The 72,089-nt window shown below is 41.2% G+C and overlaps 1 protein-coding gene across 1 annotated transcript; it reads right to left on the bottom strand.

Annotated features, from left to right (window-relative positions):
• Positions 1–47,335: 47,335 nt before the first annotated feature.
• Positions 47,336–58,998, bottom strand: LOC139461328 (ankyrin-3-like). The gene is made up of 3 exons (XM_071242946.1): positions 58,958–58,998; positions 54,200–54,250; positions 47,336–50,988 (listed from the first exon to the last, which is right to left on the bottom strand). Exon 3 carries the CDS (start codon positions 50,948–50,950, stop codon positions 47,336–47,338), a length of 3,615 nt encoding a protein of 1,204 aa, XP_071099047.1. The 5' UTR covers positions 50,951–50,988; positions 54,200–54,250; positions 58,958–58,998.
• Between the last annotated feature and the right edge of the window lie 13,091 nt (positions 58,999–72,089).

Below are 72,089 nucleotides of genomic sequence, written 5' to 3'. Positions count from 1 at the left end.
TCTATTTTTATTTCTTCGTAATTTATATCTTCCCTGATAAATATGATTAGTCCTCCTGCGGCTCTTCTTGTTTTCGGTTTAGCTCTGTCAGCTATGCAGAATCAAGGTTGGGGGTTATTATAGGCCTAATAGTGCACCACGTGATTTATGTCCAGGCCCCCGTGACATGCAGTTGTCATGTGACATGTAATTAACTAATTGAATTGCAAAAACAATTCCGACAGCAAATAACCGCATCCACAACAACAATGCGTGGATGCAAAGAAAGAAACCATTTTAAACCCCTTTCTGTATATTTGTATTTGTATTCCTTTCTGAAACTATCATTCTACAAACAGTTGTGTTCACCGCCCATTGTGATACTTCTACTTAAGAAAATAAAAAAGTATGTTTATTTAGTCATTTGACATGCGTTCATTGTTAACAAAGATTAGTGTGAAAGGATTACTAAGTTTGTCATCCAGTATAATGCACTTCCTCGATTAGCATAATTAGAACAGAGTTTGTAATTAGTTATATCCTGACTCCAGTTAACCAAGGCAGCTACATCAGTTGTGATTTATGAATTTGTGGAATCTTAATAAATAAACGACCGCCTGTCACAAAAGTGCAAACGAACATTGAACACGCACAGTCGCAGATTTTCCTTTCGTATATTTGAGGGTGAACGTGAACGAAGCCGTGCAAGATGCTTTACAGCGATTTGTCTTCAGAACACATATTGAGCTCAGGTAAGTTTATTAATGATGATATTTTCATTCATTCATAGATATGGCGATCATGGGCGCTGACACCATATGTATTCGCAATAGAACATTTGGAAGACTAGACACAAATTGAGTCACAATATGACAACATCAAATCAAAGAATTTGTTTAATGCAACAGATTTAAGGCATTGAAATTGTACATTATTATAAAATACATGAGTGTCGCTACGTCTCATGTCAAATACATCAATGAATTATTTATAAACAAAATTAATTTAATATTAGTATGAATTTATAACTAAAATTATGGAGTCTTGCATGTCGAGCCAACAAACTATAGTACATATTATTCACCTTGGAATTTCTGTTTACTGTGCTTGCGGTGGGGTCCACCCTATTCCCAAAATGGACAGTTCCAAATACTACTGCGTAAAATATTAATGCCAATTTGGAGAAAATTACCAAATGAATGAATGCAAGTAAAACTTAATCCAGGGAAAAAGAAAACTGTTCAATATCACGTCAAAGTGTGCCCAAGTGCAAAACCTAATCTTAAAATGAAAGGACTTTGGTATTAATATTTCAGTCAGATTCTGATATTGGCGAGTTAACGAGGTAAGCCCTATGATTAATTGTCTTAAATACCTTTCTGGTGTCCACCGCCGTGAACCATACTCACTCACTCAGATAAATAACCCCTTTTACATCAGTCATGAACAAGCATATATATATTGCCAATATTTTGCTCCCATGTTTTCGATAATTGTACCAAAGAACAAAAATCAATCCTAGAATGTCTACACATAAATTCATTGCGGACGCTGAAATAATGCCGATGAGACGTTAATTTTTACCTCGCCCACTCACTGATTACGGACTATTTGTCGGGCAATAAGAGGTACAAGCCACGAGAAAATGTAGAGTGAGACCAACGTAGCCATAACACCTTTTTACAAGATGGAAAACATCTTTGCTGTTAGTGATTACATATAATGAAATCTTACCAATTCACAGGCTATACGTTGTAGAACTGAATGCTATGCCAAGTCATTCCTACCTGATACCATTAATAATTGGAATAGTCACCGGAAAAAGAGGATTATTAAACTTAGACAATGTTATATTCAGTTAAGCCATGATACCAGATTTTGTCACTTTAAACTTCCATCGGCTTGAAAGACACATCTCAGATAACACATCATGCATGCTCTTGTGGCTGTCACAATGGTACACTGCATTAATTTTCACACATGTCCCAACTACAATATATTTAGAAACGATTCTATTCTAAAGGTTCAGTGAGGTCCTAATCAGTGGTTTATTGGAAACAATTTGAACAGTGCCTAATTTAGCTATTTTGAAATCGGCCATGTACATCCGACGTTCGGGTGGATTTGCACATATATAATAACTAGTAGTAAGACTTAATACATACTTTGAGACATGTATTAAGTATTAAACAGTTAAATAGCTTTTCTTAGGAAACCCCTTTCCATCAACCGCACTGTTGACCTATCTTTTTTGTTCTGTTTTGATATATTGATGTATTATTTAATACAATATGTATATCTCCCCTCATCCCAATGTAAATAAAAGGAAGCTTGGTGGGGACTTTTGGGATATAAGAAATGAATACAGACTGCCATATTGTCTGGATGTCTTAACAATCACCGGGTGTTACCACGTAGACAGGATAACATTCGGGTTTCTCATAATTACTCCATGAGCATGCTTGGTATTGTAGCTTGGGGATATTAAATGTAAGTTTGTTATCAGGGCAGATTGATAGTGAACGTTTAGTACCAGTTAGATATGATATCTATATGACTTCTTTCTGTTTGACAAAGGATTAAGGGTATATGTGTGGGTAATCCTTCCACGCTGATGAAAGAAAGTCACTCTACTAGTTCATGTAATCTACGTCAAATAAGATCAGAACACATGCATTATTACAACATACTCAGGATACCAATAACAACGAAATGTACAAATTAACAAACATGATCAATATTATTATTACATGTTAATGCCATGTATGTAAATATAGCTATATAAACATATGTTTAATTTTTCAGCTTGTGTGAAGTCGTCCATAAATACAAGAAAACGTATATTTTCCCAAAATTATATTACCCTCAAAAGGGCAATTATATTCATGTTACATTTTTTCAGTCTCTTTTTTTAATTCGAATTACGTAACATTTATGTTACTTTGATTTTATTAGACCCATGTTGTTGTTACAGACCCAAGGATTGACTAGGTTCATTACATGTCATAAAAGTGCAGGGACATAATATGGTGGCAATACATTCTCTAATTAACACCTGTCACAAAGGGACGGGCAATTTGGGTTTGTCCTCAGGGAATGTGTTATGCAATTTGTGTATTCACGAAATAACATTCAACAAATTATGTACATGGTCCTGTGATGTAGGATTCATGCATTCGTACTTTTTTTAAATAAATGAATTGCATTTTTTTTCTTAACCGTGTGCGAAATACGCATAATGTCGGAAAGCGTAAGTTAAATACTGACTTCATCCCAAAATAAATCACAAACCCTCTCTTATAATTTGTATATTATTCCATATTTTAATTATGTAAATCACGTTCCTGTCACTTTTAATGTAGAATACGTTAGTCACTCAACCAATTCCATTATTATTTTCCCAAAGATCAAAGATTAAAGCAGTTATCAAGATTTATTTTCAATATCTTTAAAAATACTTAATCTTTACATTGAAACTGCCATCATGATGTATTATTATTTTTATTATTATTATTTTTATTATTATTATTATTGATGTACATATGGTTTGCACCCAACCATGCGCGTGCCAAATTATACAGCGTCAAGCATTTAGAGCGCCAACTAAGTTTTCCAAAGTAGAAATTAAGCCAAATGAATATATATCAAGTTTCCTTTTGCTAGAACATATGCATGCTGTTGTGTTTTTTCAAGGTAATCTTCGTTCTCGCATTGATAACAATATTAAAAGAACAAGTATTATAAAATATAATACGGGAATATATTACACACGTTATTTACGCATCCGGTTGCTCATAATACAATTTTCCCCAAGGACTACCGTTTTACAAAACGCGATTTTCCGCGTTTCCGCCGAGATTTCACATTATATTAATGTATATCTACAATGAAACCGACAGCTCAGAACAAACCAAATTCAACACTTTTAAGTAGTGATAAAATAGTTTTCATCCTCTGTGCAATCCACTCTGTTGGCATATGTGCACGAGAGCATGTTACAAAACACATCACGGCCTCCCCGTAAAACGAATCTAAGCTCAAACACTTTCATTACAGAAGTTACCGCCAATGCAATCGCCCCCGACAGCTAATCCTCTCTGTGCATTTGACCATAAAGTCTACTCACATACCAAGGTCCGCGCCAGGAAAAGTACCAGACGCCTCAACCGCTTAACCGTCAATATCATTGCAAGGACAGTATGTACTCCCGCTAACAGTGTGGAGTACTAATTAAACATTCCAGTAATGTTACCCGCCACTATATCAGTTTTTTGTAACTTCTGATACTATTTTGCACATACAAAACAAATATAGAGCAATACATAGCAATTATCCTCCTTTACCAACATATACAAAGAAACACAGTGCTCAACTTAAAACACTTCAATTTGCACATATATAATAATTATACACAAATACATAATAATTATCTCCCTTTACCAATATATACAAAGAAAACACAATATTTTCGTAGTATTTTTAAAAAATAATCTTTGATAATATTTTGTAGATGATTTTTCCCAAGGACTACCGTTTTACAAAACGCGATTTTCTGCGTTTCCGCCGAGATTTCACAAAATAACAATGTATATCTACAATGAAACCGACAGCTCAGAACAAACCAAATGCAACACTTTTAAGTAGTGATAAAATAGTTTTCATCCTCTGTGCAATCCACTCTGTTGGCATATGTGCACGAGAGCATGTTACAAAACACATCGCTGCCTCCCCGTAAAACGAATCCAAGCTCAAACACTTTCAATACAGAAGTTACCACCAATGCAATCAGCCCCGACAGCTAATCCTCTCTGTGCATTTGACCATAAAGTCTACTCACATACCAAGCACCGCCCCAGGAAAAGTACCAGACGCCTCAACCGCCCACCCGTCAATATCATTGCAAGGACAGTATGTACTCCCGCTAACAGTGTGGAGTACTAATTAAACCTTCCAGTAATGTTTCCCGCCACTATATCATTTTATTGTAACTTCTGATACTATTTTGCACATACAAAACAATTATAGAGCAATACATAGCAATTATCCTCCTTTACCAACATATACAAAGAAACACAGTGCTCAACACTTCAATTTGCACATATATAATAATTATACACAATAATTATCTCCCTTTACCAATATATACAAAGAAAACACAATATTTTCGTAGTATTTTTAAAAACTAATCTTTGATAATATTTTGTAGATGATGTTTCCAAGGACTACCGTTTTACAAAACGCGATTTTCCGCGTTTCCGCCGAGATTTCACATTATAACAATGTATATCTACAATGAAACCGACAGCTCAGAACAAACCAAATTCAACACTTTTAAGTAGTGATAAAATAGTTTTCATCCTCTGTGCAATCCACTCTGTTGGCATATGTGCACGAGAGCATGTAACAAAACACATCGCGGCCTCCCCGTAAAACAAATCCAAGCTCAAACACTTTCAATACAGAAGTTACCGCCAAAGCAATCGCCCCCGACAGCTAATCCTCTCTGTGCGTTTGACCATAAAGTCTACTCACATACCAAGCACCGCGCCAGGAAAAGTACCAGACGCCTCAACCGCCCACCCGTCAATATCATTGCAAGGACAGTATGTACTCCCGCTAACAGTGTGGAGTACTAATTAAACATTCCAGTAATGTTACCCGCCACTAAATCAGTTTTTTGTAACTTGCTGTTACTATTTTGCACATACAAAACATTTATAGAGCAATACATAGCAATTATCCTCCTTTACCAACATATACAAAGAAACACAGTGCTCAACTTAAAACACTTCAATTTGCACATATATAATAATTATACACAAATACATAATAATTATCTCCCTTTACCAATATATACAAACAAAACAAATTTGGATACACCATATATACGAATTTGTATATTTTGTATATGTCATATATACAAACTTGTATATTTTTGTATATATCATCTTTCCAATCTTGTATATCCTTTGGAAATATCATCTTTCCAAAGGATATACAAGCTTGTATATATGGATTTTTTTTGCAGTGAGTTTAGTTACCTGGAATGTGCATCGTCATACGTCAGCTACATTCCAGTTGGGAACAGTTTAGTTACCTGGAATGTGCATCGTCATACTTCAGCTACATTCCAGTCGGAAACAGTTAAGTTACCTGGATGTGCATCGTCGTCCTTCAGCTAGATTCCTGTCGGGAACAGTTACAATACCTTGTTTGTGTTTTGCCATCCTGCAGTTACCTTCTGGCTTGGAACAGTTACAATACCTGGAATGTGCATAGTCGTTCTTCAGCTAGATTCCAGTCGGGAACAGTTTAGTTACCTGGGTATACATTGGGTGTGCTTCGACATCCTGCTGGCTATCTTCAGCTACATTCCAGTAAGGAACAGTAAGAATACCTTAAAAGTACTTCGGAGTCCTTTCCCTAGTGTGATATCTTTCCCATTTTTCATTTCCATAGCAACGCTTCCACAGCTCCCTTTGATGTTTAACCACAAGTCAGCATCAGAAGCAGAATATCGTTTCCGTCCAGTCATGGCGCTTAGCTTGTAAGTTGCTGTTTTCTCTGTGTTTTGCGAAAACAATCAGTACAAGCTCATTGTGTGTCCTGTTGTCTGTGTTGGTGTGCTGGGTTTAGAAAGTATGCATAGTGTCCTCCCCCATCACTTTTAAGAAATATATGCGTGATATTAAACTAAATCTATCTTTTCTGCAGCCTAACACAAAGAGCATGCATTGCTTCCAAAACTGCATGATCAAATGATTTTTTGAGAATATCGTTTGATGAAAGCGACATTCAAAGTTGCAAAAAGATCAATGTCATTTTGATCTTTTGGGGTTCATGTTCAAAGCATAACTTTCAAACACTCACGCTTTCAGGGTACAGTGTATATACAATCTGCCATGCTCCTGGTTGGTGTTTCTTTGCTCTTTGGCACTACCCAGCATGACTCAACACACAAACAATCCAATTACTGATAATGGTGTCAATATCTATGTGTGCAAACATCATTTCAGGAAACTTTAATTTCTCAAAATGTACATTTGGATGTTACAGCAGAATATACGGAGAGCTTATAATTTATGGATAATTTCCTAACAGGCAACATATCAAATATACCAAGACAGATACTCACTTTGGCACTTCTTCTTGCACCTGAGTTTGTACATCACGTGATTAGCTGTTCCATTGATCCTCCCATTATCACAGACTTCACTAGTGTCTAGTGTAAAGAGGAAATAAGAGAAAACATGACAGATGCACATTGAGTTCCGGGTAAACCTATACCCCCATGAATTTGTTGAATGAGGCGGTCTGGTTTAGTACCATGCCTAATTTTTATGTAATTGTATCTGAAGCAGGACATTGCTGATAATATATATCAACGAATTGTTTATCTAATCTGCCTTCGATTATTTTCAGGCCATCGTGATTATTGTAACACCAGATGAGAAATTAAGTGTCTATATTCTGATGTTGCAAGTTGAAATGAAGAGCTGTTTGTTCACTATTGATATCCGAATAATTATATGCTCGACTCTATTCAGTGGATGGTTGAGTAGGTATCTACGCTTACACACCTTTAGATGATCTGATCTGTGCATGGATAGCTGTTTATTTCCCATCATTGATCTAATGTGACGTCATCAGTTGGTTTAATATTGCCCCAAGGCGATATTGCCTTCAGCCTTCATGGCTTAAATTCGCCGTCAAACACCTGGCGAAGTTCTTTATATCAAGGGCTTTTGAATTGCCATTATTAGAAAACACTTAGATGACACTTTGGTAAAGTTCACTATTAGTTTTTCATCGTCCCTGCACAAACCTACGCAACCAGAAGGAGAGTGGTGTGTCATCCATCCGCTCTGTTTGTTGTTGCGGTTGTTATTTTTCCTAATCGCTCAGTCGCTGAATGTGTTCACATCCCACCTGATTCTTTGACTCGTGTTCTTGGATACAGTGCAATGTGCTAAGGTAGAGACAAATTTGTAATAAGTAATTTCCGCGGTGTCATCATCACTGACACCATATCAGCAGATATTTCCAGATTATTTGGAGATTCGGGGCCCACCACAAAACTGAAATACCCAAAAGTCTGACTGCCAACTCCGTCGACTTTTTTCACTCGACTGAAACTTTATTTGAAAATAAACATGTGTTTGCGTTGAAGTTATACTGTTGCGATTTGTAGGATACTTTTGTTTCTGATCACAATGCTTTTTTGGTGTAAACAAAACAAGTAGTAAAGGTGTACATGAGCTAAAAAAGTAATTTCGATAGATTTCTGCATGTTCATTTAAAGTGGTGATTAAAACATTAACATTGTTAATAACTTTTAAGAACAACTTTTAGGAACAAAACTAACAGTTTTCAAACGTGTTTGTGTGCCAGAGCACACCATATATAGGCGGTTACCATCCATCATCTGCACGTGGATGAGGTGGGGGCAGTCGAATTACATTTTTTGGAAAAAGTACCAAGAACTGAACATGAACATTCTGAGAACCATTGCAATGAAATTGACATGAACATGTCTTTGACATTTATTTACCTTCTACTGTCAATGTTTAAATTTGAATTGACCATTTAAACACATAGCGTATATATGCGCTGAAAGTTTATTTATTAAACATGTTCAATTGTTCACTTCGTTGTGTAAGTCGAATAGAAACTAGCGTCACGGTTGTTCTGCGAAATTTACACGCACCTCAAGCGGGTTCATTTCACATATCAAGCGTCGGTCGATTTCCTATTTAATACTTGTTGCACATTTTCCAATTATTGTAACTACACCTAAAATAGGGATAAGGTTACATGCATCAGCCAAGTCAGAGATCCTAACCACACGATGCCGTTTGTAACCTCATATGGCAAGCAAGTCGCCTCTTGGTAGACACAATTTTATGGATAACAACTTCTTTTATACTGTAAAGGCGACGTTTCGATATCGATCCTGATACTGTTGTCCACATTCGCTGCCACAAGCCATCAATCACCAGAGATCAAGGCTATTTCATCCCATCGCTTATCCTGTTTAATTGGCTTCATGTCCCATTGGCTTCCACCTATGTGTTCTCTGTCCATCGTGTTGTGACAGTATTATCCTTCTGCTGTCAAGACTTTCATATGTTATCCCACTCATGTATGCAATTTCTGTACCTCGACCTACTATATATATTCTGTACAGTGTCCCTCATTCAGTCTTACTTGACAACAGTTTAAGGATCTATACTGAAACGTCGCTTTTTACAGTATAAACGAAGTTTTTATCCATAAAAGTGTGTCTACCTTGTCATCTGTCAACTTCTCAGTAATGCCTATCAATCAAATTAAGTCGCCTCTAATGTGTTGTTGAAGACCTATTGACCTACACTTGCAATGGTGTGAATTACATGTCATTCTTGTGATTAGTGGAACGCAGCAAGCAAGAAATTAAGTTCAAAGATGTGTGGGTATAAAGGTCAATGTAGGAGATATCCCCGAAATATACTAGCCACTTAAAGAAACTGTGAACGGAGAAAATATATTCTGGATTGAAATACAACACAGCAAGAACAAAATGATGCAGACGCTGTAGCAGCTGAATGATCGGACCATAAGAAAATGTCAACGGAACCTGAACAACATCTGTTACGATGACGTCAGAAGATCAAAATGGAGTAGGGGGGCAAACGACAAAGTCACAAAGTCAATAACGGGTATGACCACCCTGTGCGTGAATCACAGCAGTCCATTGGCGACGCATGGAGTCCACCAAATGGGCATGGAAGGCCTGGGAAAGGCCTGCCATATCCTCCTCAAATCCTGTGCCAAGTCACGGACGTTATGTGGAGGATGTGGAAGACGACGCAGACGGCGCTCCATTTCATCCCACACATGCTCTATTGGGGAGAGATCTGGAGAATTTGCAGGCCATGGCAGTAACATGACATTGTTATGGTAAAGGAAATCCATTGCAACCCTATCCGTGTGAGGACGAGCGAAATGTCATTTCGTGCCATGGCGTTGCAGGAAAGGAATGACCACAGGCCTCAGAATCTGATCTCTGTAGCCAACACCGGTGAGATTGCCCTGAACAACCACCAAAGGGGTTCAGTGCCGTGCTGTTATCCCACCCCAAATCATCACAGAGCCACCTCCAAAACGATTCCTCTCAACAATACAGTTGCGTGCATAAGGGTCTCCCAAACGCTGGTAGACACGTTGGCGCCTGTCACTGTGGGAAATGTTGAACCTCGATTAATCTGTAAAGACAACATTTCTCCACCATATTCAAGGTTGGCGAACATGATTTCGACACCATCTTAGACGGTTGACGCGATGACGGTGTGTCAGGATGGGACGTATCGTGGTCGAATCCCGTATTGACGTAAACGATTCCTGCCAGTGTTGGGATGGATACGGCTCAGTCCAGGAATTGTCTGGGACGTCGTTACTGCCGTTTGGAACCTGTGTCGGAGATGTGTAACTCGAATCCAACTGTCCTGTCTTGACGTCGTTACTCGGGGACGTCCTGAACGTAGGTGGTCGGCAACATCATTTGTGTTCTGATAACGCCTCACCAATGTCGATATCGTGTTACAATGGCATTGGATATTGTTTTGCCACCTGTTGTTGCCTCATTCCCGCTCGGATCATTCCAATGGCTTCATGACGCTGTGCAGCTGTGAATCTTGGCATGATTTGCTTGTGATATGCTTGTGTCTGCGCCTGAGAAGTTTTGAATTTTTGAATGACCACAGATCATGCTTTCCAAAGTGACAGCGAATTTTGAGTTGCACATGCTGTGTACAGCTGCACAGGATGCACGTGCAGTAACAAATTGCACGTCCATAGGCCCCCATCAATGACGTCATATCGCATGGCACGTGCATGAGCGTTTGAATGTCTCCAATAATTGCTGTGTTCAAACCTATATTTCATATGTGGACGGTGTGCCTTTATATCTATATTTTCTCCGTGCACAGTTTCTTTATGTGGCTAGTATATATACTCATAATTGAGAACTGACTGAAATTATAAACAAAAATGTTTTGTCGAGCGATTCTTACTTCGGAATGGACCGCCTCCGTGGTCTAGTGGTAGAGCGTCCGGAGCTAGAATATGGTGTTTGTTGTTACCCTCTCTGGCTCTCGGTATTTAGGGGCTCAAACAAGGACTGGTCGGCTCGGAGTCAGTATACTGAGTCTGAGTGGGGTATTCGTGTTAAACTGCGGCATGGTATCTCAGTGAGCTAGCACTTTAAACCGGCATCAGTCCGGACTAGAACAAACAGCAACACACACACACACACACACACACACTGTATAAGTGCAATAATCTTGGGCGCAACGTTAAACCCAATTTAACCTCACCTCCTTCGGAATGATTAATAAAGCTTGTTGGTACTGATCGTGATTATGCCACAATGCTTGCTGTATCATACAAAACTGGATTATTATACCCAGAGAGATATCGTTCAAGTCGGCGGTTAAAACACGACGATAAGCTAAGGACCGAGCATAACTACTTACCGTCTTCATAGTAACGATCACATCGTTTGTTGTGTCTATTGTACACAAAATACAAACAGTAGAAATCTGTGTGACAGGTCACAGCACATGAAACCAGGTTATTGTCAAGGACAGATAATAATGATTTTGTTTTCTCATCGCTGTTCATATCCTGTTTGCTGCATTTATAGGACGTTTGATAAACACTGCTACGAACGTGCACTGTCCAAAAGACGCAGATGCACCAAATACTCCTAACACCGAGAAGCTTCATCTCACACAGAATAAAGCATACAAACTGTGGGTGACTATCATGATCAGTGCAAATATCTTTAAGAACTCACTTCTATTCTCATAAATTATGTAAATGTCACTGGTTAAAGTGATATTGATACTCATACCTATTTTCTGATTTGACTAAAGCGTTTAATGTTTTATAACCGTACGATAGTGCTATATGAGGAATATATATTTGGACTATGCTTTCCTTTATATATATCCAAATATACGTTCCTTATACAGCACTATTGCATGGTTGATAAACATTGATAATATGAGGAACATATACTTGGACTAGTCTTTCATTCATATATACATAGGAATGAAAGTATAGTGCAAATATACGTTGCTCATCGCCCAGCAGAACTGCCGTGGTTCACTGTCTGTAAGAAACTGCATATTATTCCGACAATATTACCACATGGATCCTAAAAAAAATGTCAGGATTTTCTTTACTTTCTACAATCTCAGAAAAGAACTAAGTTTTGTTTTGTCATAGCATTACATTTAACACTATTCCACAATACAAACTTAAGAAAAAACACCGTCGAACAATTCTGTAATAAACGTGACAGGTACGTCAGAAGGCGACCAGTACAAGATGTCAAACGTCAAGACCTACAGTGATGTCAGTGATGAAATTCCCGCTAACGTAATCCGGCGTTTGGTGTATCGGTACGGCGGTATCATTCTACGATTCGTGCCTTACCAATGGTGTTTTGCAGCAGATGTGCCAATAATCTATAGATAACAAAAGCAGCCATACATAAATGCTCCAGCCACTCGGCTGCCTCATTAACAACAGTTACTGCAAAGATGAATGCTATGTCCTACGTTATCTATCAGGATTACCTATATAACATACACACGAAAGAAAATGTGACGATTCTTGCATATTGTTATTTATTAATAGAAGCACACTGACTGTCGAAATGAAGTATTTCTTTCTAAGGTAATAAGATACATTTTTTAATATAGTTTTTATTCTGGAGATTTTATAAACAAGTTTTCTTTTAAGGTGAATATATAAAATGATTTTTTTTATTGATCGTGCGCCGGTGCTCTTGGCATTTATTTATCCATATTTTGTATTGCGATCGTTGACACTGATATGAATCTACGAATCTCCCAAACAATTTTACGACGTCTTTGAGATTTATCAATCACAAGACGGATTTGTTGTTTGTTGTTTGTTTTCATCTTCTGTTGATATTTTACGCTTTAATGGCTGTTTAACCAAGTGATATTTTGATGATAAGTGAATGAGGTGAGTTGATGTGTTAGTCTACCGTCATACCGCATATCCACGCATATGTTACAACAGACATGTAAAATTATGGACTCTTGACCAGACAAACTAATGACTGAAAGCATGAGGAACAACCAACGACGACGTCTGGAGGAGGTGACGGCCATCACCAAGACCCTTTTAGTTGACTCTTCATGCAGACAAGCGTACCCATATTTTGCTGGAATCGAATTCTATCAAAGCATCCTGACAACTACAGTGAAGTGGATCATTTAAGATGATAAGTCTGGCCTATTGTGTCGTTCCTCCAGCGAGTCAAAACAATTATAATCATGTTGATTGTTTTACTATTTCAGGTTTTTCTATCACTGAATATTTGAGAACATTCTACATTTCCGTGTCATTAATTGTAAAGAGAAAGTCATTGGCCCAGGTGAACATAGCATGTTCAACAAGATAACGTCTCTGTGATACTTTTAATTTTAAGAAATTAAATTATTCTGAGCACGACAAGCAATCCTCAAATAACACGGACATTCATAAATGTTTTAACCAAAAGTTAATGTTTCGTGATGAAGGTAATCATGCGTCTCAAATGGTGGTAACACGACCCTTCAACGTACCTCAGCTCACACATCGACCAGGGATACCAGATATACAGAGCAGCCTGTCTCCGCTTTGGTTTATGGATTTCACAAATGCGTCTGTCTCTTATATTTCGCATTTTGACATAAATAAAATCAACACAATAATCAAAATGAAATCAGTGTCCATTGTTCGATCTCACTCCATCATCAGCATGTATTAAGGAATCACTGTCAAAGAAAGATGCTACCAGGTGTTTGCGAATATGTAAACGTATCCTGCCCCATCGAGGGTACCCGTTACACACAAATATGGTCTAATTCTAAACATGTGGGCCTCGCTCCTACATAATCGAGTCCAGACAAGACAAACCATTGGAAGAGCCACGGCCCTTGACAGACCGGTAACCAAGTCACCGAGCCAGTTCATATCACCAAAATAGTCGCATCTCAGGGAGCGACCGTTTGGGTTGTAGGAATGAGAGGGTATTTTGTTTTGAAACCAGATATATTCTTTCTCAGGTGGAGCTTCAAAACCATGTATATTTTAAAACTATGAGACAAAATAGTTTTCTCTGAAACACACATTGCAGCAATGTCATTCCTGTAGCAGACATATTTTGTTCCCCATCAACATGAAGCCTTATTATTTTTGTTCAATCATTTTCGGGAACAATTTATTTTGTTCGATAAAATCCCGGCATCCCTTCCACACTGGCAGTGACCACAAGCACGATGATGTGTCATTCTGGACTGCGCAGCATTCACATTTGCTGCACTGTTTGCCTTTATTGAAATATATATATATATTTTTGTATATACACTCGTCAAGAAAAGAGACACGCACAGGTAGATTTTTCTAAAATGTATTGTACCTCGATATATTTAATTTAATATCATAGATACAAATATGCATTTTGGGAGGTCGATAGTCACATGTCGTTGAACAGCGGCATTGCAAACTGTTCATTGTCAAGTGACATAAAGCCACAAGGTTGCCCTGAACTCAGTATCTCATGTGACCGCCCCGGGCAGCAATCACGGCCCTGTATCTCCTCACTGACTGGATTATTCTGCGAATTATGTACTGCGGAATTCTGCGCCATTCTGCTTGTAACGCATTGGCCATTTGAGAGTGAGTGAGTGACTTTTAGCAATATTCCAGCAATATCACGGTAGAGGACACCAGACATGTGCTTCACACATTGTACCCATGATGGGAATCGAACCCGGTTCTTCAGTGTGACGAGTGAACGCTTTAACCACTGGGCTACCCAAACCACCCCTGGTAAGTTATGGTAGTGTCTGCGGTGTTTTCTGACGTTGACGTACACGTCGATCGATTTCATTCCATATATGTTTGATTAGGTTGAGATCTGGAGATCTTTACAACCAGGACAAAGCGTTGGCGTTGGCACTATGAAGGTAGTCTACCGTGACACGAGCTGAGTGCGGTGGAATGCTGTCCTGTTGAAACAGCCACCTCTGGCAGCCAAGGATAGGAAGAAGGTGAGTTTGAAGAATTTGATTCATTTAGTGATTTGCTGCCAAATGTCCCTGAACCACAACCAAGTCAGATCTCGTGATGTAGGATATGCATGGCAAATTGTTGGCATATGCTTACCTTTTTATAGCCACTACCAAGAGTTATGAATGCCATAACGTACACGTGCATATTGCTTAACTGTTTTCCTCCATGACATTTTGAACAAGTGTGAAAACAATGCAGTTAGAAGACATTGCAAATCGACAATAGCTGCGTTTTGACGCATCCTTTGTCGAATGTCAGGCCACCAACATTTTCCAATAAACACATATATCGAATTTATATACCAGATTTTTGTGCAGTCAGGTTCAATGAACTACATACTGCATGTGCCGTTCTTTTTTTTTAAGAGTGTAAATTGCATTACTGTGACACATATGTACCAACATTCTGACTAATATACCAAACATGATGAATATGACATAGAGGGTATTTAATGTGTTTTCTCAAATACCACTTTTATCTCATCGAGTGAAGTGGGGACAGTCTTATATTTTCACGAGTGACGCAGTGGTATTTGAGAAAACACATTGAATTTTCTATTTATTATATACATGTTTTATTTTCATTACTTGCAATTTATATATTTTTTTCGAAAACAGTGTCTGATAAATTACTAAGTTCCCCCTGTCGCCCCTTTACCACCACCGTATCAAGGAGGTTTGCGAAAAGACCATAGTTCGTGAATACAACTAGCCTTGTTAATGGATATGTTATGCAAAATATATTATTTTATATTGAGTATTAAGTTTCGTTGACATTTTTGTTTGTCATAATTAAACATTCCTGTTTAAAATTAAAACAGAAACAGAAACAAACAGCGATTATTGTATTGGCGTAGGAATACATAAACAGTTAGTTCTGTGACCACGTCGAACGATCAGCTGAGCTCTCTCCAGGCTTACAAAATCCGCCAAATTTGATCAAATTTTCTCACAGATAAGTATGAAAGTTGACATAAACACATTTATAGAACCCCGAACATTTTAACTGAAACATTGTTTTTTGCTGTCATGAATTAAATTAGGAAAGCTCAATTCTCGGAAAATTCAATCGGGCGCTTCTCGCCTCGGCGGTACGTCTCCCTGTTGCCAGTTGTGCCTAATATCTGGCGAAGCATGTCCGGCGCAAGAGTGATATTTACATTGCCATAGATGTTATTTCCAGACATCAGACTCGTCAAAAAGTTCCTGTTTTCAGTTGAAGGGAAGTTATGCAACTGCAGTTGAGACTGAGTACAGTCGGCATCTGACATGTACAAAGGGGAATAACTCTTTAATGTTTTGATTCAGGAGTTCCGGAACCTTGTTTATATCAGTCACTAGTGACTGATAACTGGATCTATCGTCACTGATAAATTCCAGTATTTCATTCATATGTATATACTAAAACTATACATCATACCACACATATAGCAAATATATTTTATTCAATTACCATGACAAATATATATTGTACAACACATATGAAACACCCATTGTTCATAACACACATGACAAATCCATCTTATGCCATATACATCTTATATCATATACATCTAATGCCATATACATCTTATACGATCCGTGATAACTACATCTATTAAAACACACGTGATAAATACATATTATACAAATGCATGACAATACATCTTATACAATAGACATGATAAATACTTTTTTTTATATAATGAATGATAAATGCACACACTACATGACAAATACATCTTATACAAACCATGAGAGTATACAAAACACATGTTTAATACATCTTATACATTGCAAGACAAACATATTGTGTACAATACAAATGTATTCATGTCCTGTGTGCTTAGGTAATTAAGTGTATGTGTTTTTTTCAAGATCAGGTGCACTACACGAACATTATTGAAGTAAATTGTCAATTAAACACTATTCCTTATTCTCTCACACTATTTCCGAAGAAGCTGAACATCTACACGCCAAGTCCGGTTGCCAAACCTGCTACAAGGGGCGGCCGGCTTGTACAGAGCCATACTGATGGACAACCTTATTGCTGAAGTGGGTTGCTAACTTGTTTCACTGCAATACATTTCCTAACGCTTCTGCCAACGATGCTGGAATATGTGGATCCAACTTCTGTGCAGAAGCCATCATCATGGCGTTATGAAACGCGGTCCACAGCAGAAAAGACCACAAACTCATTTGTATAATGCTTGTCAGACAGTTCCTTCTTCAAGTTTATGAAGAGGTGGAAATCCGATGGTGCCGAATCGGGGGAATATGAAGGATGTTAAATAACTTCCATCACACAGTCAGACAGACACCGTGTCCACAAGGATGGTTGTTGCCAAATTGGTTGGAGGTGTTCATTGTCATGTTCATTGCTTGTATTCATCTCCATCAGGAGATATCACTCAGGCTCGACAACGCTTTCAGAAACATGTTGTTTGTGCATTAGGTGAAAGAAGCATGCAAGCTTGGAGTTTTGGTTTTAGCAATATTTCAGCACGGCAGGGAACACCAGAATTTAAGCTTAGAAGTATTGCACTTTATACATGCAAATACTCCGAAATCCATTTCAAATCTCTCAGTCAGAAAGAAATCCAGAGTCTACATGTCCTACAAGTCAGACATGTCTGTACACCCTGGTTTTGTAGCAGTCTCTGTGGGGAGCTATGGCACAATGTAATACCCTTCCGAGAGTAAGGGCAAAACTATATGAACGTGGGAGCTTGCAATTCAATTCTTAAATGATTCCTAACGGAGGAAATGTACATGTACATATGTCGATGATTAAAAAAAAAACACAGATACAAAACGTCGAACACATCAAACAATCAATCTCCATCATTTGCCAAAACATTTCGCTGGGCGTAAAATGCACAATATCAGTCAAAATTATAGGATTAATCACTTATAATCAGTGATGAAACCAGGTGTTTGCAAAAGGAGTAGGCTTGTCCTGCTCCACCCGTATCACGCACTAATGTGACATAATGGTAAATGATGTTTGTCAAAATGTTAAAACTTTAAAACTTTGAGATAGCATAGCAACATGGTTGGTCGGGTTAAGCAAGCAATTTTTGGCCTCATTCCTTCTGTACATTATGTTTTCTTTCGTGCGAGGACTTGCATTCCGGAATAGTTTAATAGCATGGCCAGGTGACATATGTCTAATCGAGGACAATATGAAGGTTAAGGTCAACTGTTGCAAAATAGATTAACATTCACAGTACTAACAACACCTACAGCAGATAGCGTTACAGTTTCTGAAGTCAACATTTACATGTTGGCTTAATTGAAACTTTATTCAAATCTATTGAATCTGGTATCTTTAGTCCCATGGCATTTTTGGGAAAATGCAAACATGTCTCAACAATTAACAATTAACTACAATCGCAATACAACCGAAGACTTGAAACTATTTGAGATGAGAATTATTAATTACTATGTGGGTTCTCATAATCATGTTTTTCAATATCTGAAATGAAAATACAATTAATCATGTCATACCATTTTATGTTCAACTTTGTGCACCACAATCCACACTCCATGGGACATTGGTCACTAAACGTGGTGGCTATATATATATTTACATCTCTATCTTCTTGTCAAAAATTAAAACGGGTGTTATCGGAAGTTTAATGAAAGTAATGATGTTTGACATGTTGGTATTCCTCATATATAAAACAAAACATCTAAAATTTCGTGATGTTACATTCAGGTAAGAAACAGACATGCATATGGTCATCAACTTTGCTCCCATTCTTTCTGACCAGTTTAATTGTTCACCTGAATCGGAACACGGGAAAGACATTTACCATAAGCTTCAGGTGTATAAATACTCTGAGACCGTTCAATAACCATCAACTAGCCAATTGCCCTCCAGTAATTTAACCATTTGAACTAGCTGTATGAGAGACCAGATAAACCACCTCATCCGTTTCGTATTTTGTGATATGCATACAGAGTAAACAAAAACAAGACTGAGGGTTCACTTTCCTATCATTTACGACCATTCACATTTTTGGGAAGGTGAGCAGTCAGTAGATTTGACGCTAGTGAAGAGGGAAAACATATCAATAGGCTTGTAGATACATGTGATTCCCGTTGTCTGTTCGCCATCACTATGTGCATTGAACCAATACTCTGTCCTGAATATCCAACTGCCTGCAATGCCTGATTCCTTCTCTTTTGTACTCACTACAACCTGAAGCACGACAAAATGACGAGGACATTAGAAAACTATAAGATCACATTGAAGTTTCATGATGTTGCTTTAACCCTCAATGATTGATGTTATGTATGCAAACTTCTTTCTCTGTGATTTGCTAAACTGTATTATCACGTAGCAGGCCTGTTTAACCATCAGTTACTGGCGGTGGTGTATGTGGTGTCTGTGTGCACAAATCCTTCTTTTGCGATTACTAGTTTGTCTTCAATTTGTCTAGAGATGATATATACATGTTTAGTTTGTTCTGATCACCGCCAAGCTGAGATGAGACTGTACAGAGGAACATAGATGCAAGTATAGGTACTCCACATACAAACATCTGGGTGTTCATCCTGCCAGCTAAGGGTCATATATACAACTCAGAGCAGGAATGGAAAGTTATGCTCATATTAAAATCTTTAATATATTCAATTTTGCACATCTTCGACACAAGGATTTTACCGATCCCCATGGACGGATCCGAGAACTGTTGTTTTCATGCTTTATCAATATGTATATCCATGCCAAGTTATGCGAGCTTGTTTTACACATTAATGGTCAGGTTAAGTCTCCTGATAATACAAGGAAGAAAGTTTATCAAGTTGTGAAAGATAACATCATCCATTTTGTAAAGTCTGGTTTGGAATCCGATTACCATGTTTACCCTGTTTGCCCATTGTATGATGTTCTTGGACAACACACTGTACCTTAATATCAATGGAAGTGTCCATCACAAAGTCAAAGTATACAACTGTTTAGATCGTTTTGTATAGGCAAACAGGTTTTTTCTCAGCTGTAAAGAAACAGATCTCTTGCTGCCCATAACTTAAAATGTTCTTCTTTACAAGTATCTGCTGTTGTGCTGTAAGCGTTGCACAACTCTGTTTTAGGCTTTCACTGTTGTACAAAGTGTCGAGGGCCTATTTGCTGAATAAAATATTCATTGATTCGTTAAAAGGAAAGGTACTCACATATTCAACGAACCAGTCATCTGAGTGGCAGGGTTCAACAAAGGCAAGTTCAACCTCTTTTACAATGCAGACGGAATCGTCGACAAACTAAAACGAAAAGTAATAAATAATTAAATGATATACGCGAGTTTTAAGGTGACCTGCACCGCGGGTGACCTGACACGCACGTGATATTGTTGGGATTCTGTTCATCGAGGCGTTAAACCAACTCATTCACTCGCCTCGCGAATGCCCTTGTTTGTGAATGTGTGTTTAAGGTCCGCAATTCGTGCAGCCTTCAGATCCAGTCACATATTCCATTGACAATAACGATATCTACGGTTACAAGACCTGCATTCCAAGGACCTGCGAAACAACGTTACAAGAAAGACTGGGGACCGAGACACTTATGTTCAGTAAAGAATACGACCGATCTCTGTTCTACAGGGAGATGTTCAATGTTATACCATTTGCTGCTTTAGCCTCACCTTTCACGTTTATATCTACTCTCCTATGCAGCTAGTTTGTACCCATGTCCTATGAGGGTGTTGTGTACAATAAACATTCACGATTCATGATTCTTGATTATGTATCTTATACTACCAAACCCAAATGACAAAGCATCGACCTTATAGCAGTCACATTGTACCTGTTCCAGTATGTCTTTCAATCTGTATAGTGAAGCATCACAGCCCAACCTAACCTTTTCTCATTGAGAAATCAGACCCGAACCAGTACCCCAATCATCAGCCCCTAGCCTTGCTCCAATGCTGTATTGAAAGAAAAGTCCTTGGCTGTGTTGTAATTCTATCTTCTGTTCAACCTTTTCTTCTTCTTGACATAATCTAGAACCTATGATTTAAAGTAATAATTAGACCCCTGAAGATCCGGGGTAAGTTGGTCTTCAGCAACCCATGCCTGCTGTAAAAGGCGACTATGCTTGTCGTAAGAGGCGACTAACGGGATCGGGTGGTCAGGCTCGCTGACTTGATGCAGGTCATCGTATCCTGATTGCATTGATCGATGATCATGATGTCAATCACTGGATTGTCTGGTCCAGACTCGAATATTCACTGACCGCCGTCATATAGCTGAAATATTGCTGAGTGCGACGTTAATCAACAAACAATAAAACAAACAAATAAACTAATAATGGCAATACACTACTATAATAACAAACCAAAAGGTATCACTAATTTTAGTTCGTTATAACTGAAGTTTGTTAGAAGCATATATACAGAATATCTACAACAAATGACCGGGACCAAAAAGTACATTAATTATATCAGTCAATATGTTATAAGTGGGTTCGTTATAAACGTAGTTTAATGTCTTGCCTTAGAGACTTGAGCATGTCCAATCAACCTCCAATCTGCTTCTACAACTGGTTCCCCGATCAAAGGAGATATTTGCTCAGACAAAGATATGTGTAATAGACCTTCAATATTATATCATTTGCCAGTTATATAGATATATATACACCCAGCAATAGTGCTAACTGTGGCTCTAATTTGTTCCAATCTGCCAATCAACATTTGGGCTTAGGCCATACTTGTATACTGATGCACAAACACGTGTGTGCTGCAAACACGAAACAGTGGCTCCCTTCCAGAAAAGAGTTTGACAATATCGGCAACATTTCAACCATACGAAAGTGTCCCTGTGTTCTCTCCTTCTCTAACACATGGCTTGGGTATAATGATGTGTGATACGCAATAACAAATGTGTATATTCATCTGAACGTTTACACACCATTCGATATCATTGGACGTTGTAGAACAATGTATCTCCCAAAAAGGAATGGGCGTGACTTGTGGTGGTTGAATATTCATTACATGTCAGTATCATGTATGTTTGATTTCCCGTATGGATGTCTAATATCTGATACAGCCAAATAAAAACGTATTTGGAAGATCCCTCTTAAAGGTAAGTGTGTAAGCAGCATAACGACGAGTGACAGTTCCACTGTGTTGCATACGTTGTACTTGTGAGGGGAATGAAACGTGAGTATGAATCATCTTGCTGCTGACCCACCATGCCATCGACATAAACATGTGTCCCAAACTTCTACACATTCAGTTTTGAAACACGAGTCCTTGACTTGACCAAAACAAACGTGTTATTTAAAGCTAAAGTGAGTTATATTCCTACCACTGTTTAATGTATCATGTTTCCTCAACTATGTTGTATACATATCGACCTAAAACATCTTCCTAAAACATTACTGAGCATCGTCCTAGTAATACGAACATGTGTTGGTTACAAAACTTATAAACATTCCGTTCGTGGACATGGGTGCTCGACTTGGCCAAAAAAACATGTTATTCAATGCTTCAGTCAGTATTATTCCGGACACAGTATAATGTCACAGCTGGTGATGTTTCGACCAATCAGAACAATGAAGCTACCTTTACTAAGCTTCGATGTCCTTTCCTCAGCTTTATATCTCTTCCATTCTTTAAGTCTCTTCCAACTTTCCCACACGTCCCTCCAATGGTTAGCCGCAGGTCAGCCGTGGAACCAGCCTTTCCTTTCTTTCCAGTCTTGATTTTTATCTTGTAAGCTGCTCTTGGTTCTGAGCATGAAAAACACACCGGTTACAACCACACGATGCCACATCTAGTCATACATAAGTATACACATATTGCTACACACAACCATACATAAGTATATGAATAATGCTCACACATCATCCACAAGGAAGCTAATCCAGTAACTGATTTCAGATATGTCCCACTCACACCACTCACACTGTTGGTATCAATTCCCCACATACTAAGTAAGTTCACAGTGTATAACTGAATAAACTTGGAGTGTGCATTTAAGATGAACAATGATGCATTAAAAGACAAAATACATGCACTGCCAAGTGAATCAGTTGACTGAAATAGGGCGCAACCACGACTCAAATAAAAATATAAAATGACAGAGCCCCAAATGTCTACTCCCATTTTTACCACCCATGACTGAAACATATGGATTGAAGTAAAATGTAGGATAACATGAATTTGAAAATAAAATCTGTTTACCACCAAGAAGAACAACACTGACCACAATGAAATACTGTTATTGCGTGTAAACCTGAAGACTGGAGACAACTGCCTCACACCGTATGATTTTCCCGATGTTCACTTTTGGAATGCCTCGTTTTTCTTCTTGAATAATTATGTTAGAAGTGTTCATGAAGACTTTGATCGTTACCGGTTGTTTTGTTTTGTTTTGTTTTGTTTTGTTTTGTTTTGTTTTGTTTTGTTTTGTTTTGTTTTGTTTTGTTTTGTTTTGTTTTGTTTGAAACAAAGATACTTACTTCCAACCTCGCATCTCTTTATGCACTTGTGTCTGTACCCCAGGCCACCTGCTCTTTTCCCCCCTGTCATATCGTCCTCATCGTCATCACAATCTTCTGAAAGTATTAAGTGTAAATACACTGACATCGCATCAGACTCTAAAGATCCGATACTCTGGTCTATATTCATTAATTCGTGAAACAACATCCAATCAGACTAGGGAAAAGCACTATATCAACAGGGGACAGAAGTAAGGCGCTTGGTGCGATGGATAAATACCTCAACATAAACGAGTTGCCTGCACTAAGGCTGATGGCTACATCCAAGCTAAATCTATATGGGGTTCATCTTTCTTACTTGTAACATATACAGGGTTCACCATTTTGTCTTGTAATATATACAGGGTTCACCATTTTATATTGTAATATATACAGGGCTCACCATTTTATCTTTTAATGTATACAGGGTTCACCATTTCATCTCATAATATATACAGGATTCACCATTTTATCTTGTAATATATACAGGGTTCACTATTCTCACTTGTAATAAACTAGTGTCCAAAAGAAACGATACCAACTTATTTTCAAAATTGTTTTTGACTAAGTGAATTGTCAAGTATGAAAACATGCCAATTCGTATTGCACATCCCAAACACAGCATAGTCGATAAAAAATACCGGGAACACGTGATCACTTCCGGGAAAAAACGTAAATTTCGTGAAAGTGACATTTCCCTCTCTAGCATGTTCTGCACGTGCAGAAAAAACTGTATAAAACGGCTGATCAGACACGTTGATATCACAGCAACAAAAAGAACACAAGATATGCCACGTTTGACAGCCATCGAGAGAGAGAGAGCCGTTGGAATGGTCCAACAAGGAGCGTCACACGTCGACGTCGCCAGAAGGTTGGGCTGCGCACGCATCACTATCACCAGGTTGATGCAGCAGTTACGTCAGACAGGTCAGACGTCAGACAGGCCCAGGAGTGGAAGACCACGAGTAACCACGCCCCGTGAAGATCGTTACATCCGGGTATTACACCTGAGGAACCGCACTGTAACAGCGACGTCCACGGCGGCTACAGCACTGGGACACAGGATCAGTCGACAGACCGTCTACAGGAGACTACGGTAGTATGGTATCCGGCCACGTCATCCCTACCGCGGACCGCTCCTGACGCCTCGATACCGGAACAATAGACTGATCTGGGCCAGGCGAGTTCGACGTTGGCAACGGCAGGACTGGACACGTGTTATGTTCTCTGATGAGAGCAGATTCCTCATCTTCAGAAACGATGGACGGCAGCTTGTATACCGACGAGTTGGTGAACGTTTGGCACCTAACTGTATCCAACAGGTCCGGCCGTTTAGAGGTGGAGGGTTAATGGTTTGGGGTGGCATATGTGGTGACGTCAAAACGATGCTTGTCGTAATTCGTGGAAACCTGAATGCACAGCGTTATCTTGATGACATCCTACGGCCTGTTGTGGTGCCCTTTATTCAGCAACAGCCTCGTGGACTCCTTTTCCAACATGACAATGCAAGGCCACACACAGCAAGATTGACACAGAACTTCCTTGCCAACGCCAACGTACAGGTTTTGCCATGGCCCGCATGTTCACCGGACATGAATCCCATCGAGCACTTATGGGACCACCTCGATCGGCAAATCCGACGTCGCCGTGTGCCTCCAGTCAACGTCCAGGACTTGGAACGATGTCTCCTCGAGGAATGGCAACGCATCACTCCCAACGTCATCAGACGTTTGACGTCATCAGTCCGTAGGCGTGTTCTGGCATGTATTGATGCTCACGGTGGACATACCCGCTACTGACTTGACTTTGAGACGTGTGGTGTGACATTTTCCGTTGTTTCTGTGATCAGTGCTCTAACGAAATGTTCATTTTTCGACCCCACCCATCTTTAAAGGCTTGTCATATTGGTTGTACAGATTTTATTGAAATGAAATTTTTGTACAGATGTTGTGAAAGGATTTCTCAAAAGCATAACACCAATCCTAAACTTCTGCATTGTTTAGTTTTTCTTATATGTCGTTGCAAACAGGTGGTATCGTTTCTTTTGGACACTAGTTTATATACAGGGTTCGTCATTCTCACTTGTAATATATTCAGGGTTCACCATTTATCTTTTAATGTATACAGGGTTCACCATTTCATCTGATAATATATACAGGATTCACCATTTTATCTTGTAATATATACAGGGTTCACCATTCTCACTTGTAATATATACAGGGCTCACCATTTTATCTTTTAATGTATACAAGGTTCACCATTTCATCTCATAATATATACAGGATTCACATTTTATCTTGTAATATATACAGGGTTCACCATTCTCACTTGTAATATATACAGGGTTCACTATTTTCTATTGTAATATATACAGGGTTCATCATTTTATATTGTAATATATACAGGGTTCATCATTTTATATTGTAATATATTCAGGGTTCATAATTTTACAGAGTTTACCATTATAACTTGTAATGTATAGGGTTCTCCATTCTCACATGTAATATATACAGCGTTAACCTTTCTAACGTGTAACGTGCAATCAGTAGGTTGACATCTATGGAAACCCTGATGGAAGCTGGTGTACCAGACATATACTTACTGTATTCCACGTAGCCGTCACACCTCCTGTCAGCTCTGTTATACACAAAATACATACATCTGCTATGTTTGTAACAGGTCGCAGCACACAAGACTAGGCTAATGTCAGGAACAGAAAACATTGGTTTCTTTTGGTCTTTCTGTTTTCTGCTACGGACGTGAACTATGCACAGGATGAATATGCACCAAATAATCCCCAGTAAATGATGCTTCATATTTGTAACAGACTCTCAAAACAAATGGCGGGAAAGACGACAAGCTGATCGCTTTGTGTGCTCAGTCATTAATATAAGAACTAATAGTTTTCTTCACACATTGTATTTCTAGAAATATCTCTGAGTGTATTCAATTACAATGTAAATGCAAATAATCACGCTAGTGTCCTTTGGGGAGAGTCAATGGCCTGTTTAAAAATAATACTTTATTTATGAGCCGCTTTCCCCTGCAGGACATTTGGCATCCCAAGCCAGACAAACGTTCTTACATCGATCTTGAAAATAACTATGTCTACCTCCCACAAACAGAATATTACACATTGCAAGTATTGACACATTAATATGTTATAAAAGAGCGTAACAATTACATGGGCCAAAACAAAATGTTTTTCGGGTATTTATTTTTCAACTTGATCAGGTGCTGAATCAGATGCTTGTGCTCACTTGCTCATAGCTTAGGTCTAAGACAATGTTGCCTGTGAAACCACTGATTTTAATCTCTATGATAAGATATGTGAAAAAAAACTGATAACATATCTAAATAAGGGAGAGAATGTAAAAGTTATGTAGTTGAAAAACACTTATCCATACCCACTCCCCCAAAGACGTATATGTATGGTATTTATGTCATCAATTATATAAAAATAAGTACAAGTTTGGACAAATTCGGTTAAATCTATCTTCTTCCCTTTTTACCCATTAAAAACCGAATTAGTAATTATCAGTATTATTAGTCATATACGTACAGATTTCGGCCTGATGGTACGATGTACGCATCTGGTGAACGAAGACGATGACATGTTGATTGTGTGCAAGTATTCATTTCCGGTATACTCATTTCAACATAAAAGGTGTAATTCAAAACTGTAATTTAGCGATTCCATACCGCGGAAACGTGATTACAAAATGCAGTCAGATACACAACACAATGACAAATATTGAAACAAGGCCTAGTTCGGACACATTTAGGTTAAAGCTATCTTTTTCCTTTCGAGATAAAAATGAATTTACAAATTGGCATCTATTTCCCCGATAGCATCTGTCTGAATGAATGATCCAAGAGAGCATGCATCTTAATTTGATTACAGAATTCACATGCTATTCAATCATGGATGACAAAATAACAGTGTTGATCTTTTTACGATCACTCTATGTATCATTTTGAATTTTATTTTGGCATGTTTTGACCTTTGGCCAGATATTATTTAGTGTTATATGACACTGTAATTTCTTGTTTAAATAATGTATTACATTGTGTTTTTTTGCGATTCAGTAGAAGCTCATGTTGTCTTTTGACAATGATTAGTTGTTAGGAATTTAGTACTATCTGATGTAAGCAGTGGTGTTGAAGTGACTATGTTTAGATGGGTTTCTTTTAGTCAAGCGTAAACAAGAATAGTCAAGCACTGTATAGAAACTTCCAGGAGGTATGTAATAGACAAGGGCGCGTCTCTCCAATCTAATATTTCATCTCATCTTACGTCAATACCATCGGTTGTGTGATGATCGTGTTTTCACCCTGGATATCTCGCCTAAAGCTATCTTGTAAGTTTGGCTACTGTCCCTGCTAGGTGAACATTATTACCACAGCTATTATATTTTATACTGCATTCGAATGTTGTGCAACCACGCTATTGTGTACTGCAAGTGTACTTGCTCTGCAATAATTCTGCATTGATTTGTAAACCTAGTTAATGTTATAATACACGTGTTAATTGCATACCATTTCTTTGTTGTTTTTTGGTTTCATACTGTATTATTTTGTGTATATAATTCCGGGTTAACGTTAATTTGGAAGTCGACACGTTACAATATTGTATCGCATATCACAATTTATGTACCATTACCACATTTTAGAATTATGTATCTTAGAAATGCCCATATGTAACACGTAGAAAAATAAGAAGTAAAATACGCAGTCTTTAGGTAGATATATTGTATTGAAGCGTATGGAGCTATCTTTGCATGTTTTGATGCCTTCATGTAGACAATGCGGCTTCGATAATGTCTCCTATCATTTACGTAAATCATGTTAGACTTCTCTGTTAGCTTTATTCCAGCTTTATCACGATCGCAATTGTATGGTTGAACAATGCTTCACACCTTTGGATACGTTTGCAAGCAATAAGCAAAATCATACAGCCAGATTACATCATCCATTTGTACTGTGACAAGATTACTGGTTGCAAGTTCTACCACGGAATCAGCAGGGATTCTGGTCTAATAGCCAGTTGTGGTGAAGCTTAAACTGTTGTTGAGTACTGTACTGATGATAAAAAAAAAACATATGTAAATTGATTCAGTTACTGTTTGTCATCAATTCATGTTTTTCTTCAATATATTTAGGATCAAGGAATATTAAAGTTGGGCTAAAACTCCTACACAACAGCAATACTGTTGTTGAGTACTGTACTGATGATAATAAACATGTGGTCGCAAAGGTAGTACGAATACATTGATTCAATGACTGTTTGTCATCAGTTCATTTGTTCAACAGTCCCCAAGAAATATAAACAGACTCAAACAAAACACACACAAACTCTGTAAAACGCGTGTATTAATAAATGTTTAAAACCCATAAGAACTGATCACGTTCTTGGTGTGGTTTCGGTATGGTAAATAGCTTTAGGAAACAATCAAGCTGAACTAAAACTATAAAAAAAAACACTTTAGTATAGTAACACACGCACTGCTGATAGTAACTCGACTCGTCAAATGTCACAAAAACACAGTCATACCAATGAAGTGTGAAAACAAATGAGAACTACCCAGTTTAATGATTCGATCCAAATTGGTGTTGACATTGAAGTTCACTAACCCTCGTCTTGTGACAACTGCAAGGGAATTCCATGATACCAGATCAGAAGGACTACGTGTTTCCGCGTTCTTTTGTGCATTTCACATGTCTTTATGTAACGTTTTGCGTTTCAATGTATGCACCTGAATATTTCTGATGCACAAAATGTATTAGAAAGGTTTTGTTTTCAAATATATCACGGCAACCTGTTCATATTCGAATGAACAATTTGCAGTTTTTTAGATGGTATCAGACGAAGTCGAAGCAGAAATATAAATCATTATTTACAACAAAACATTTCATGACAATTACGTACCTAATTTACTTTATTCAGTAAGTACCCTACGTATGAACAATAACTCCCGCTGAATATTTCCACCTAATTGAATGGGACTATGTCATAAATACCTCGCAAATAATAACAAAAACTATCCTAAATCCACTATTGACGATTGAAACCTGAAAACTCGATGTTGATAATAGCTAATATGTTAATATGTTTTTATGTATCATGCACTTGGATTGCTTAGAGTTTTAAAAAGTCACGTCCTGGATTGTTCCGTTTGATTAATATTTGTCACAACCAAATGTGAGAGTCAGAACAACCAATGTTCATTTACAAATACAAAGCCAATATGTTTTAGTTAGACGTTCAGTCACCTGCTTTCCAGTTATCTCCCACTGCTAGAACTTAGATAACGCGGCAACTAACACATATGCAGGCTAATCAGCTGATGGGCACACTTCAGTTTAGACTAATTTGCCCTCACGATCACGGCCGAATACATGTATATTTATATTTATATTTATATATATACAGGAGCAGAAAGTGTTCTAGAAATGTGCTTGTGAGTTGACTATGTCCTGCGCACGCTTTGACCAACAGACTTCAGTGAAGAGAGAGACTTGTTCAGTAATGCTTTATTGATGTGTGAAACGCTAGACCTTAGCCACCTGTGACGTGTTACCGTCCTTGTTCAGAAATAGAGGTCCGCAAAGCTACTGGTCCTGAAAGTGTACGCGGTATCGTGTGGAAGGCATGTCGTGATCGATTCTGTCATATTTTCAAAATAATTGTTCAAATATGTATTGATACTAATGTTATTCCTAAGCTTTGGAGGACATCTAATGTTATCCCTGTTCCAAAAAAAATCAAAATCCGTCTGTTAACAACCATTCCCGACACGTGGCTTTGTGATCCATACCTAGGACCTGCCTGGAACGTACCTATGACCTGCCTGGAGCGTATTTTTGAAAGTTTACTTTAAAACAGGCATGACATTCACTTGACCCACTACAGTTTGCCGACAGAGCCGGAGGGGAGTAGATGATGCCACTCTTACTCTGTTAAACAGTATCTTACAACCTCTTGAAACTTCCAATTCATTTGTACCAATCTTGTTCTTCTGCTCTGCTTGTATTACCTTACAACATCAACTGCTTATTTATGAAAGTATCTGTAACATGTCTGTTAGTTCAATAATTATTAAATGGATATAATATTTTCTTGCAAATAGACCACAGGTTTTGTTCTCTCTCCTGATTTATGTTATTGTGTATTGTGATTGTATCAGCAAACTTAACGCTTGTTTAACCATTAAGTTTACAGATGATGTAGCGCTGGCCAGTTTCATAAAGCAGTCTGAAATTTATTGTCACTCCCAAATTTCAAAATTAGTCGTTTAATGCAAGAATAATGTTCCTACTCAAAAATAGATTTTAGAAAGAGAAGACCAAAATTCAGTATAAAAAACAGAAAAAGTTTTTTTGTTTTTTGTGCACCATTATTGATTCGAAACTCACTTGGAATTCAAACAAAGGGCATATCTTTAAAAAAAAGGGCCCAAAGCGATTTTTTTTCTTACAGCTTAGATGTTTTAAATTTGATAATACAATACTATCTTTGCTTATGGAACAGTTATTCAAAGTGTTAATGTCAATTGGTATTGGGGCCATTCTTTCACAATAAACCTAAAAGATGATTTTAAATACAGCATGCAAGAGGACCAATTCTCAACACATTGTCGATATATATGAGCTGCGCAAAACGTCAAAAAAAAGGCGCGTAAGATACCAAGTTACAATTTTCATTTACTTCTTTCAGATTACCTGTTTCTACCATGTTGCCTCCGACAGCCCATGTCAATGCTGAAAACAAAAATGGCCCGGAAATCATTCATCCCTGTATGTATTTGTCTCTTAAATGATAAGCTGCTTAAATGTTCTTAATAAAAGATTCACTGTATACAAATATTACACTACCAATCCCTTCAATTAATGTTGGCTATTGCTATGGTATATATTATGTTCTAAAATACAGTGATGATAGCAAAATGTAGTGATTATAGTATATTCACCCAGCGGCGACAGTGGCCAAGCTTCAGAGAGGGCTAAGACAGGGATTCAAGGGTGATGAGTGATCCACACACGAACACACTAGAACATACCACATGTTTATATAACTCACTATGACCGTCAGCGGTATACCGGATCGGAAGTTTATACACCACACTAGCATCTAATTAAAGTAACGTCCTGACGACTGCTTACATTAGATAAAACTATATTCCTGACGACTAATCACTGTCCCATTACAATGCAGTGAGCGTCAATCGAATCTCAACAGAAAAATATATAACAGTTTCAGTCATTGTTGAAGAACAAAATATTGTCCCTTTGCTGGCTGTATTGGCCCTCAGCTTGCTGTATTGGCCCTTGGATGGCTGTATTGGCCCTTGGCAAACTATTGGCCTTCAGCTGGCTGTATTGTCCCTCAGTTGGCTATATTGGCCGTTGGCTGGCTGTATTGGCCCTAAGCTTGCTGTTTTGGTCCTTAGCAAACTACTGGCTCTCGGATGGCTGTATTGGCCCTCAGCTGGCTGTATTGTATTGACCCTCAGCTGGCTGTATTGTATTGGCCCTCGTCTGGCTGTATCGGCTGGCTGTATTGTGCCTCGGCTGGCTGTGTTGTCCCTCGGCTGGCTGTATTGGCTCTCGGCTGGCTGCATTGTCCCTCGGCTAGCTGCATTGTTCCTCGGCTGGCCATATTGTCCCTCGGCTGGCTCGATTGTTCCTCGGCTGGCTGCACTGTTCCTCGGCTGGCTGTATTGTACCTCAGCTAGCTGCATTGTCCCTCGGCTGGCCGTATTGTCCCTCGGCTGGCTGCATTGTTCCTCGGCTGGCCATATTGTCCCTCGGCTGGCTGTATTGTGCCTCGGCTGGCTGCATTGTTCCTCGGCTGGCTGCATTGTCCCTCGGCTGGCTGCATTGTCCCTTGGCTAGCTGTATTGTTCCTCGGCTGGCTGTATTGTTCTCAGCTGGGTGTATTGTCCCTCGGCTGGCTGTAATGTTCCTCGGCTAGCCATATTGTTCCTCGGCTGGCTGGATTGTTCCTCGGCTGGCTGTATTGTCCCTCAGCTGGCTGTATTGTCCCTCGGCTGGCTGCATTGTTCCTCGGCTGGCTGCATTGTTCCTTGGCTGGCTGTATTGTCCCTCGGCTGGCTGCATTGTTCCTCGTCTGGCCGCGTTGTCCCTCAGCTGGCTGCATTGTTCCTCGGCTGGCTGTATTGTACCTCAGCTAGCTGCATTGTTCCTCGGCTGGCTGCATTGTCCCTCGGCTAGCTGCATTATTCCTCGGCTGGCCATATTGTCCCTCGGCTGGCTCGATTGTTCCTCGGCTGGCTGCACTGTTCCTCGGCTGGCTGTATTGTACCTCAGCTAGCTGCATTGTTCCTCGGCTGGCCGTATTGTTCCTCGGCTGGCTGTATTGTCCCTCGGCTGGCCGTATTGGCCCTCGGCTGGCTGTATTGGCCCTCGGCTGGCTGTATTGTCCCTCAGCTGGCTGCATTGTTCCTCGGATGGCTGCATTGTTCCTCGGCTGGCTGTATTGTTCCTCAGCTGGCTGTATTGTCCCTCGGCTGGCAGTAATGTCCCTCAGCTGGCTGCATTGTTCCTCGGCTGGCCATATTGTCCCTCGGCTGGCCGTACTGTTCCTCGGCTGGCTGCATTGTTCCTCGGCTCGCTGTATCGACCCGCAGCTGCCTGAATTCAGATGTGAAGGCTATTTCTTGCTAAGTCAGCAAAATTGGCATATTTATTTGGTGTTTCGATATACATGTGTTATATGTATACCTTCTGATTCTGATTTATACTTACTTATTTTCACAGGGTAAAAGTTACATACGTCTTCTGTCAAAAGTATCCATGCTTCAAAGAATGTAATCCTTATACAAACTGCACTTTGATATGATTATTATGCTTGTAGTGTCCATTGATTGGTTTTGATATAAATATTTAAATGTCTGTATTATGTCTGATGCAGCTGGAGGTATGAGCACATGTGAAAACTATATTTTGTAAGACGATCTTCCACTATTTATATTGCATGTTGTTTTCAAATGTCTCGACAGGAGACCAGCCTCGAGGACACGTTACACACTGAGTAGAAAAGTTAATGGCACTGGCATTTCGCAAGTCATTTCTGAACGTGGTGGCAGTCACGAAATGATGAGGTCTCGCTGCTATCAGAAGACACCTGTATTCCTTTCATGTGGCGGAACGCTGTCGACCATCTACCGGTCACTGGGTAGATGAATCAGACGTCTAGAATCTACTCCATTCCCTGCTGATCACTCCTTGGCTGACATCAAATACGTTTGCAGCCTGACGTTGTGTTGACCCAGGTCAAAGCATGCCGATGTATTGGCGTAATTCTTTGGTAGTCAAACGGCGTCTTTGGTTGGTTGGCTGGTTGGTTGGTTTGTTACGCCGCACTCAGGAATATTCCAGCTATATGACGGCGGTCTGTAAATAATCGAGTCTGGACCAGACAATCCAGTGATTGACATCATGAGCATCGATCCAAGCAAATTGGATTGATGACATGCTTCAACCAAGTCAGCGATCCTGACAACACGATCTCGTTAGTCGCCTCTTACGACAAGCATAGTCGCCTTTTACGGCAGACAGTACATGACGGAGAACTCAGGCAATAATGGTTAGATCTTAGGTAACATGGATGGAACATGGCGCAAGACAAAAAGACAAAATACCTGATGGTGATCTGATTTACAGTTTATTAAAGAGTAACAAGAATTTCAATTTCACTGTATTTGTCTACAATGAATGTGTCTAAAATGTACACCTAATTAAGAATAACAGAAGACAATGTGTTTTTATTGATGTCATCCAGCGATACACATCGTAGGCAGATAATTGTGATATTTCAGTCCTTACAAATATGCATGGTGTGCAGAAATAATGAAATCAGTTGACAGAAGAGTCCTGTGGAGTTGTTATATACCGACTGACAATGCCTACTGGCAATGACGTCTTGAACACACATATAAACCCTTTTCATAATTAGCCGTGTTAATTTGGACAATCTACTAATGAAGCATGAGGTTTATCATTAGTTGACTGCAAAATATACTGATCACCATGCAGTGCACGTAACGTCAATGTCGCATAATTCTTCATAGACTCTTATATTAATTACTTGGAGAAGATAAAGGCTGGGCAGAAGAACCGTTTGCAAGTATAACTAAAATGCCTATTTCTGGAGATATTTGTGAAGTATTAAGCACGTAGTTGTTATGTTATTTGAATACACATATATGAGCAATGGTTACAACTCCAGTGTCAAATTAACACTCAATCTCTTTCAATAAAAGAATTCACAGTAACTGAGGAAGAGCCCACTGTAGTACCATAAAGCTATTGTGAGGCAAACTTCAATGAAGTTAGCTTTTTGGATATAACAAGTACATGTACTGTTACAAATAGTCTTATTATCATCTCACTGGGACCAAAGGCCCAAGTGAGCACATAGTCAATGCCTTTTTCTTTTTCTCAGTACAAATTGAAAGTCTGGACATAAAATTTAAGGATTTCATAATAAGAGAATTGATGTTTGTTCATTAAATACCCGCCTAGTGGTTAGAGCGTTCAATCGTCACGCCGAAGACCAGGGTTCGATTCCAGACATGGGTACAATGTGTGAAGCCCAATTCTGGTGTCCCCCGCCACGATATTGCTGGAATATTGCTAAAAGCGGCGTTAAACCATACTCACTTACTCACTCACTCATTAAATACCCTTAACATCTGAAAAAAACAATATATGAAATTGAACAATTGTCTTCTCCAAAAGTGCATGCCAATAGATCGTAGTTTTTAGGAGGATATTTACCATTAAAGTAACAGAGAATATTACAACAGCTAACTGTTATGCACAGGCTAACCTTATTTACAAGAAACAAGACATGAAGAAAATGTGCATCCGGATACCTTCCGGAAACCTTCCTGAAACCTTCGAGATACCTTCAGCAACCTTCAAAATTTCTTGGTATTTTCCAGATAATTGTTACATAAAATGCACCCCTAAATTTTGACATTTTTTTTTGAAGGTTTCCGGAAGGTATCTGGAAATTGGAAACCTACACTTTTTTTTGCTGTGACAACCAGCATCTATACATTTTGGGAGTATCAGTGGTATTCTACAGCTGCAGTATCAGTGAAGACCGAGTTGACGTATGTAGTGGTATTCTACAGCCGTAGTATCAGTGAAGACTGAGTTGACGTATGTAGTTGTATTCTATACCTGCAGTATCAGTGTAGACCGAGTTGACCTATGTATTGGTATTCCACAGCTGCAGTATCAGTGAAGACCGAGTTGACGTATGCAGTGGTATTCCACAGCTGCAGTATCAGTGAAGACTGAGTTAACGTATGCAGTGGTATTCTACAGCTGCAGTATCAGTGTAGACCAAGTTGACTAATGAAGTGGTATTCTACAGCTGCAATATCAGTGAAGACCGAGTTGACGTATATAGTGGTATTCAACAGCTGCAGTATCAGTGAAGACTGAGTTAACGTATATAGTGGTATTCAACAGCTGCAGTATCAGTGAAGACCGAGTTAACGTATATAGTGGTATTCTACAGCTGCAGTATCAGTGAAGACCGAGTTAACGTATATAGTGGTATTCAACAGCTGCAGTATCAGTGAAGACCGAGTTAACGTATATAGTGGTATTCAACAGCTGCAGTATCAGTGAAGACTGAGTTGACATACGTAGTGGTATTCTACAGCTGCAGTATCAGTGAAGACTAAGTTGACGTATGTAGTGGTATTCTACAGCTGCAGTATCAGTGAAGACTGAGTTAACGTATATAGTGGTATTCAACAGCTGCAGTATCAGTGAAGACCGAGTTAACGTATATAGTGGTATTCTACAGCTGCAGTATCAGTGAAGACCGAGTTGACCTATGTATTGGTATTCCACAGCTGCAGTATCAGTGAAGACCGAGTTGACGTATGCAGTGGTATTCAACAGCTGCAGTATCAGTGAAGACCGAGTTAACGTATATAGTGGTATTCAACAGCTGCAGTATCAGTGAAGACCGAGTTAACGTATATAGTGGTATTCAACAGCTGCAGTATCAGTGAAGACCGAGTTAACGTATATAGTGGTATTCAACAGCTGCAGTATCAGTGAATGCCGAGTTGACTATTTAAGTGGTATTCTACAGCTGCAGTATCAGTGAAGACTAAGTTGACGTATGTAGTGCTATTCTACAGCTGCATAATCAGTGAAGACTGAGTTGACATACGTAGTGGTATTCTACAGCTGCAGTGTCAGTGAAGACTGAGTTAACGTATATAGTGGTATTCTACAGCTGCAGTATCAGTGAATGCTGAGTTGACTAATGAAGTGGTATTCTACAGCTGCAGTATCAGTGAAGACCGAGTTGACGTATGTAGTGGTATTCTACAGCTGCATAATCAGTGAAGACTGAGTTGACATACGTAGTGGTATTCTACAGCTGCAGTGTCGGTGAAGACCGAATTGACTTATGCAGTGGAATTCTACAGCTGCAGTTTTAGTGAAGACCGAGTTGACGAATGTAGTGGTATTCTACAGCTGCAGTTTTAGTGAAGACCGAGTTGACTTATGCAGTGGAATTCTACAGCTGCAGTTTTAGTGAAGACCGAGTTGACGAATGTAATGGTATTCTACAGCTGCAGTTTTAGTGAAGACCGAGTTGACGAATGTAGTGGTATTCTACAGCTGCAGTTTTAGTGAAGACCGAGTTGACGAATGTAGTGGTATTCTACAGCTGCAGTTTTAGTGAAGACCGAGTTGACAAATGTAGTGGTATTCTACAGATGCAGTATCAGTGAAGACCGAGTTGACGTATGTAGTGGTATTCTACAGCTGCATAATCAGTGAAGACTGAGTTGACATACGTAGTGGTATTCTACAGCTGCAGTGTCGGTGAAGACCGAATTGACTTATGCAGTGGAATTCTACAGCTGCAGTTTTAGTGAAGACCGAGTTGACGAATGTAGTGGTATTCTACAGCTGCAGTTTTAGTGAAGACCGAGTTGACTTATGCAGTGGAATTCTACAGCTGATTGTGTACAGCTGCAACATCAGAGACGACAGTGTGTGTGTGTGTGTGTGTGTGTGTGTGTGTGTGTGTTTGTGTGTGTGTGTGTGTGTGTGTGTGTGTGTGTGTGTGTTTGTGTGTGTGTGTGTGTGTGTGTGTGTGTGTGTGTGTTGCCTTTAGTTGGATGTGTGACAGTTACCTGTGTGTGTTGTCTATAGCTGGTGTGTGAGAGTTACCTGTGCGCGATGGCTTTTAGTTAGGTGTGTGGCAGTTACCTGAGTGCGATGGCTTTTAGTTGGGTGTGTGGCAGTTACCTGTGTGTGTTGCCTTTAGTTGGGGGTGTGGCAGTTACATGTGTGTGTTGCCTTTAGTTGGTGTGTGGCAGTTACCTGTGTGTGTTGCCTTTAGTTGGGTGTGTGGCAGTTACCTGTTTGCGATGGCTTTTATTTGGGTGTGTGGCAGTTACCTGTGTGTGTTGCCTTTAGTTGGGTATGTGGCAGTTGCCTGTGTGTATTGCCTTTTATTTGGGTGTGTAGCAGTTACCTGTTTGCGATGGCTTTTATTTGGGTGTGTGACAGTTACCTGTGTTTGTTGTCTTTAGTTTGGTGTGTGACAGTTACCTGTGTGTGTGACAGTTACCTGTGTGTGTGACAGTTACCTGGGTGTGTGACAGTTACCTGTGTGTGTGACAGTTACCTGGGTGTGTGGCAGTTACCTGGGTGTGTGACAGTTACCTGGGTGTGTGGCAGTTACCTGTGTGTGGCAGTTACCTGGTGAGGTGAGGTGAAATTGGGTTTAACGTCGCGTCCGAAGATTGTTGCCCTTATATAGCGACGTGCATGCACGTGTATGTGTGTGTGTCTGGCTGTTTGTACTAGTCCGGACTGATGCCGATTTAAAGTGCCAGCTCACTGAGATACCATGCCGCATTTTAACATGAATACCCCACTCAGACACAGTATACTGACTCCGAGCTGACCAGTCTTGTCATAAAAGGCAACTAACGAGTCAGGTTCGCTGGCTTGGTTGATGCATGTCATCGATCCCAATTGCGTGGATACATGCTCATGATATTAATCACCGGATTGTCTGGTCCAGACTCGATTATTTACAGACCACCGTCAGCTGGAATATTGCTGAGTCCGGCGTTAAACAAACCAAACCAAACCAAAACCTTTGACATCATATTATCACATCTCCAGGCAAAACTTTACTTCACGGGTGATGTAGTTCATTCAAATTATAAGGTAAGGTTTGTCTTCAATTCCATTTATTATAGAATAAGTATTATATACCACAGGTCCTCAGATATATACTTGTTGCCTGACTATTATATTCACAATAACTCAACACTCATCTAGATGGTGTATTGAAGAGCATTGTATTGATCTTGTCACTTTGAGTAAACCAGATCAAAGAATAGAGAGAACCTTTCATGTCAGCGCGGAGACTCGAACTCTCGCTCCATTCTCTGACAACAACAAAATATCATCCTAACTCTGTCTTTCTCTGTTTTCACCAGTACAATAGCCGAAACAAGTCTTATCTCTTTTTCTCTTGTTTCAGTAGCGACAGCTGTTTTAAAAAATAACTACTTTGCTCTTTGTGAATTTATGCTTGAGATTCAAACAGCACTTATATATATAATCATGCTTTACCTGAGTGACCCCGCTCCAAATAGTGGTGAGTCTTGCACACAAAGCGTGTCATCAATTATCAATATGTAATAATAGTTGTGTGTATGTATCAATATGTAATAATAGTTGTGTGTATGTATCTGAGGACCAGAAAAACTAGGCAAAACACATTACAGACAATGTCTGAAACAGGATCTGTCTTATGGTTGTACCTGTCTGAGAATTATGATCATGGTGAAAATATTTTCAATAATTCATCATTGACAAACAATTTTGGAGTTAATGAGAAAATAGATGCAGATACAGTGAGATACAGTTTTGCACTGTGTGTCACAAAAATATAGATACAAAGTATCTGCGATGTCCACGCATATTTCACCATCCATCCTGACCTGACATACTTCATGCAGGTGTGAGTTATTACTGTCAACAAACACATGTTCTTCGTCCTGTTCAGACAACCTGCCAAATGTACCAGCAATGCTATCCCTCAATTCAAACTTAACCTTTCTTGAAATGTTTAGCACAAAGCGCTTTTCTGTACTTCATATCCTCTACGTGTATAAGTATCTAAATTAAGTGCATTGTATATCCTCCCTACAATAGCCACACGTTTCCAAGAATCGTGGAAAGGGAAATGTTTACTGTAGCCTTAGCTGATCTCCTAAATTGCCTTCATTCCCGAATATACAGAATCGATTTACTTCCTCTGTAGTATAGCCAGCTCCTCGCAGTAAGCATAGAAGAAGGGCAGTAAAGTTTTCATGTAGGGTAAGGCATAACTTATCCTAAGGGAATATCCCATATGAGACAGTGTCAATATACCGACTGATCCCATTTTTACAATATAGACGAAGCCAAAATAAATCCTATAAATGACCATTGTTATTGGACGAATTTGAAATCCACGAAACATGGCATTTCCCATTGTGGTTGCAATCAGCAACCTGTTGTCAGATTTTGGTTCTTCTAAGTCATACGATAAAACCACTAAAAAATTTTCATGAATGTCAGATGTATTTTTTTTTGTTCCTGGAATTTTGATCACATCTTTGATGTCAATTCCACGTTAAATAACCAATAAATCAAAAGAGACCAAGGACCATTCCGTCCATGTTTTCAGCTGTTGATTTGTAATGGTGACAGTCTCACCATGATTGATGGCTGTGACAAAAACAATGGTAACCCTGTCGTTTTCTTTTTGATAGGAAATTGATGAAAAACAATGACTTACACAGACGCCTAACTAATGGCGGTGAACCCATTTGATGAAGGCCAGGTAGAGTGCATATCAAGCAAAAAATGGCAAAGTAGGCAGCAATCAGGAAAAGCGAACCCGAACAATATGCAAAATAACTAAAATTGAACAAAGCAGTATTTAAACTAGGGTATGAGCTTACAGCACACACGAACCCCATATGAAGAGTCTGATTCTTACCAAGCAGCTCTATTTACAGTTGCAATCAGACAAAGAGGTTTGATGCATAACAGTTTATAGCTTATAGTTCATAATACAACAACATTCAACCAATGTCAGTTGGATATCAATGTTGCCGATGTTAAAGCCACAACGTTTAATTCTTGCAGTTTTGATGACGAGTACAACAGGTTCTTTTTAATTTGTTAAACATCTATACAGCATCACCTCATTGTTAGGTCACTTGACATACATCATATATACCATTTGGTATTGCTCCAAGTGCTCAAGAATATAACCACAACCATTCATATTATTTCTAGGTAAACCTCCTGAGAGTGATTAAATGAGACTATATCTGCATATACTGGTAACACATACATGTATTAACGGTAATATCTCATCAACGGATCTTGCCATTGTAAAGACACCCTGCCTCAAACACGTTTTGCTTATTGAGTTTGTGCATGCATGACATTCATTGCTGTATTTTCTCATCAATTATATAACTGATTGATTTATAGTGGCATGTGATCACTGAAGCAAATACATGTCCGTATGGTGTTATTCATCAATTGGGGGAACAAGGCAACACTGAAATATGCCAAACAACAGACAGGCTCTATGTCTGCAACACAGTTCAGGAGTAAATAGGGCACTATTGTCTACTTCCCTCGGCCTGGAATTTGAGTCCATCTAAATCCAACATGTATATTCTTTTATTGGCGATAGTTTGAATTTTGACCAATATTTTGACTTTGACCATGCTCTCTAAAATGCATTTCTATGTGTTGCTTTATTAAGAGTTGCCTTTCATTTGTAAATCCTGTCAACCTGTCTCACAGACATTGATTGACGACTTTCAAGATTCAACATAACACAAACACCGAAAACTGGAAGTAAATCACGGACGATGCCTGACTGCTGGAGGTTGTAAGAAGCTTCATTTCCAACAGTGCCCAAGATGGGCACCGATTCCATCAGGCAGTGGCCAAATGTTGCCGCGAACTTGGCCGTACACAAGCTCCTAAAAAGAGAGCCAACAACGCAATAGAAGAATCAGACACTAGCCAAGGGTTCTACTAACCAGTCTTCCTTGTTGTGAAGAAAAATAGAATGAGAATGATAACCTAGACTTCAAACCAAGTCCTAAACGGAGTCGGTCTAGACATGAAGGAATGCCCTCAAACTTCAAGTCACCATTCATCCAAGTTGTCGACCTTGTCTATGATTTGCAGGTACCGCCTGGATTACCAACCCCGTCATCGGGTTTGCCCTATCAAGCTGGTAAGGCTACAGGTCTACATTGACGACTTTCTATCAACTGATCAGTACAGGTCACAGATCAAGCAGAACACAGTCTTCTTCATCCAGCTACTTGACAGCCTGTGATTCCTGGTTCACCCCGAAATATCAGGGTTAGTACCTACTCAAGACATAGTCCGTACAGGAGCAAGATCTCCCCCAGAGGACAGTATACGAGAGCAATAAACATATTTTAAGTTCACACAACCAGCCCATCAGGTTGTCCAATCGTTGGCTGCAGCTACGTCCCCTACAAGCTTGGAAAGACTCTACCAGAGAGCTAGAATTAGACGAAGAAATGCCACCAGCTCAGCTGTCAGAACTACATTGGTGTCTACAAGACCACAGTGTCATGCCAGGCGTACCTCTAATATTTCCCATCCACAATGGCACCTCTACACGGGCGCCGTCTCAGTTCAAGTGAAATTGTCAGGAAGATCATGTCAACCGTCTGGAGATGAGAGCAATATTCCAAGCCATCAGGGCATATCTACACCATCAGTGCAGATGCGACAGACAACACCACAGGGGAAGCGTTAATGCAACATCAATGGGGCACAAGGTCACAGCATTTGTTGGAGGAGGTTACCTGTTTATTTGCCTTGGCAGACTCAGTGAACTGTAGGATGGAAAGACTTCACATAAGTTGACTATACTTGCGGATTGCCTGTTCCGGAAGAACAAGATCATGCCCATGGAATGGTCCTTCAATTGTTGAGATATTCAAGTGAATAGCCTCAATCTGGGACACCCCACATCTCGAGCTATTCGCCACCTGCCTCAAGAACAGGCTCCCTGTGTAAGTCAGCCCAGTAACAGAACCACAAGCCCTCGGGGTGGACGCCCCATCTAGGAGCTTGGAGGGAATGTTGACCTCCGCCATTTCCCTTTGGTCTCTCCTACACAGAGTACTGGGGAACATAGAGGACACAGATTACGTGTGATTATATTGCTAGCTTTGGTCCAACTGAACATGGTTTCCAAGAACGTTACCTCTCCCAATGGAAGAACCTGCCCATATACTTTATCTCAGAAAGGATAAGAATTTCAGACATGGCACATTGAAGGCTACAGCACAGCCCTAGCCTCACTACTACAACATGACAGACTCTCAAATTTGACGCAATTCCCTATTTTACTTGTACCATTTGTGTCCGTGTTTTTTTTAGGTGAACCATTGACTTGCCTTTGCATGTGTTTTTGACGGGTGTCATCGGTGGGGAAGGATACGCTCAACATTCCGCAAACACATGAAATCATGACTAGTTGATAGTGTTTCATGAACACATGCTCATGATATGGTCGGAATCGTACTGTGGACTATTTATATTTCTATTGGATATGGAAAGGGTTTTGTCTCATCCAGTACAAAATCGACTCAAGAAGGCAAGAAAAAATGAATATACCACTCATATTACCTCTATTACATAACAAGCATAAATTCCGGTTTGGACTGTCAATCACACTATTCAAATATGTATATTTTTCAAGAGACGTCTTATTAACTGCCAACATATCTTACAGTGGGGAACCCATCCCCTTCTAACAAGTATTACCACCAAACATCACCTGAACATCTAAATATCATATGAACGTCTAAACATCATACGAACATCTATACATATTCTTAACATCTAAACATCATATAAACATCTGAACATCATATGAGCATATGAGCATATGAACATCTGAACATATTCTGAACATCTATATAACATATGAACATGTGAACATCCTCTGGACATCTAAACATATTCTGAACATCTAAGCATAATATGAACATCTAACCATCCTCTGAACATCTAAACTTATTATGAACATCTAAACGTAATATGAACTTCTAAATATTCTGAACATCTAAACATCTAAACATATTCAGAACATCTTAACATAATATGAACATCTTGACACCATATGAACATCTAAACATATTCTGAACATCTAAACATAATATGAACATCTAAACATCCTCTTGACTTCTAAACATATTCTGAACACCTAAACATCATATGAACATCTGAACATCATATGAACATCTAAACATCATTTAAAACCCCAACCATCCCCAATCAACTTACGGCATGTTATGATGTTTAGGGAAGTTCAGTGAGAAATAAGCTAGTACTTTGGATGATGACTCATTAAACCAGAAGTAAAAGACAGAGTACTTGACACGACAAAGCTTTTGTTAAACGATACAGGAAAAGAAAGAGTACTTGACATGACAACGCATTTGTTAAACGATACAGGAAAAGAAAGAGTACTTGACACGACAACACGTTTGTTAAACGATGTGGGAAAAGAAAGAGCAGTAGATAATTAATTTGTGTTTAACAGGGTAACATGAGTTTAAAATTGGTACATTTATATTGGATGTTCAGTGTTCTATAGGTTGTAATATGGAAGGCTTGTGGGAAAATGCAATCTTAATTCACGTTCCAATTTCAAAATGAAAAATGTTCACCACCATAACACCAAGGATGTAAATTCTGTTGTTATATCGATAGGTTTGCATTGTGTGTAAATTAAATTAAATCAAGTTTAAAAATACACATGAACATTTATGAAACAATTTAGAGACAACATATATTGTACCACATCATGTAAATTACTACGGGGCCCTGTGTTTAGAAAAGTGATATGTGTCTTATTGTTTGTTTCTGCATGCTAATATTCCAGGTACAGCCTAAATAATGTTATGATTGAAAAACAAGCAATTTAGTTTATTCATCAAAAGTGCAAAGCTGAATGTGCACTTTAACTTGGGAAGTCTGTAGAGATAAGGAAGCTATATTTAAGTCAATGGAACACTACGTACATAGAGAGAATCTCACCCGGGTGAGACTTCATTTATCAAACAACATCATTCTTCCAGTTCGTAGACAGTGATAAGCAGTGTCTTGGTGTAATAGGTACTGCTAACAGCATCAGTAGCAGAGCCATTAGTGATGTCATTTGATTGTGACATCAAGCGATATCTCCTGTGGGACCCGGTTTTGGATGGTAAATACTACTTAAATACTTGTGAGAACTGTTCATCCATTATATACCTCTCCTATGAACAACTGTTTACACCATCTTCCTCCCTCACTGTGAAACATGTCATGTCGCTGACAAAATGTAACTGTGCTTCATACAATTTGAATGAACATGTTTACACTAAAACTACACAGAGTAATACTTGGTCATGACTCTTCCACTTTAAGGTCATGATTCATAATGCGAATGTGCATGTCAGATTGTTAATCCACGGCCACAATTTGGATGTTTAAGTGTTTGTAGAGAGCATGATACTCCTACACATACAGGCTGCATGTGTTGTAAAGGCATTTTGAGTCAATGTCAACTTGCTGTACTGTCATGGCCGGTTGTTTCTCCAGACCTTCCCCATACAGAACATAGTCTTGGGTGAGATGGCCGATATCAACGACATGACTGGAACCAGCCAATAACGCGAGCTCAGTGGGTCTCCCCTGGCTATTTCTAATAATCCTGTGTCTTCAATGCGCCGACGCTGCCTCGCCTGTTTGTTTGTTGTTTAACGCTGCACTCAGCAATATTACACTTATATGACGATTGTCTGGAAATAGTCGAGTCTTGACCAGGCAATCCAGTGATTGACATCATGAACATCGATCAACGCAATTGGGATACGATGATATGCATCAATAGTCGCCTCTTACGACAAGCATAATTGCGTTTTGCTTGAGATGTATTCTATCCCGGATCTTCACTTGACTATTTTCAAGTGGAAATCATTTATACCACTTTATATGAAGTACAGTTACATTTCTTCCGCAAGTGCACATACATTACATTTTGAAATTTGTAAATACCATGGAGAGGGCAGTCCAAGTGAATTAGTGTTTAAGGCAATGGAAGCTCCTGATATACAACTACGATGTTATAAACATGGATGTAAATAAACTGACGGACAAAATAAACTATACCAACATTGATTTGGTGTTGACAACATTATCAAATATATCACAAAAATATAGTGTTGCGAGTTGGAAAGAAAATTCATCTGACAATGTTTCACAAATGCATTACTGTCAGTATCTTGTATGGCCTCCATTGCTCTGACTACAGGCTTGGACACGTCACCGCACGGAGTTTATAAGATCCCTGTTGACGCCATTGGGGATAGCTCGCCATTCTTCCAACAGTGCCTGAATCAACATTTGACGACTTGACGGAGGGGGGTTTCTTTCCTTTATTTGTCTGTCCAGATAGTCTCACAAGTGCTCAATGGGTGTTAAGTCAGGCGATCGTACTTGTCATTGCAAAAGGTTTACATTATTTGCAGTTAGGAAGTCTCTGGTGATCCTGGCGGTGTAGGGGCGAGCGTTGTCCTGTTGGAAGATTACTCTGGGATTCCTCTGGAGGAAGGGAAGCACCACAAATTATGGTCAAAGACAACCAAGTTTGTTGTATGGTCCCTGCAAATCCCACCCCAGACCATGATGTTCCACCACCGAAAGGCACGGTCTCCTGAACACAACATTCGGCTGTTCTCTCTCCTCTCCGAAGATACACACGCACACAGCCATCAGCTCGATACAACTGGAACCTGCTCTCATCAGAGAATAGTATTGCCAGAAGTTGCCAGTTCATGTTTTGCCACCGCTGTACCATTCTTGCCCAATGGAGGTGGTTACGTCTGTCACGACGGCTCAAGGTCATCCCGCGAAAGGGCTGGTAGGCTCGAATACCGTATTGTCGAAGACGCCTGGCAACTGTCATTCTGCTGACGACGTGATGTAAGGCTGTGGCTGCCGATGACGTCACAGTGACGAAACGGTTGCGTAGATGTAAGATGTGGAGGTACCGATCTTCTTTGGCGGTTGTGACCTTGGGTTTTCCACTTCTTGGCCTCTCATCTGTACGACCTGTTTGTGAGAGTCGTGTCTGCAGCCAAGTTATCGTTGTTCTGGTGCAGTTGAAGAAGCGAGCAAGATGGGCATGGCGTGCTCCCAACTGCAACTCCCAATTGCTCTCTCTCGCTCTTGTGCGGTCAGTCTCGGCATGTCAGCTGTTGTGGTCGGTACGATTGTGGTGTAAAACATACAGATTGGCGGATTTTATACCGTTCCGAGCCATTTTGTCGTGATACACGTGCATCCCATTTTGAATGAAAACAGTTCGATAAAGTCCATATTCGGGAAGAAACAGGATTTTTTAAACTCAGTAATGATGAAGCTGCGTTCATGCGTTCACTCCAGTTCAGTGCTGATGTCATATTTTTTAAATAAAAAATACTTTGGTTTAGTTTCTTTTGCCCGTCAGTTTATGTTACTGCCATTACCGTGGGCCCACATACAGCAGATCAACAAACGAATTTCATATCAGTCCATGGTGGTATTATTTACACCAATACACCATTCACAGATTTCACTGTGCTTCACTATGAAGTGGTGTATCACCTGTATTATTCTGTACAGTCACATCAGCCCCAGCCTTCAGCAACATATCAACACACACTGTAGATCCCCGTCCTACTGCATTATCAAGTGGTGTGTCACCTGCATTATTCTGTACCTTCACATCAGCCCCAGCCTTCAGCAACATATCAACACACACTGTAGGTCCCCGTTCTGCTGCATTATCAAGTGGTGTGTCACCTGCATTATTCTGTACCTTCACATCAGCCCCAGCCTTCAGCAACATATCAACACACTTTGTAGATCCCCGTCCAGCTGCTGCATGAAGTGGTGTGTCACCTGCATTATTCTGTACCTTCACATCAGCCCCAGCCTTCAGCAACATATCAACACACTTTGTATATCCCCATTTTGCTGCATTATGAAGTGGTGTGTCACCTGCATTATTCTGTACATTCACATCAACCCTAGCCTTCAGCAACATATCAACACACTTTGTATATCCCCATTTTGCTGCATTATGAAGTGGTGTGTCACCTGCATTATTCTGTACATTCACATCAACCCCAGACTTCAGCAACATATCAACGCACTCTATAGAACCCTGTGCTGCTGCTGCTATATCATAAAGTGGTGTGTGAACTGCATTATTCTGTACCGTCATATTAGCCCCAACCTTCACCAACATATCAATCAACTTTATAGATCTCCGTACTGCTGCTGCTACATTATGAAGTGGTGTGTCACCTGCATTATTCTGTGCATTCACATCAGCCCCAGCCTTCAGCAACATATCAACGCACTCTATAGATCCCTGTCCTGCTGCATTATGAATTGGTGTGTCACCTGCATTATTCTGTACCTTCACATCAGCCCCAGCCTTCAGCAACATATCAACACTCTCTGTAGATCCCCGTACTGCTGCTGTATGAAGTGGAGTGTCACCTGTATTATTCTGTACCTTCACATCAGCCCCAGCCTTCAGCAACATATCAACGCACTCTATAGATCCCCGTACTGCTGCTGTATGAAGTGGAGTGTCACCTGTATTATTCTGTACCTTCACATCAGCCCCAGCCTTCAGCAACATATCAACCCACTCTGTAGATCCCCGTCCTGCTGCTGCATGAAGTGGTGTGTCACCTGTATTATTATGTACCTTCACATCAGCCCCAGCCTTCAGCAACATATCAACACACTCTGTAGATCCCCGTACTGCTGCTGTATGAAGTGGAGTGTCACCTGTATTATTCTGTGCCTTCACATCAGCCCCAGCCTTCAGCAACATATTAACGCACTCTGTAGATCCCTGTTCTGCTGCATTATGAAGTGGTGTATCACCTGCATTATTTTGTACCTTCACATCAGCCCCAACCTTCAGCAACATATCAACACACTCTGTAGCTCCCCGTCCTGCTGCATTATGAAGTGGTGTGTCACCTGTATGATCCTGTACCTTAACATCAGCCCCAGCCTTCAGCAACATATCAACACACTCTGTAGATCCCCATCTTGCTGCTTTATGGAGTGGTGTGTCACCTGTAACATTTGAACAATGGTTCACACTTGCTCCTTTCTCCAGTAAAAATGACACAACCTTAGGATTGTATCTACATGAGCTGTGAAGAAGAGTATATCCGTCAGATGACGTCATTTTAACAGTAGCGCCCGCGTCAAACAACGTACTGAAAATACTTAAGTCCCCCGCCTCACAAGCATTGAACACAGCTACACTGTCGACCTGTGCTCCTCTGTCTAAGAATAAACGCACCATGTCCATGTCGAGGCCCTTACAAGCACATCTAAGACCTTCCTGGTTGTCTACTTCACATCCTCTTCTCACCAGCAGTTGCACCACCTCAACGTGGCCATTTTCTATGGCACGGTATAGAGGGAGGTTGTTAGAATAAAATTTATGCCAACTGTGAAAGCTGAATGTTTTTGATGACATATAATGCTTTTTAACATCCACGCCCATGTTAATGGTAGATTCCACAGCTGATGTAAGGCCATATTCGCAAAGGTAATGAAAGACAGTTTGACCTAGGTAGTCATTTGCATACAGGTCAGGGTCAAGGGACAGAATCTGATCAACAAACTCACTGTCCTGTGTTTGTGCTGCTAACATAAGCGGAGTTTGCCCCTTCCGCTCATATCTACCATTAATGTCAAGCTCCATGTGTTTACTGATATAGGTCAGTACACTACAAGCAGCATTCATGCACACTCCATGTAAAATGTCCCTTATTTCACTCTGGTTGAATGATACGTTTTCTTTCTCCATAATGAATTTGATGAGATGAAATGACTTGTTGCTAGGAAGTAATTCACAAAATGACTGTTCTGAAGACTTATCATTTAGTTTCAGAATATCAGGAACAGACATGTGACCTTGTTTCTTCACGCAGTCCATCAGCAACTCAACAAACTCTGCTGTACAACATGCCTGGTGTGATAAAACGGGCAACAAATTGCTCATTTCAATTTCAGTTGCAAATCTTCTTGCTAAATCTCCAGCACAGGTCCATGGGATGTTTGCAACAAGATCTGTCTCACCAGGAACGTTTCCCCCTGATTTTGAGAAAGGTTTAAGTCGAATTCGCTGATGGATGAATGTAAAACTACAATTCTTGATGACAAACGATGTTTGTTTTGTACTGAGAATAAAAGCAACACTGTCGTATATAGATGGATGATCAAACACGTATGTGCCATCTTCTTTCTTGAGATAAGAACCAACCAAATCATCAGCAGCTGTTATGCATTTATACCCAAAGTTAGGATCCTCCTCCAACTCATGTCCACTAATCTTCCCATCTCTTATAATCATAGCCACGAACAGTGAACGCTTTATCTCATCCTGAAGAAACTTATCCATGGTGTTCGTGAGGAATTTAAGAGGTGATTGAAAGAAAGCCACCGCTTGATCTTGAGTCTGACCATGTTCATATGCTGTGACAAACATTTTACAGACATGGGGAAAGCCGTGTGGACAGTCAGCCTGACATATCCGAGACACAGTTGACTCATCAAAGTCTATGTGTTTGGTTTTGGCATGAACATGCCATATCTCCTTGCGCTCATCTATGTCTCTCTGAGAGGTGACTTCCACCACGTATTGGGGACTGGATATGTAATCTGCCATCCTTCCTAAATCTGGCAATGAGGATTTTAGCACATAATCGCGGCCTACGAGAATAATGATAGCTTTGCCTTTGTGTGGTCCTGTTTTTATCTCTGTTTGTTCATCGTTTGTTGTCTCTAAACTTTGTACAATTTCAGCTGACATGTTTCTGGGATTTTTTTGAGTACATTTGTCAGAATCGTTCACATCCACAATAGGTCGTAGACGTTGTCTCCATTTGGCCCACTCTGCTGCATCGAATTCCAGATCACCGAAAATGTCATCTAACATAATGACAGGATTAGCGCAGGCTGTTATGACCTCCTTGAACTCTTCTGGGGACTCCACCTGATAAACTTGTTTCCCGTGAAGGTGCTGATCTTTGAGGGTCATGTAGGCTGTTGTAGACTTCCCCTCTCCTGGTCTTCCCTTGATTGTGACCCATGTTGCTCCTCTGTCCAGCTTGTCTGTCACCTTCCTCAGGGCTGCTGTCTCCACCATGTCTTTAGTCAAAGACTGTATCCTGGATTCCGTTCTTTCTGTGGAAGCATCACAAATTAGATTTATGTTTGTAATCCCACAGCACTATAACTCACAGATTAAAAGTATTAAAATGCCAAGAAAGATAGACAATTAGCAAACTTTGTTATCAGCATTGATATTAAAAATGTGCTAAATATATACCGAAAACTTAAGAGTAACACTAAATTCTAATTTTTTGAACAAAATATGATATCTTTCATCTTAAGAAGAAACACTCATACCAAAGTTGATCTCCTCACTTTGAGAGAAGACGTTTACAGGGTAAAATAAGCTTTTGAGGGAATATAACAGTTATGACAAAGACATAAGTAAAGACAATGCAGAAAAGGGGACTGAACAAGAGTCTCACAATGAACAATACAAGTACAAGTACCAAATCTTACCGTTACATTTCTACAAATGAGTTTGCATAGTGGCAATAAATAGACTTTTAAATACCAAGTAATGACTGTGCACACTGACATTTTGACTTTTTAACTCTTGACCAATTTCATATGCCATCTCTGTTTCATATTTATACCTATGCACAAAGATTCAGAGTGACAAAACACTTTCCACAAGACTATATGACAAGAGGGATGACTCCAACATTCCAATAGTCAACTTCCCTTCATGTCAAATGAGTGGGCATGGTTTTACGCTGCTTTTAGCATTACTCCAGCAATATCACGACGGGGGACACCCGAAATGGGCTTCACACATTGTACCCATGTGGATACACGAACCCGGGTCTTCAGCGTGACGATCTAACGCTTTAACCACTAGGCTACCCCACAGTCCCACAACTTTTAAGATCGAGCATGCTCTTTCTACCAAGATTTCAAAGAGCTTATACAACTGAAGTTGTTTGATCAAGGTTACAACATTCAAGGACTCAGTAAAGCTTTAACAAAGGTTGATGGAGGTCATTTCCACATTTGACACATCAGTGACAAAAATTATGTCCGATGCAATTCCCCGCAGTGTTCTCGTGTTTTTTCAGGTAAATAATTGATTTGACTTTGCGTGTGTTTGTGACAGGTGCCTCAGAATACGCTCAACGTTTCGCGAACGCCTGGTATCATCACTATTTGATAGAGTGATTCATGAACACATGCTCATGATATAGTCGGAATCGTACAATGGACAAGGGTTTTATGCAGAGATTTCTATACGATATGGACAGGTTTTTTTCGCTTTATATAATTATTTCTGAGGAGGCGCAGTTACCAACAGATGACAGACAAAAAGGCCATAACATAAACCCACTCGACTTTTGAGCTTCTGTAAAGTAAACATTCTTCCAGATTAAAATTGTCCTCAAGGATCATCTTGTGGTCATCATTACATAAGGTTTCACTCGGAGCACCCTTGTGTCAACATGTGTCCTGTGAACATTGAATACGGTCAAAACGCTATCAATAGGTGTGACAAAATCACCTTTGAAACCAAATAAAACAAATGTCATATTTCACCTTTCCTCAGCATTTCTTAAGTCTCCAATATCTGTCTTTGACTGAATGTACTGAACCAAAGAGCAGGCAGGTTACATAGCGTTGGGATATTGACTGGTTTGACAGTGGACCATAACACGCTGTACATGTGAACAAAGGGCATCGTACCAAGTGCATGGATATTCAGAGGTACACAATCATAGCAACAAACCAATTAGAAATCTCTCCATTGTACGATTCCATCTGTATCATCAATATGTGTTCATAAATCACTATCACAAACAGGTGTTTACGAAAACGTAAATGTATCCTGCCCCAGAGTGGCTCCCAGCACAAACACACCTAAAGCAAGTAAAACCAGTTACAAGGCAAAAAAAGGAATTGCATTGGATATCATTTTGGTTAATGATGTATCTAATTTGCATACCAACCTGCGTATGAAAACATAAAAAATTATGATATATACTCAACAACAAAAGTTCCTGTGATACCAATATTATAGTGTATTTTTTAAACAAATAAAGTTTTCAATATTGTAGAACATGAAAGGAATCAAGTCACAAAGACGCAACTGCTACAGAAAATACTACAGATGAATGCAGTCAGACACCATTCTCGGAGTGGCAGGCCACGCGTAACCAATAATCTACAAGACAACTGGATTCGAACAACACACCTACAAAATCGATTCCAGCTAGCAACATTGACTGCAATAAGCATCCCTGGCCTTCGATGAATATCTTCACAAACCGTACGTCGTCGCCTCAGATGTGCAGGGATTTTCGCCAGATGAACCGCCAGACGTCCAATTTTGACAGGAAACCACCGTCAAGCACGTCTACAGTGGTGCAAACAGCGTCTACCCTGGACGGCCATGCAGTGGGGACAAGTTCTATTAACCGACGAGTCTCGATTTCACCTCAGCAACAGCGATGGACGGATTCGAGTGTACCGACGTCGAGGTGAACGTTACGTCAATCATTGTGTCATGGGAGAAGATCGGTTCGGGGGCGGCAGCGTTATGGTATGGGATGGGATTACAGAGGACTCGTTTGATACTGGTAGAGGGAAATCTCAATGGACAGCGCTACCGCGACGACATCATCAGCCCTCTTGTTCTACCATCATGGCCCAGGCATTACCCTTCAACATGACAACGCCCGGCCTCATATTGTTCGACTTGTTCAATGTTCTCTTCAACAAAACAACGTGAATGTCTTCCCCTTGCCGGCTCGCTCCCCTGATCCTTCACCAATCGAGCACATGTGGGATGATATGGATCGGCGCCTTCGACTTCAACCACGTGTTCCACAGACACTCCAGGAACTTCGAAAAATGCTCCAGCAGATATGGACAGATACCCCACAGGACTTTGTGCAACGCATGGCCCATTCCATGAGATGAAGAAGTGTTGCTTGCATCTCAACCAGAGGTGGACACACGCTATTGATTTGTAAATTGACATGTTGGCATGTTCATGTTTTTTTTTATGAAATCACACATTTTCTGAAGTCAGTATGGCAAATTAAACCATTTGAACACTTACAGTCTTTCATCTGTTGAAAACCGAAATTGTTTCAGATCTTATTCAATGCCACATGAACTTTTGTTGTTCAGTATATTATCGCTCCCGATCCGGAGGTGTTGACTGATGCTTATTTTGTATTATGTCTGCGGTGCACAAGTTCAGAGATTCTTTTCCTTATAAGTAAAGATAAACAAACTACCCTCAGCTGAACGATCGTTCAGAGATCTAGTACAGCAGATAACTCACTCCAGATCTTCTGTGCTGCAGTCAGTGGTTCCTCCTCCGGGACTTTGGTATCTGTAAAAGAACTTAGATATTTGATACTGAGATACTGAAAACTGACATATGTCATGAACAAATAAACTATGCTACGTCAGGCTTAAAACAAACAGAATCGTGCTCAAGCAATGGCTTTTGGAAAAAATACTTTGTCCAATCTAGGGAGAGTTGAATTGACTTTGGAATAGGTAGAGGAAAACAGTGTCCTACACATGTGTATCTGTAGCAGAATGTAAATAGTTCTACATGATATGCAATGTTGTAAATATATTACATTTCTTCAAAGTCATGATACATTAGTGAGTATTGTGATAAGTCATTGCTGAAGTAAGCAATTAGACTATACTGTAATCAGTGTGTAAAGCTACCACATTGTTATAAGGTGCTTTCAGTAATTTATATATATAGTTTATAGCTTGTAGCTGAACTCATGTGTTTATAGCAATAATGTATAGCTTACAGATATAAATGTCAATAATATATGGTACAATATTGTATCAGGTAGTTGATTATTATGTACATAGTTCTATAAAAAAAATGTTGGTAAATATGTACTCTGTGTGTGAGAGATAGACAGAGAGAATGCACATATAGAGTATTAGTGTTGGCTTTGCCGTGACGAGGTTGGTGTGTATGTGCATATATTTTGGTGTATATATATTGATGTGTATTTCATGATATAAATGGGATTTGTAGCTATAATATACTGATGGTTGTTCTGATAATATATGCTTAAATTCATGGTCATGGTATACAGTAAATGTAATAATGTGTTTGTTTAATTGTAGAGTCCTCTGATTGCATATCACTAATTCAACTTCATTATATTATGTATGTCACCCTTATTCATATAGTGGTGGCATCTCTGTATTCCCGATCCCCGAACACACAAAATATACCCCACGAGGCCCCAACAAGTTTTCGTCAACAATGCACACAAACGTGATAGTGCTGTTACATATCTATTAAAGTCAGTACATATTCTTGCTTTTCCCTTTCTTATATTGTTCTTCTGTATTTGGGGTAAGAGATTATTGGCTGCAACAAAATGAAATTTAACAAATTACTCTGCTACAGTAATGGACACCACGACACGCCGTGTAAATACATTTAACATAAATATTATGTCTTATTTACGTATAAAGAAGCTAATTCAGTTAATTATTAATGTTAATCGAAAATGCATACCACTTAATATGACCAAATGACTCTACATTCTTCAAAGCAATGTCATCTTCATTCAAATGTGGGCCAGATGCCACTTCTTAGGTCAATAAGAATTAGAGTAACCTCCCTTTTTAAGAGACAAACTTAAAGCTTCGTAAAATCTTTGAACAGCCAAACACATTCACAGACTGCAGGCTGTATTTGGCCGCTACAATGAGTCTTGTTTAACAAAGTCACCTAGAAATAATTCAATGCTACTTGATATTGAGTTAAAATAACTGAAATTAACCAAAACACTTCTGTTGTCTACTTGATCATAAAACATTATTCCTAATTCAGAATGGCGGAATCACAATATCCGGTAAAGAAAGTAATGAGACATCTAAGGGAAGAGCGAGGTAGGGCACAGAGTCATGATGGAGATCTACAGGCTGCAACGACGGAAAACCAGAGAAAGGAAGGAGAGGACATCAAGGTAAGTAAGTTCACAGAAAAGGTGTGGACATTTCGCGAATAGAGCTATAAGACAATTATCACAGGAAGAGCTCTTAGCTCACCTGGAGTGAATTGCCAAAGGGAACATCTGATATGACCAAGGGAAGCATCGGCATTTTATCAGCCATATAGCGACCAATGAGTTTGAAGACACATGTCCTGTACATAAGCTTCAAACATGGTGAGACCCTGAGAGGTATTCAGAGGCAAACTGTTCTGAGCTGAGCGGATATACTTGTGCCAAGAACTTTTTATTTTGTTCAATATGATTTCAATTTGTGTATCTTATATTGCTGTACTGACATGCTGGTGTGGAAATGTTAAATCAACCTATTTATTCTTGAAATTATATTTGGGCTGATATACTTCTAGTATCGGGATAACGTGAGGGATAAATAAGTCAGCCAATCATAACCAACTACAAAAACGCTTAGGGGGTTATTATTAATGGAATATATATTACCATATGTATTAAATACATATTGAATGACCTTTACCCCATTCTCCCTGCGAAGTTTTTTTTTATTGTACGATAAACAAACAACTCGTGATTTATTTCTAAATTAGACATGTTGGGAGAGTTCTAAAACCAGTTCGGAGTAGTGACCATTGATGGAAAAGCTTGAAAGTATAGAAAGCCATCACCATATTGTTCATCTAAACGACTGACTGCTTGATGTGAACAATGTTTTCTTAAAAAACACCAGTATACATTTGATACATAATACGTATAAGAAGCCGAAGGCTTAAATAAAATATCTTCTTTCAGCAAAATTTCATTACTACCTTCAAATAATTAATGCTTTTTTGTATTTAACTTTTGACATATAGAGGAAGTATATCAAGCATATCTATCTATCTATTTATCTATCTATCTATCTATCTATCTATCTATCTATCTATCTATCTATCTATCTATCTATCTATATCCAATTAAAAGGTAAGGACAGTAATCAAAAAGGGTAGCTATAGGTTACTGTTTATCAACAATACAGAAAATATAAGAAGAGTGTTTTTTTTATCCTGCAAAGATGGAGTGTATGATCCTAAAGGGAATGATTTGACCCTAGGATGAAATCAGTCCAGAGTGATATGATCCAAGGGAGTGACCTGATCCTCCTACACTGGTAGTGGCACTCACCTCGCAGATTTCCCATGCCTCTTCCACTCGTAGCCTAGTTATTTCAGTAAATGTAGTATACCCATAACGCCCTTGTATATCCTCAGCCCTTGGACCCCCTTTTCAAACAAGCACCCATTTACGATCATCAGGGTTAAGTACCACTTTCCGATCAAACACCCCTTCCCAATCCTTAGGGATAGACATTCCTTTACGATCATTAGTGTTAGTTGCAAGGTAGGTAAGTGTTATGAACACACACTACCAGAGATCTAGACTACCAGTTGTCATACTTTCATTTCAGTGGAAGCCTCGGTGACTGAGTGGGTTAGATAGCTGACTTTGTGTACTGGCGATTAGGTGCCTCCCTCTGGCTGTGTGTGTTCGAATCCCGGACGGGACTAAACCCCCAAAGTACAAGAATCTGTACTCTACAAAGCAAATGTGTTTTTCCAACTATTACATGTGTTACATAGGTATGCGTGAGCAATCTCTTTTAATGATTTAGTCCAATGTCATATGGGAAAACTCCGTACAAATTTTATAAGGTTTCAAGTTCGCGGAAAAACTGTCTCCTATGCATGCACAAGAAGGTAAACAATCAGGTGTTGCTGACTTGGTATACGACGACTCATTATTTGTGAAAGTACCCGTGGTCCAGTGGAAAAAAGTGTTGGCTAATAAGATTAACTCATTTGCCAAGCATAGCTTCAAGCGGGCATCTCGATGTGGATCCTCCACAAAGGGCTAATTGAAATCAGAGAAAAAGTGTGCCCGGTAAAGTGCACTACACCCATTTGTGTTATTCTGTCAGTGTCGAGCAAAAAATTGAAAATGTAATGATGTATTATTTTATAACGAAGGATTATAAGCAGACTACACCTGCTGTCAGAGACACCACATGGAGATATTGGCACTGACAGACACACTGCTGTCAGAGACACCACATCGGTGATATTAGCACTAACACACACACTGCTGTCAGAGACACCACATCGCTGATATTGGCACTGACAGACACACTGCTGTCTGAGACACCACATCGGGGATATTGGCACTGACAGACACACTGCTGTCTGAGACACCACATCGGTGATATTGGCACTGACAGACACACTGCTGTCAGAGACACCACATCGGTGATATTGGCACTGACAGACACAATGCTGTCAGAGACACCACATCGGTGATATTGGCACTGACAGACACACTGCTATCAGGGACACCACATGGGTGATATTGGCACTGACAGACACAATGCTGTCAGAGACACAACGTGGGTGCTATTGGCACTGACAGACACACTGCTGTCAGAGACACCACATGGGTGATATTGGCACTCGCAGACAAACTGCTGTCAGAGATACCACATTGTGATATTGGCACAGACAGAAACACTGCCACCCTCAAAACACAAAATAAATAATAAATGCACTTGAGTCATCCCGCCCATTTTGGAAATGTCCTTGAATGTAGGCGGGAATCAGCAAGCATCAAGTCATTAGTGTACACACGAGTTCACAAGTAACATGTTGTGTCCTGTAACCCCAGCTGCTGCTACACTACTTATGACACATATACCGTCATCATCGCCTACGTCTCTACACCTGCCGGGCGGTGTATAGCCTCGTGGTTAAGGCGTTCGCTCGTCACGCCCAAGACCCGGGGTGGATTCCAGACATGAGTACAATGTGTGAAGCCGATTTCTGGTGTCCCCCGCCGTGATATTGCTGGAATATTGCTAAAAGCGGCGTAAAACCACATTCACTAACTCACTCTCAATACAACTGCAGTACTGAAGGTAAGCTTTCATTAGGCATTGACAATGTGAAAGTCAAGTCAAATTCTATTGATGTTAGTTTTCCTTTCACAATGTTATGGAATATGTGAGAATACATGTAACGTCATCGTTACAACACAATTCTGTTGTTATGGTTACCTACTTGGCAGTAAAGGCACGTCTTCAGGATTCTCAGGGTCAGTACCAGCTGGAAAAAGAAAAAAGGAAAATCATATAAGGACACAACATGCGATAATATTAATAGGAAGTTAATCTAAAAATAATTTTAAATTTTAACGTAACCTATTTTGTGATTCAGTGGAATTGGAGAAAATAAGCTTACAGATGGGTAGGCTCATCGATATAATATACATTGACAATGGAAGAGAATAATCCGCCTAGATTTTCTACCAAGACAGATTCAACTTGGCGTAACGGTGAGGATGTCCTGCTCTACCGGTAGAACCCGCCATTCATACAAATTGCATAACAAAAGTAAGTATGTATTTCCTGACGCAACACAGCAGTACCCCTGCCATGCGACGTCAGCCTGTAAACCAACCAGACAATCAAGTGATTGATGAACCAGAAAATATAGTGACACGAGAGTACCATTACTGATCTTGTTGAAACTAAACAGTCTATTATTGTTAGAAGTTTGTGTTCATGATAGTTGAAAACACGCTTTCTACAACTGTTATGACTCAAATATTTGCAGAGGCCTGACTACTGTTTTGGGTGAGTTGACGTCAAGTAATGACTGGTACAGTTAAAGTAGGGATATGCATCGCCTATAAATATTTGTTACTGATGTGTCAAATTTGGAAATGTCCAAATAATGAACTTTGGAATGTGTCAATAGGCTCGATTCAACTGGATAATAGTGTCTCTGCATTAAAGTGAAAGTGTTAATGTATATTGATTCTGACATATACTCGTGTTTTATGTGTGATTTGTCCACCAGAAGTGAGTGACCCTGAGGACGAGAGTTTTCCCCGGGGCTATATGACGTTGGTCTGTACATAATTGTGAATAGATAATCTAGTGATCTCAGCAAATGGGGAACGACGCTATGCACCTTTTACGTCAGTGATGCTGATCAACGTTACGACAAGCAGGTGTTGCTGAAGACCAATTATAACCCGGACTTTACACAGTAGTAGGTTACAATGAGGACCGAAGAGATACAACTAACATCAACCGTCAACCCGACCCTACTCTGTACATCAGCCACTCAAGGAGATAACAGAAATGCATTTTGCTAACTATGATTGTTGTTGCGTTGCATAAAATCAGCCTCCATCCATCATTGTTGGGACAATGACATGTTGAGTACAGTTCTAGAGTTGTAAATATACATGTACGTGCTGGATGTAAGTTCAGGCCTACTGTTGCCATCGTGAACAAAATCGACCAAAGACACACAACAAACCACAAGCATGATATCCTACTAAAATAGGCTCACTAAATGCAGGCCATTGTACGAGTACAACCAGTGATATATTTCTGAGTCAATTTCAAATAGTGATGATGCCTGGTGTTTGCGAAAGGTTTAGGGATCAGTTTCCTGGGAGGCGGGGTGCGGAGTTGGGAATCAAAATGGTGGTGTTTCCCAGGGTCAATTACCCAGTGGCAATTACCACTTGTGAAGATATCTAACCCTCTGATGTCGTTTGCTACATTACCTTTTGGCCTCCCGGTTGACTTTCTTCTGCAATTGATAAGAACATATCATTAGTTCTGAGAGTAATTTGATAGACCAATCATGGTCATCAAGTGGATAACAAGTACACTGTACGTCCACTGATGTAAAGGTCACAAGCAGTAAGTTTATTGTAAGGAATCACGGCTGTCTCATACACTTTCCACAAACTTGAATTGTTTTACCATCTCGTGACATTGATATTATTCAGACGTTTATTGTAAGAGATGTAAAGTTAAACCTATTATGGCAACAGCTCTTTAGGAAAAAAAACATGAACAGCAATTAGACACCGCTGGCAAGATGTAATTCATGTCCACTTTACTACGGAACAGTTGTTGTCATACGTATGTAAAAGAATAATTATTATTACTGGTTCACTTAATAACATAGAGGGTATTTAAGCAGTGTTTAATATATTGCTTATATTATTGGCGTTGTTCAAATTTTCACTTGTGGCATCGAGTACGTGATAATTCCAAATGATAACCTGTTTTGTGAAATGTAGTAGAACTGAGTACATGTATTAGAACGCTACCGTCATCATTCTCGACAGTAACAATAACATTTAATCATGACTCGTATTTTCACTTCAACAAAAACATAACTTGCATTTGTATTTTTTAAACCCTAGTGTTAGTACTATCAAAGAGTCATCATCTTTTAAACAAGGCAGCCTTTGCTTAAGCTTACACATATACTATCTTAGACATGAAAGTCGCTGTTTCAAGAAGAGCACATGAAATATTGTGTTACTTACATCTGGCGTCGACGTTTTATGATGACGGCTGCGATGATGCTAACAATAATGGCCACAAGGGAAATGGAGATGATCACTGCGACGTGTGCCGTTGACAGTCCTGTTGTTTTATCTGTTGATGTATGTGTTCGATTAAATAAGACAATATGTACTAGTGGTTGACAAATACGTAATAATGAAACCACTGTTAAACTTTTGTTTTGCTACATAATACAAACTCATTGTGTATGGATGAGTACTCATTCAGGAACATACCACATCCAGTTGGGATCAAATGTGCTATAAGACCTAATATGGCAGGAGTATTGCTGAGTGAGGCATTATACAAAAAAACGAACAAATGAGATAATAAATAACTGTGACTTTAGACACTAAATGAAACCCAAAACACATGTCTAATTTGTTTGGTGTTTTTGAATTCATATTTTATTTTTGCAACATGCAATGCCCAACAATTGTTTGCACTGCGGAATCATTGCATGAAAATCAGAATTTCTATTGTGCCATCAATCAACTTATATGTGGTGCCAATCAAACAAAACATTTATGAATCGCAGATACACCTGATGAAGCCATGTTTTTGAAGTAACAATGTGAAACCGGTTAGCATCCCACACCTTCAGTGATCTCACAGAAATCCCCTTTTTGGTTTCCATTGCATCCCCTTGTGCAGTGTCCACTCCCATGATTGCAGACGTTGTCCGGGCAGTTCCTGCTGCAACGTTGGTCACATTGAGAAGCATACCATCCAGTGATGCAGCCATCGGAGCACTCTCCTGTTTCCTTGTTACAGTGTGTGAGGTTACTCTGTGGGTTAACCTGGCAGTTTTCGGAGCAGCGTTTGTCACAATTCTCACCATATTTGCCCAACTCGCATGCTGCGACTGCATGAATCAGAAATGCTCAAAATGTGACAAAATAAAGATGAGTGAAAGTAAGGAAGAAACCCAGAAGTTTCACCACCTCAAGTAGTGATACTGTGTAAACGTGCAAGCATTGTGTAAATATTTGATGCGTAAAACAATCATAGAGCTGTTTGCTTACATGCAGATAATCACTTCGTGCAATAACTATCTATCACTGACAGTGCCATTGATTAATGCATATTCTTATCGCACCCTTTAATCAAATCAGCTGTGGCAGTGTATTTTGTATGTTGATGAGCATTGATATCCGCATATGGGGAACAATGGTATGCACCTTCTAAGTCAGTGATGCTGATCAGCGGTACGTCAAGCACGTGTTGCTGAAGACCAATTATATCCCGCACCTTTACAGTAGTAGGCTACAATGAGGGCCCGAAGAGATACAACTAACATCAACTGCCAAACCGACCCTACACTCTGTACATCAGCCACTCATGGAGATAACAGAAATGCGTATGATTTTTGTTGTGTTGCATAAAATCAACCTCCATCCATTATTATGGGAGATAATAAATAATTCAGACTTAAGAGACTAAATGAAACCACAAACATATTTCTAACACGATGGGTGATATTGCATTTATATCTTATTTTTGCAAAATGCAATGCCCAACAAGTGTTTGCACTGAGGAATCATTGCATGAAAATCAGAATTTCTATTGTGCCATCAATCAACTTATATTTGGTGCCAATCAAACAAATTATTTAAGAATCGCAGATACACCTGATGAAGCCATGTTTTTGAAGTAACAATGTGAAACCGGTTAGCATCCCACACCTTCAGTGATCTCACAGAAATCCCCTTTTTGGTTTCCACTGCATTCCCTTGCGCAGTGTCCATTCACGTGATTGCAGACGTTGTCCGGGCAATTCCTGCTGCAACGTTGGTCACATTGAGAAGCATACCATCCAGTGATGCAGCCATCGGAGCACTCTCCTGTTTCCTTGTTACAGTGTGTGATGTTCCTCTGTGGGTTAACCTGGCAGTTTTCGGAGCAGCGTTTGTCACAATTCTCACCATATTGGCCCCACTCGCATGCTGCGACTGCATGAATCAGAAAAGCTGAAAATGTGACAAAATAAAGATGAATGAAAGTAAGGAAGAAACCCAGAAGTTGTATTAAAGAAACGCACGTCAAGTAGTGACACTGTGCAAACGTGCAACTATTGTGTAAATATGTGATGCTTAAAACAACCATAGAGCTGTTTGCTCACATGCAGATAACCACTTCGCTGAAAGGATGTACTCACTGAAATACAGAGCTGTGCTTGGCCTCAGCATGTCTTGAAGGGTTCTCTTCTTGTTCATATGAAGCCTGCTTGGAAGAGAAATATCCTGTATGTATTCACCACATATTCACGACTTGTTTATTCTATTGAAGTGGTTTACATGCATGCAATGGTGTCAATTATCAAAAACAGAAACTGTTCATCAGATACACTGATAAGCTGTTCGTTGAACTCAACACTTTGAGGTGCTCTGAGAAGGATGGTGTCAGTACTTAGTCAGACAATACAGCAACACAAGCCAGATCTATCCCTTTGTTCTCACAAGTGTTCCACTCTAAATGTAACATTTGATACGCTCTGCTGTTCAGTTCAAAATACATTTAACATGCATATATATGCATACAATGTAGATACGTTTGTACATATGAAGATTATTTTTTTATTAATTTCAACTTAAGATCGTTTATTATAATTTACTGATTGTCAAGGAGTGCTTTAAAAACTGGTGGCGATTTCGTATTTTTGAAAATATGTGACTACATCTGACTAATCGTGACTAAACATTATTTATCAAGAGTCCATTCGTCTTTATATCTAGTATTTCAACACTTTTGTACTAAAAAAAATGGATATGACTTGCATGTATGCAATGCTATGACATCAACGTGTGAATCATATCATATGAGAGTATACACGACAGAGGTGGTGCATTATGTCTACTACAAATAACGAGTGTAAATCATTGTACAGTGGCTTACATCCTTTTAAACGAAATCCAGATGCAAATTAAAGAACATAACAGCTGAAGTCTACAGGATGCATTTGAAGGACCATAAGTATAAGCCCCGGTACATTTTCACCTGCACCCCATCAGTCAACCCCGCCACTCACCACAGACACCCGCAGTTCTCAAAAACAACCACGCATCTGTCCACCTACCCGTGCACTCAACGGTCTTATTTCCCGGGAAAACAGCATGGGCGTAGCCAACACTGGGTTAGGGAACAGGGCTAGCTTCAGTCAGGTAGAAATATAGTTTACTGTCAGACATAATCTGTATCACCTGCTCCAAGTTGTGTTTTTTCATTCGTCAATTGCTGACTACCTTCCAGCCCTCTGGGCCATTCTACCCATACCTAAGGAATGACTTGGCCTAGATTACGCTACATATGTGTGGGGTGTCAATTTTTGAAGTGTATACAATGCTATATAATCAGTCACGTGACATGACTCTACGCCAGTGGCAGATTGAGATCCTCGAAATCACAGTCACACATTCACAACATTCATACTGTGTCCGTGTACTATGCAAGTACTTGTGATCAACATGGCTTCTCACACCGTTTCCAAATGTAACCCATAGGACACACCATTTCGTGTCAGTTGTTAGCTATGCCAGTCGCCAGATAACAAGTGAATGTTGATTCACAGCGGCCTGTAAGTACTCGATTCTACTCCTGGTATTTCAGTGGTTGATAGCATGACGAACTCAATGTAAATCCGTCGTTGATGACATGATCAACTCTCGGTAAAACAGTGGTTGATGGCATGATCAACTCTCGTAAAAAAACAGTGGTTGATGGCATGATCAACTCTCGTAAAAAAACAGTGGTTGATGGCATGATCAACTCCCGGCAAATCAGGCATGTCAAATGTTCCCCTGAATAAAAATTCTGGAACATATCAAGCAATACGAAATAGGGTATTTATCAGATATCGTTTTTGTCACTGATGCGGCGTCAGATTTAGAAATGTCCTCCACATAAACATGTTGAAAGCTATAATGAGTCAATCAATGTTGTAACCCTGCTCACACTTTTGAGTCATATGATGTATGATCCATATGCTTAACATATCATATTTTATAAACTGAAGACAGGAAAAAACACCGAAGGACAACGGCTCTCAAGAGAGAAAACACTGGCCTGAATGTAACATGTATTATACAGTATATCAGTAACTTACATTATCTAACTTAAACAAATAATCCCCTGTCACTATGTTTAAAACTATTATGCAGTTTTAGAGAATTTTGGGAATAAACTTTTGCCAGGTACATTCATGCAAATGTTCAACATCGGGACGATGTCAACACCGTTTTCAGACACCTCATATTTCCCCAGTTGGGTTATACATTGTTGTGATGCATAATTATTTAAACTCAATGTGTCAGTATGCCCCTAAAACAAGGACACAACGACCGCGACTGGGTAATCCGATCTGATAAGGAATGACAACGAGTTTGGTCATGGTTGCCTTGACATAACCTAACACGTACATATTGTGTGAATCAGAAACCATATGCTGGCAGGCTATTGGGTCCTCGTGCCTCAGTTCTTCTCCTGCTCTACAAAGAATTTCCCATATAATTACCCACCGTCCCCTCCTCTACTGAGTCCTTCACCTGCTCATCCCCCTTTCTCTTACCCAATCTTCCCCTGCTCTACCTCGCCTTCCCGTGTTCTGCCTCTACTTCCTTTGCTCTACATCGCATTCCAGTGTTATACCCTATCCTTCGCCTGCTCTACAACACCACTTCCCTGCTCTACCCCACCACTCCTCTACTCTACCCCACCACTCCTCTGTTCTACCCCACCACTCCTCTCCTCTAACCCACCACTCCCCTGCTGTACCCCACCACTCCTCTACTCTACCCCACCACTTCCCTGCTCTACCCCACCACTCCTCTACTCTAACCCACCACTCCTCTGTTCTACCCCACCACTCCCCTGCTGTACCCCACCACTCCCCTGCTGTACCCCACCACTCCCCTGCTCTACCCCACCGCTCCTCTGCTCTACCCCACCACTCCCCTGCTCTACCCCACCACTCCTCTGCTGTACCCCACCACTCCCCTGCTCTACCCCACCACTCCTCTGCTCTACACCACCACTCCTCTCCTCTACCCCACCACTCCCCTGTTGTACCCCACCACTCCCCTGCTGCACCCCACCACTCCCCTGCTGTATCCCACCACTCCTCTGCTCTACCCCACCACGCCCCTGCTCTACCCCACCACTCCTCTACTCTACCCCACCACTCCTCTGCTCTACCCCACAACTCCTCTCCTCTACCCCACCACTCCCCTGCTGTACCCCACCACTCCCCTGCTCTACCCCACCACTCCTCTACTTTACCCCACCACTCCCCTGCTGTACCCCACCACTCCCCTGCTCTACCCCACCACTCCTCTACTTTACCCCACCACTCCCTTGCTCTACCCCACCACTCCTCTACTCTACCCCACCGCTCCTCTACTTTACCCCACCACTCCCCTGCTCTACCCCACCACTCCCCTGCTGTATCCCACCACTCCTCTACTCTACCCCACCACTCCCCTGCTCTACCCCACCACTCCCCTGCTCTACCCCACCACTCCTCTACTCTACCCCACCACTCCCCTGCTGTATCCCACCGCTCCTCTGCTCTACCCCACAACACCTCTCCTCTACCCCACCACTCCCCTGCTCTACCCCACCACTCCTCTACTTTACCCCACCACTCCCTTGCTCTACCCCACCACTCCTCTACTCTACCCCACCACTCCTCTCCTCTACCCCACCACTCCCCTGCTCTACCCCACCACTCCCCTGCTCTTCCCCACCACTCCTCTACTCTACCCCACCACTCCTCTCCTCTACCCCACCACTCCCCTGCTCTACCCCACCACTCCTCTACTCTACCCCACCACTCCCCTGCTCTACCCCACCACTCCTCTGCTCTACCCCACCACTCCTCTCCTCTACCCCACCACTCCCCTGCTCTACCCCACCACTCCTCTACTCTACCCCACCACTCCCCTGCTCTACCCCACCACTCCTCTGCTCTACCCCACCACTCCTCTCCTCTACCCCACCACTCCCCTGCTCTACCCCACCACTCCTCTGCTGTACCCCACCACTCCTCTGCTCTCCCCACCACTCCTCTACTGTACCCCACCACTCCTCTGCTCTACCCCACCACTCCTCTGCTCTACCCTACCACTCCTCTACTCTACCCCACCACTCCTCTGCTCTACCCCACCACTCCTCTGCTCTACCCCACCACTGATCTACTCTACCCCACTACTCCCCTGCTCTACCCCACCACTCCCCTGCTGTACTCCACCACTCCTCTGCTCTACCCCACCACTCCCCTGCTGTACCCCACCACTCCTCTACTCTTCCCCACCACTCCCCTGCTCTACCCCACCACTCCTCTACTCTACCCCACCACTCCCCTGCTCTACCCCTCCACTCTTCAGCTGTACCCCACCACTCCTCTACTCTACCCCACCACTCCCCTGCTGTACCCCACCACTCCTCTGCTCTACCCCACCACTCCCCTACTGTACCCCACCACTCCCCTGCTGTACCCCACCACTCCTCTGCTCTACCCCACCACTCCCCTGCTGTACCCCACCACTCCCCTGCTGTACCCCACCACTTCCCTGCTCTACCCCACCACTCCTCTCCTCTACCCCACCACTCCTCTACTCTACCCTACCACTCCCCTGCTGTACCCCACCACTCCCCTGCTGTACCCCACCACTCCCCTGCTCTACCCCACCACTCCTCTGCTCTACCCCACAACTACCCTGCTCTACCCCACTACTCCTCTCCTCTACCCCACCACTCCTCTGCTGTACCCCACCACTCCTTTACTCTACCCCACCACTCCCCTGCTGTACCCCACCACTCCCCTGCTGTACCCCACCACTCCCCTGTTCTACCCCACCACTCCTCTGCTCTACCCCACCACTCCCCTGCTCTTCCCCACCACTCCTCTACTTTACCCCACCACTCCCCTGCTGTACCCCACCACTCCTCTACTCTAACCCACCACTTCCCTGCTGTACCCCACCACTCCCCTGCTGTACACCACCACTCCCCTGTTCTACCCCACCACTCCCCTGCTCTACCCCACCACTCCTCTGCTCTTCCCCACCACTCCTCTACTTTACCCCACCACTCCCCTGCTCTACCCCACCACTCCCCTGCTCTTCCCCAACACTCCTTTACTCTACCCCACCACTCCCCTGCTGTACCCCACCATTCCCCTGCTGTACCCCACCACTCCCCTCCTCTACCCCACCACTCCCCTGCTCTACCCCACCACTCCTCTGTTCTACCCCACCACTCCCCTGCTCTACCCCACCACTCCTCTACTCTTCCCCACCACTCCCCTGCTCTTCCCCACCACTCCTCTACTCTACCCCACCACTCCTCTGCTCTACCCCACCACTCCTCTGCTCTACCCCACCACTCCTCTACTCTACCCCACCACTCCCCTCCTCTACCCCACCACTCCTCTACTTTACCCCACCACTCCTCTGCTGTACCCCACCACTCCTTTACTCTACCCCACCACTCCCCTGCTGTACCCCACCACTCCCCTGCTGTACCCCACCACTCCCCTGTTCTACCCCACCACTCCTCTGCTCTACCCCACCACTCCCCTGCTCTACCCCACCACTCCTCTGATCTACCCCACAACTACCCTGCTCTACCCCACTACTCCTCTCCTCTACCCCACCACTCCTCTGCTGTACCCCACCACTCCTCTGCTGTACCCCACCACTCCTTTACTCTACCCCACCACTCCCCTGCTGTACCCCACCACTCCCCTGCTGTACCCCACCACTCCCCTGTTCTACCCCACCACTCCTCTGCTCTACCCCACCACTCCCCTGCTCTTCCCCACCACTCCTCTACTTTACCCCACCACTCCCCTGCTCTACCCCACCACTCCCCTGCTGTACCCCACCACTCCTCTGCTCTACCCCACCACTCCCCTGCTCTTCCCCACCACTCCTCTACTTTACCCCACCACTCCCCTGCTGTACCCCACCACTCCCCTGTTCTACCCCACCACTCCTCTGCTCTACCCCACCACTCCCCTGCTCTTCCCAACCACTCCTCTACTTTACCCCACCACTCCCCTGCTCTACCCCACCACTCCCCTGCTGTACCCCACCACTCCTCTGCTCTACCCCACCACTCCTCTGCTCTTCCCCACCACTCCTCTACTTTACCCCACCACTCCCCTGCTGTACCCCACCACTCCCCTGCTCTTCCCCACCACTCCTCTACTCTACCCCACCACTCCTCTGCTCTACCCCACCACTCCTCTACTCTACCCCACCACTCCTCTACTCTACCCCACCACTCCCCTCCTCTACCCCACCACTCCTCTACTTTACCCCACCACTCCTCTGCTGTACCCCACCACTCCTCTACTCTACCCTACCACTCCCCTGCTGTACCCCACCACTCCCCTGCTCTTCCCCACCACTCCTCTACTCTACCCCACCACTCCTCTGCTCTACCCCACCACTCCTCTACTCTACCCCACCACTCCTCTGCTCTACACCACCACTCCTCTACTTTACCCAACCACTCCTCTGCTGTACCCCACCACTCCTTTACTCTACCCCACCACTCCCCTGCTGTACCCCACCACTCCCCTGCTGTACCCCACCACTCCCCTGTTCTACCCCACCACTCCTCTGCTCTACCCCACCACTCCCCTGCTCTTCCCCACCACTCCTCTACTTTACCCCACCACTCCCCTGCTGTACCCCACCACTCCCCTGCTCTTCCCCACCACTCCTCTACTCTACCCCACCACTCCTCTGCTCTACCCCACCACTCCTCTACTCTACCCCACCACTCCCCTGCTCTACCCCACCACTCCTCTACTCTACCCCACCACTCCCCTGCTCTACCCCACCGCTCCTCTGCTGTACCCCACCACTCCTTTACTCTACCCCACCACTCCCCTGCTCTACCCCACCACTCCCCTGCTCTACCCCACCACTCCTCTGCTGTACCCTACCACTCCTCTACTCTACCCCACCACTCCTCTGCTCTACCCCACCTCTCCCCTGCTCTACCCCACCACTCCTCTGTTCTACCCCACCACTCCCCTGCTCTACCCCACCACTCCTCTGCTCTACCCCACCACTCTTCTACTCTACCCCACCACTCCCCTGCTGTACTCCACCACTCCTCTGCTCTACCCCACCACTCCCCTGCTGTACCCCACCACTCCTCTACTCTACCCCACCACTCCTCTGCTCTACCCCACCACTCCTCTACTCTACCCCACCACTCCTCTGCTCTACCCCACCACTCCTCTACTCTACCCCACCACTCCCCTGCTCTACCCCACCACTCCTCTACTCTACCCCACCACTCCCCTGCTCTACCCCACCACTCCTCTGCTCTACCCCACCACTCCTCTGCTCTACCCCACCACTCCTCTACTCTACCCCACCACTCCCCTGCTCTACCCCACCACTCCTCTACTCTACCCCACCACTCCCCTGCTCTACCCCACCACTCCCCTGCTGTACCCCACCACTCCCCTGCTCTACCCCACCACTCCTCTACTCTACCCCACCACTCCCCTGCTCTACCCCACCATTCCCCTGCTGTACCCCACCACTCCTCTCCTCTACCCCACCACTCCCCTGCTCTACCCCACCACTCCTCTGTTCTACCCCACCACTCCTCTGCTCTACCCCACCACTCCTCTCCTCTACCCCACCACTCCCCTGCTCTACCCCACCACTCCCCTGCTCTACCCCACCACTCCCCTGCTCTACCCCACCACTCCTCTGCTCTACCCCACCACTCCCCTGCTCTACCCCACTACTCCTCTACTCTACCCCACCACTCCTCTGCTCTACCCCACCACTCCCCTGCTCTACCTCACCACTTCCCTGCTCTACCCCACTACTCCTCTCCTCTACCCCACCACTCCCCTGCTCTACCCCACCACTCCTCTCCTCTACCCCACCACTCCCCTGCTCTACCCCACCACTCCCCTGCTGTACCCCACCACTCCCCTGCTGTACCCCACCACTTCTATGCTCTACACCATCACTCCCCTGCACTAACCACCATTAATAACCAAACCCACAGCTCAATCTCGCACCTCTCAAAGTCATACCTATACCTCCCACAATCACTCACATCCATCTTGTTTTTGCAAATTGTAAACATTGGCAGGGATTGAGGCGAATATATATAATTATACATATTATTACATATATATAGCCTATAGACATATATAAGTCACGCACGTGAACGAGTTTCCGTTTGATAAGGCGTTAATGACTGTCGACTGGAAGCTAGGTAGTTCACATCACGTGACAGCCATGTGTTGTCATAACGACAGATCAAGTCCCGGCTTACACTCGCTTGCCGTCATCTCAGAGGTCTATTTTGAGGGACGTGGACGATTGTATTCAGAGTGTTGCGTGACGTGACCACGATATATGATACAGCATGCCTCACATAACGCAGGCCGGTAAACACGTCGTGCGGAGAAAGCTTTAGATTTAGTCAAGTACAAATGTATGAGTTGATAACATATGTTAGTGGTTTGTGACGTGACCATACTGTAGGCCGGTAAACACGTCGTGCGGAGAATGCTTTACATTTAGTCAAGTACAAATGTATGAGTTGATAACACATGCTCGTGGGTAGTATTATCTGTTCAGCTACAGTACATGTCCACCACAATAGGACGGCCTCTCTGCACATTTTAGATGGCGGAAATACAAGTTGTAAGTAATCTTTTCAGAACAAAATTTTATGAATAGTCTATCTTATGAGTCGGTATGAGTATGAATAAAGACAACATTGATCAGTTAGGTTATGTTTTTTATGATGAATTTGGAAACTGTCGA

This window comes from Haliotis cracherodii, unplaced genomic scaffold (genome assembly GCF_022045235.1).
Source record: "Haliotis cracherodii isolate W230 unplaced genomic scaffold, xgHalCrac1.p SCAF_14, whole genome shotgun sequence".
Taxonomy (NCBI): Eukaryota; Metazoa; Mollusca; class Gastropoda; order Lepetellida; family Haliotidae; genus Haliotis; species Haliotis cracherodii.
The sequence above is the reverse complement of the archived record's forward strand: the minus strand, read 5'-3'. Positions and strand labels throughout refer to the sequence as shown.

Excerpts from the sequence above, each read along its gene's own strand:
- LOC139461328 (XM_071242946.1), bottom strand. The coding sequence starts at position 50,950 with ATGGTGGAGACAGCAGCCCTGAGGAAGGTGACAGACAAGCTGGACAGA.